We start from the raw sequence: 72,089 nt of genomic DNA, 5'->3' as shown, positions 1-72,089 counted from the left end.
CATAGGACTGTGCAGCTGCTGATCCAGATAGATCAGAGTAACAATCAGCACATTCATGATGACTCCGAGCAAGTAGATCACTGTGAACAGGCCGATCACCAAGGCTGGACTCTTATAGGAAAATGGTAGAATGTGGAATACTGTAGGAACCGAGGTGTAGTTCTCCATAATAGTTCTACTTTTCCTGGAACAAGATGAAACATCTTAAGGCCCTATTCCACCAACAGATTTGACGACAGATTATCTGCCAAAGATTTGAAGCCAAACCCAGGAGTGGATTTGAAAAGAGGAAAAATCTCAGTCTTTCCTTTATGACCTGTTCTCTGATTATAGTCTGTTCCTGGGGTTGGCTTCAAATCTTTGGCAGATAATCTGTCGTCAGATCTGTTGGTGGAATAGGGGCTTAAAACTGTGTCATATGCAGTAGATACTAAATATTATCATATTCTGAAAAAATCCTATTATTAATATCCTAATATATAATATGAGACACCTCTGAATCGTTAACTGGGTTAAAACATGTTCAGAAAGGCCAAAAAAAATAATCACGTTGGGTCCCAATCCCCAGTCCTCTTGTCTTCTTCCTGCTTTCTGTGACATGCTGACTATGTATTCACTGCCTGCTCAGCCAATTCCTTCCTGCAGCAGTAACCCCTCACAGCCAGTGATTGGCCGAGCAGGCAGCCTCTGCATAGTCAGCATGTATCAGGAAGCAGGAAGAAACCAAGAAGGCCAGGGGTAGGGAGTCAGCAGTACTGCAGCGACTGGGGATCGGGGCAGGTGAGTATGTTTTCTTTTTTTATTTTGTTTTAGCACCCAAGGCCTTTTCTGAGAATATTTTTGTTCCCAGACAATCCCTTTAAGGTTTTTTTTTGTTGTTTTTATTCATGATGATAAAAAAAAAAGTCACAAGCTGGATTGCCCATGAGATCTTAGTGTTATAAAATGGAATCCCGTAAGCAAAACCGTATTCAAACCTGTATTATTCTTTCCATTAAATATTACAGAACTGATAACAAGGTTTCAAGCCAAAAAAGAAAAGAAAAACCTAAAGCTTCATGTGCAAAACTGTATGGAACATCCCCACCAGTGAAGCCGGGCTTCTTATAGTACCATATGTTTGTATGTTCATCCATATGACTTTCCATTCTTCCCAATCTATTAGGATTCTAATTATTTTTTTAATTTTATTTAAAAAACATTCTTCCTTGTCAGTATCTATAATCTGTATACACAATGACATTTAAAGCGGCTCTGTACTGGCATGTAGCTACCCCCAAACCACCAGTATCGCATTGTAGAGGTCCTCACAACGCGTCTGGTTTTGAGGAGTCAATCTGGTGTGGCTTAGAGCATCCGTGCCCTAGGCCTGTGGCACCTCTATCCTCTCCACCCTTCACTTTCAGCACTCTCCTGGGCTGAATGGTGGTGTGGGAGAGAGGTGCCGCGGGCCTAGAGTATGGAAGCTCTGGACTACACCAGATTGACTCCCTGCCACACCACAGCAATAAAACCACTTGTTCTTCAAAACTCCAGCAACGAGAGAAAGGCAGACCCCCGAATCGGACGTGGTGTGAGAACCTCTACAACATGGTATTGGGTTTGGGAGTTGCTTTAAGTGCCCATTGTTTTCTGCAAGAAAAAATTATATCCATACAGTATTCAGTGGAACAAGCAGGATGGATACCACAGCTCAAAGAGGTGAAATAAACTCAGATACAGTTATAGAAACGTCCATCACAATATTCCACAGTCTTCTTCTATATAACAGATTGTGCAGGTTTGTAGAACTCTACAATTATAGCCGACTCCTGAAACGCATGGACCATGGCTGGTTTGTCTGGTGTAAGTTGTCATTGGTTGTAGAATTACACACAGACATTTACACCATGGAAACTTGTTTTGGTTTTGATTGACATTTGGTTTCTCCATTCATCCTTGCTGTTTTCTGTTTCCATGTTGGTGTCTGTGGTCCAATCACCTCCTGGACTAGGATCCCTAGCATGCTGCTCTTCCCTCTGTTGTAAATCTTTTGGTGTTATCTGTGACTATTCTTCCCTGTGTGTTACAAGATGGCTTTGAAAATAAATTTATATTAATTGCATTGTACTCACACGATCGGGCAATAGTGGGCTGGAGAAGTCAGCAGATACTGGTGGAGCTGGAGGAATATATACAGGAGAAGGACGTCATGGCACGCACCGGCTGTTTGTCAAGGAAGGTAAAGAGAGCGGATTATATAACGTGATCCATCTGTCTATTCTATGGGAAGAGGTAATAGAGCAGAGCCCATAGGGAAATCATAGCATCATCATATCCACTTATGTCCCTAAATATTCTTATTAGGATTCATTTATTTTCTCTATCTAATCCCTGGTTTATAAATTGTTATTCTCTCTGGAACTTTAACTGTTAAACATCTTTCTATTCTAAAACAAAAAATCTTCTGTGTCTGTTTGACATCAAAAGAGTAACAAAGTAACACCTTAAAGTGTCTGTAACCTTCCACTTGGCCCAGTTGGATGCCTGCCTTGGCAAGCCCTTGTCATGTCGCAATACTCGCACCTTGAGTTAGACTTTGACATAAAAGGGGCCACCCTGTTGTTTCCCTATTTATGTTCAAATACTTGCAACCGAGTAGGACTTAGGGGGCTACCTATCAGGGTGGTGTGGTGCTCTCCCCATCATGGAGGCACCCCCTTGGCAACAGGCTAGTGATATCTGTCTATTTCCGTGTTTTGAGACTCGCAACCGAGGCTTCACTGACTCTTGTTTTTTTCACACTTGGCCCAGTTGGCAAGATCATAAGAACCAGATGCCCGCAACCTAATGTGGTTGACATTGTGGTCCGTAGGAGTGGAGCAGAGGGAGTCCAACAGCTCTTACTATCATGATCCTTCCAGTAGCAGAAGCCGCGGCATGTCACAATCTGATCCATTGTACTCTTGTCTGATTGGAGGTAACATGTCATGTCCCAGGACTTGGTTTCATTCAGTGACATGTATCTATGTTATACTGTATTGCTTGTTGTTAGTTTGACCCTCCTGTTTTCCTGTACCCTAGCTGTCATGTTGTAGCTCCTCCCCTCTCCCGCCTGTTCCCTAGCTGTGATGTTGTAGCTCCTCCCCTCTCCTGCCTGTTCCCTAGCTGTGATGTTGTAGCTCCTCCCCTCTCCTGCCTGTTCCCTAGCTGTGATGTTGTAGCTCCTCCCCTCTCCCGCCTGTACTCTAGCTGTAATGTTGTAGCTCCTCCCCTCTCCCGCTTGTACCCTAGCTGTGATGTTGTAGCTCCTCCCCATTTCCCGCCTGTACCCTAGCTGTCATGTTGTAGCTCCTCCCCTCTCCCGCCTGTTCCCTAGCTGTGATGTTGTAGCTCCTCCCCTCTCCTACCTGTTCCCTAGCTGTGATGTTGTAGCTCCTCCCCTCTCCCGCCTGTACCCTAGCTGTAATGTTGTAGCTCCTCCCCTCTCCTGCTTGTACCCTAGCTGTGATGTTGTAGCTCCTCCCCATTTCCCGCCTGTTCCCTAGCTGTGATGTTGTAGCTCCTCCCCTCTCCCTCATGTTGGCAGCCATTTAAATAAACATAAAATCTGTAGGTAGGTGGACAAAGGCCTTCTCCACCTGCTCATCCCATCTTACTGTTGTCTTACTCTACTACAGCACAGCTATCTTGGTCTATATATTGCCGTCTTCTAGATACTCTGATATTCTGGATCAGGTCTTCACCTTCATCACACCAATGTTAAACCCATTGATATATAGTCTTAGAAATAAAGAAGTAAAGCAATTAAATTATTGGCCTTTAAAGTAGGTAGTGTCAGGAACCGGGAGCCGCGCACTTGGCTCACCGCACTGCCAGAGCATGTGGCCGGCTCTCGGGCAGCCCGGCTGGCTGCTGGGGGGCGCGTCGACAGCTTCCTTAGCAGCTGTCCGGGTTTCTGGGGGCACATCTGCACCTCTCTAAGATGTTACCATGGCCGGGGCCTCACCAACCCCAGCCGATCGGCATTAGGTGGGAGTTGTTTGTAATTAGGCTGACTGACGGATGCTGGATTTGATCTGGGCTGGGACTTCCGGTCTCATATGTATCCTGCACTTATGTTCATGCCTTGCCTGCGATAGTGCCTAGTTTACTAGTGTATCTTGACCTAGCTTTATATCCTGGAAAGAATGATAAAATTTGAGCAATCCTCAAGGTGTACTACAACAAAATGGAGAATTTAATAAAATAAACAAACAATAATATATCATAAAAACAATAAAATTGGATTAGATTAATCTATTTATAAAATAACCACTGGGCCCAGGGTGATCCTATCTGGTGGTTTAAGTCACCCTTAAAAAACAATGATAGTGACAATAACAATAAATCAATGTTGTATAACACAGTGGTACATCAGAGAAACATTGGATATAAAGATCGTGATGGTCTCTTTTGTTATTTAGAGCAATGTATTTTCAAAAGACAAATGTCATCATCATAGAGAGTTGCTTTTTACTGGATAAATGTGTATATATATATACATATATATATGTATGGAAAAGGAGATCATTGGTGTCAGACACCGCTCACCGAATCCCAGGTCTGGATGATATCAGGTCAATGTGTTGCGCAGTTGGTAATACACTGCTCAAAAAAACAAAGTGAACACCCAAATAACACCACCTAGATCTGAATGAATGAAATCTTCTCAGTGATACTTTGTCATGTACAAAGTTGAATGTGCTGACAACAAAGTCACACGCATCATCAATGGAAATCCCATGTATTACCCAATGGCGGCCGGGATTTGGCGTCACACACAAAATTACAATGAAAAAATTCTCCAGGCTGATCCAACATTGATGTAATGTCCTTAAAACAAGTCAAAATTAGGCTGAGCATTGTGTGCGGCCTCCACGTGCCTGTATGACCTCCCTGGGCATGCTTCTGATGAGGTGGCCGATGGTCTCCTGAGGGATCTCCTCCCAGACTTGGACTAAAGAATCCGACAACTCCTGGACAGTCTGTGCTGCAACGTCACGTTGGTGGGTGGAGCGAGACACGATGTCCCAGATGTGCTCAATGGGATTAAGGTCTAAGAAATGGGCGGCCAGTCCATAGCTTCACTGCCTCCATCTTGCAGGAACTGCTGACACTCCAGCCACGTGAGGTCTAGCATTGTCCTGCATTAGGAGAAACCCAACCGCACCAGCACATTGTCTCACAGGGAGTCTGATCTCATCTCGATACCTAATGGCAGTCAGGCTACCTCTGCCATGCACATGGAGGGCTGTGCCGCCCCCCCCCCCCACAAAAAAAAAGCCTCTCCACACCATTACTGACCCACTACCAGTGGTCATGCTGAAGGATGTTGTAGGCAGCAGATCGCTCTCCACGGCGTCTTCAGACTCTGTTATGTCTGTCAAATTTGCTCAGTGTGAACCTGCTTTCATCTGGGAAGAGCACAGGGTGCCAATCCTGATGTTCTCTGGCAAATGCCAAGTGTCCTGCATGGTGTTGGGCTGTGAACACAACCCCCATTTGTGGAAGTCGGGCCCTCATACCATCCCCATGGAGTTGGTTTCTAACCGTTTTTGCAGGCTGTGCAGTGCTCCTCCTGTTCCGTGGGTTGTTGCCTCCTACGGCCTCCTCCACATCTCCTGATGTACTGGCTGGTCTCATGGTAGCACCTTCAGCCTTTGAACATTACGCTGACACACCTTGCAAACCTTCTTGCCACATTTCGTATTGATGTGCCATCCTGGATGAGCTGCACTACCCGAGCCACTTGTGTAGGTTGTAGGGTCTGTCTCATGCTAGCACGAGTGTGAAAGCACCACCAACATTCAAAAGTGACAAAAAGATCAGTCAGAAAGCATAGCTACTGAGAAGTGGTCTGTGGTCCCCACCTGCAGAGCCCTCCTGTATTGAGTGTGTCTTGCTAATTGCACGTGAAAATGATTGTCAATCAGTGCTGCTTCCTTACAGGACAGTTTGATTTCACAGAACTTTGATTTACTTGGAGTTATATTGGGGTGTTTACGTGTTCCCTTTTTTTTTTTTTTTTTCTTTGGAGCAGTGTATAATCTTTTGTTCAAAGAAATAATATTCCAACAGGGAGGCACAAGTGTAGACAGTTCTCACACACTTTTGTGGATATATATATATATATATATATATATATATATATATATATATATATCATAAAAATCAAAGTCTGTCTGTCTGTCTGTCTGCCCTTCTGTCTGTCTGTCCTCTATAGACTTCCAAACGTCTGAACCGTTTGACCCCAAATTTGGCCCACAGATACATTGGGTGCCCGGGAAGGTTATTGCGAAGGTCCCGTCCCCGCCAGATGTACAGGAGGGGAGGGGGAGGGGAAAGAGAGGCGCCCCATAGAGATGAATGGGAAAATCTCACTGAAAACACAGGTGATATAATTAGCTGCAGCAGACACGGCAGTTGGAGCCTTAGCAACCAATAGGATTACTGCTTTCATTTTCACAGGGAGCAATGGTTGCTAGGGAAGCTGCCTCACAACATCCACAGTAATAACTGGTAGACCCCCTACTCCATCTATACAGTACAGGTATACAGGACCCCCTACTCCATCTATACAGTACAGGTATACAGGACCCCCTACTCCATCTATACAGTACATGTATATACAGGACCCCCTACTCCATCTATACAGTACATGTATATACAGGGCCCCCTACTTCATCTATACTGTACATGTATATACAGGAGCCCCTACTCCATCTATACAGTACATGTATATACAGGACCCCTACTCCATCTATACAGTACATATATACAGGACCCCCTACTCCATCTATACAGTACATGTATATACAGGACCCCCTACTCCATCTATACAGTACATGTATATACAGGGCCCCCTACTCCATCTATACAGTACATGTATATACAGGGCCCCCTACTCCATCTATACAGTACATGTATACAGGACCCCCTACTCCATCTATACAGTACATGTATATACAGGACCCCCTACTCTATCTATACAGTACATGTATATACAGGACCCCCTACTCCAACTATACAGTACATGTATATACAGGACCCCCTACTCCATCTATACAGTACATGTATATACAGGGCCCCCTACTCCATCTATACAGTACATGTATATACAGGGCCCCCTACTCCATCTGTACAGTACATGTATATACAGGGCCCCCTACTCCATCTATACAGTACATGTATATACAGGCCCCCCTACTCCATCTATACAGTACATGTATATACAGGACCCCCTACTCCATCTATACAGTACATGTATATACAGGACCCCCTACTCCATCCATACAGTACATGTATATACAGGACCCTCTACTCCATCTATACAGTACATGTATATACAGGGCCCCCTACTCCATCTATACAGTACATGTATATACAGGGCCCCCTACTCCATTTATACAGTACATGTATATACAGGACCCCCTACTCCATCTATACAGTACATATACTGTATATACAGGGCCCCCTACTCCATCTATACAGTACATGTATACAGGACCCCCTACTCCATCTATACAGTACATGTATATACAGGACCCCCTACTCCAACTATACAGTACATGTATATACAGGACCCCCTACTCCATCTATACAGTACATGTATACAGGGCCCCCTACTCCATCTATAAAGTACATGTATACAGGACCCCCTACTCCATCTATACAGTACATGTATACAGGACCCCCTACTCCATTTATACAGTACATGTATACAGGACCCCCTACTCCAACTATACAGTACATGTATATACAGGACCCCCTACTCCATCTATACAGTACATGTATACAGGACCCCCTACTCCATCTATACAGTACATGTATACAGGACCCCCTACTTCATCTATACAGTACATGTATACAGGACCCTCTACTCCAACTATACAGTACATGTATATACAGGACCCCCTACTCCATCTATACAGTACATGTATACAGGACCCCCTACTCCATCTATACAGTACATGTATACAGGGCCCCCTACTCCATCTATACAGTACATGTATATACAGGGCCCCCTACTCCATTTATACAGTACATGTATATACAGGACCCCCTACTCCATCTATACAGTACATATACTGTATATACAGGGCCCCCTACTCCATCTATACAGTACATGTATACAGGACCCCCTACTCCATCTATACAGTACATGTATATACAGGACCCCCTACTCCAACTATACAGTACATGTATATACAGGACCCCCTACTCCATCTATACAGTACATGTATACAGGGCCCCCTACTCCATCTATAAAGTACATGTATACAGGACCCCCTACTCCATCTATACAGTACATGTATACAGGACCCCCTACTCCATCTATACAGTACATGTATACAGGACCCCCTACTCCAACTATACAGTACATGTATATACAGGACCCCCTACTCCATCTATACAGTACAAGTATACAGGACCCCCTACTCCATCTATACAGTACATGTATACAGGACCCCCTACTTCATCTATACAGTACATGTATACAGGACCCTCTACTCCAACTATACAGTACATGTATATACAGGACCCCCTACTCCATCTATACAGTACATGTATACAGGACCCCCTACTCCATCTATACAGTACATGTATACAGGACCCCCTACTCCATCTATACAGTACATGTATATACAGGGCACTACAGGTATCGCAAACTGTGACTGGGTAACACTGCCACACCAGACCTGACCAATACCGCCATACTGTCCTGGATAACACTGTGGTACCAGACCTGACCAATACCGCCATACTGTGACTGGATGACACTGCCACACCAGACCTGACCAATACCACCATACTGTGACTGGATAACACTGCCACACCAGACCTGACCAATACCGCCATACTGTGACTGGATAACACTGCCACACCAGACCTGACCAATACTACCATACTGTGACTGGGTAACACTGTCATACCATACATGACCAATACCGACACACTGTGACTGGAGAACACCGCCACACCAGACCTGACCAATACCGCCATACTGTGACTGGAGAACACCACTATACCAGACTTGACCAATACCGCCACACTGTGACTGGAGAACACCGCCACACCAGACCTGACCAATACCGTCATACTGTGACTGGATAACACCGCCATACCAGACATGACCAATACCGACACACTGTGACTAAATAACACTGCCATACCAGACCTGACCAATACCGCCATACTGTGACTGGATAGCACCGCTATACCAGACCTGACCAATACCGCCATACCCCCCTCGAAAAGACACCAGATTTTCTGGCAAGTCTGAACAGGAGGGTACTGCCCCTCTGCAAGGTGCTACCCTACGCACCAGACCATGGGTGCCTAATGGTAAATACGACCCTGCAGGTATACAGGACACTACAGGTATACAGGACCCTAAAACTATACACTACAGGTATACAGGACCTCCACCAACTATATACTTCAGGTATACAGGACCTCCACCAACTATGTACTACAGGTATACAGGACCCCAAACTATACACTACAGGTATACAGGACCCCAAAACTATACCCTACAGGTCTATAGGAACTCCACCAACTATATACTACAGGTATACAGCACCTTCACCAACTCTATACTACAGGTATACAGGACCCCAAAGCTATATACTACAGGTATACAGGACTTCCACCAACTATATACTACAGGTATATAGGACCCCATACTATACACTTCAGGTATACAGGACCTCTACCAACTTTATACTACAGTTATACAGGACCTTCAAACTATGCACTACAGGTATCCAGGACCCCCGACCTATAAACTACAGGTATACAAGACTTCCACCAACTATACATTACAGGTATACAGCACCAACTATATACTACAGGTATACAGGACCCCCGAACTATACAGTACAGGTATACAGGACCTTCACCAACTGTACACTGCAGGTATACAGGACCTCCCTCAACTATACACTACAGGTATACAGGACCCCCCCAACTATACACTATAGGTATACAGCCCCCCTAACTATGCACTACAGATATGACAGACCCCTAAAAACTATACATTGTGGGTATACAGAACCCTTCCGACTATGCACTACAGGTATATACTAATTTCACTGATTAACTCAGATGAAACAATACCTTTAGCTTGGCCTCCTGGGCACCTTAGAAGAAGTCTAATTAACACACTGACACTTTATACCCGGGCAGCGCCGGCTACATTTTCTAGTATAGTATAGTCCTGATAAGACTTGGCAATCTTTGAGAATACAATAAAGCTTTGTAATACTTGATAAGACAGCTGTGGTTTGTAATAGACTTGAGATAATACTGCAGTTGGATATGCTGAGAATATAGCAGACGAGAATACTGGTAGATAATATACTGACAGCAGTAGTTGGAGTAGACTTTTGAAGTTAGTTGAAAGTAGACTGTAGTTGTAGAACATTAGTAAGTTATGGTACTGTGGATTATTGGAAGCGGGGGCCTATTGGCACAGTGGCTTAGCTGGGGCTGTTGGAGAAAGAACATCCAGGACGTAGTGACACGCTAATAGGGAGTACAGGACAGGGCACAGCACCTGAGTGGCACTGGTGAGTGCCCGTTATCTTTTGTCTACATTATTGCATAATTACTATAATACTGCCCCTATGTACAAGTAATCTACCTCTACTACCACTGCTGCTGCTGCTGTCTCTCTCAGTGGATGGGTGGCTGAGGAGGGGTTAATATGCTTTGCTTTGGACAATGTGGTTCATTTATTGTAATTTGCTATAAACAAAAATGAATCTGTTACCATATAAGAAGGTGTGGTAATAGTTATACCAACCTGTATAAACAAGCTAATATTCTCATCCCCCACAGGATAGGCAGACAGAGTACAGAGATGTTTTTCCTTTTATTAATCATTTCCCAATAGAGTTTTTACCATTTGGATATCCCATGAGGATCTATAAATGTTCTCCTCTTTCTCTTCCACCTGGACTGTATATATATAAATGGTGCATGATACAAGCTGTAAGATTTCCTATGAGAAACCTTCTCCCGTCCATTGCTTATAACATTATACAAGCCGTCACTTGCTGCTTCTGTGATTTATAGTTTTTCATTCATCTGCTAATTTAATCCTTTTACACAATTTTTGAACAATTCTATATGAAAGTATAATATATTGGTATATATTCTTCCTATATGTATAGGAACCAGATGTCCTCATGAGACCACAGGGGCACCATACATTGATGATAAAGCATTAAATATAACGTTTGTGGAAGCTTTCATTCCATCAGTCATTCCGATGAGTTGGGCCTCTGGTAAGCACCGGTCTCTTGGTGGTCCTCCACTACATTAGAGATGTCAAAGGGAACATAAGTGATGTACACCTAAAATTTTTCTTTGCTGTTGATCTCCAACTGGAGCAATTTCAAGTAAACATCCTAATAGTCTGTGCTTAGATCCGGTAGTATACATACCTATTGTGGTGGTTGAGGTAGGAGTTATGACCAGGACCTAAATCCTAGGGAACCTCTAATGTTTTGATGGTACATAGGAGAACAACAATGGGACCTCTCATGTTACCTGTACAGAGATGTATTCTTCTTGTAGGCCCATCTCACTACACAATGATCAATCTAGTTCTATAATCTAGTTGCTATGGTTGTTGCAGGATTGGTGGTAGACAAAAGTGAATCAAAGGAAATACAAAGTTCCATATATGAAACTTTGGTCCAACACACTGTACAATGACCTTTTTCAGATGTTGATTGCCAACCAGTACGTTGGAGCTCATTCTGGATGGTAGCACCTACCATACTGTGGTCAACGACTACTACACACAGTACTAGACTGTCCTATGGCTTCTACATAGCAGTTGGTGTTCTATGTCTGAAAAACAACAGTACTCGAAACATTGGAGCCACCAGGGAAACCATAAAAACGCAAGTTCACCCAACCATGGACCCAAAAAGTTTCCATATGGCGTAAGGTAAAGAAAAATTACAATGTTTTGACTAGTTTGAGTCTTTGTCAAGCTTAATAACCCTTGTTGAGTCAAAACTATTTTTTACCTTGAAGAAATAAAGAATTTTTTTTACCCCATGTGGTCACTGTCATCCACTTTTTTTTTTGCACTGTATCTAAATAAGGACCTTGTATGCAGGACCTTGTTCAAAGTCCTATATGGAATGTTGGATGACTTTTCTAATAATTTTCCATAATTGCAGAGAACTTTTGATGCTTCTGGGATCTGGAATCCCAGATTCTTGCATCTACGAAGGTGCAGAGTACCTTGAACTCCTTTGTACTGGGAACTTATGAACCATGTAAGTTTTCTCCCATTTCACCACTAGATTCTGCTCTTTTCTCATAGCACAACCTAAAAATGTAATGGCGAACCTCAGCCTCCCGGGATATTTCCACATTGTGCCATTTTCGAGTACATCGGAGGATAAGCTGCTCATTTTCACAGTGTTTCTCTCTTTATATCTATGTGGAGGAGTGGTGAATGCTGTTACTATAGCAGTGATATATAAAGATGGCCACCTGCACACCCCTATGTATTTACTCCTATGTAACCTATCGATAGTAGATATCTGCTACACAACTGTTATTATCCCAAAGCTGCTGGACATGGTGGTATCTGGATATAGTACGATATCCTCCAGTCAATGTTTCACCCAGATGTACTTCTTTTTCTGGACTGGAAGTACGGAAGATCTTCTACTGTTTGCCATGGCCTTCGATCGCTATGTTGCTATCTGCGACCCCTTACACTATCAACTGATCCTGAGTCGGAATACTTGCGTTTTGCTGATCACCTCCATCTGGGCGTGTGGATGTCTAAATGGATTGTTCCTTTTATTCCCATTCACAGCCTTGTCCTTTTGCCACTCCGTTACCATTCGCCACTTCTTCTGTGACGCTAAAGCCCTCACCAAAATTTCCTGTAGTGGGACTTACTTATTTTCTATCGTCATGTACATAGAATTTGTTTTGCTTGGATTTTGTCCATTTGCATGTACTGTGGCCTCGTATGTGAATATTATCAATGTCATCCTATGTATTAAATCTATGGATGGAAGGAAGAAAGCCTTCTCCACCTGCTCGTCCCACCTCACTGTCCTCTTAATCTACTATATCACAGTGGCCATGGTGATAGTGATGCCACCATCACAGTACTCGGACATCTTGGAGCAGGTCTTCACAGTGATGTATTCCATAGTTGCCCCCATGATAAATCCACTGATTTACAGTCTTCGGAATAAAGAGGTTAAGAGCGCTCTGCTGAGATTAGTAGGGTTAAAGAGAAATGTAAACTTACTACTAAAATGAGCCCCCAGCCATTAAGACCTCCATCCACATACTCACCCTGTCCCCTACCTCACTGCTTCTCTGCTGTCTTGGCATTGGCAGGCTTCCTGTGAACTTGCTCTGCTGCTGGGTCCTAGTGCAGCAGGCCATTGGGACACAGCCACTCAAGTAGGGATAGAACGCAGGGTTGGTTGGGTCTAGTAGCACCTACATTAAGGCATAGGTGTACTCACGTTCCATCTAGGCTAGCCAGATCGCACATCTCTAATAATGTGACTGCAGCCTGTGAGACAGACCCCACACCTCTAATAATGTGACAGCAGCCTGAGACAGACCCCCCTCCCACCTCTAATAGTGTGACTTTAGCCTGTGAGACAGACCCTGCACCTCTAATAATGTGACAGCAGCCTGTGAGACAAACCCTACACCTCTAACAATGTGAATGCATCCTGTCAGACAGACTCCACACCTCTAATAATGTGACAGCAGCCTGTGGGATAAACCACGCATCTCTAATAATGTGACTACAGCCTCTAAGACAGACCCCACACCTCTAGTAATGTGACTGCATCCTGTGAGACAGACCCCACACCTCTAATAATGTGACTGCAGCCAGTGAGACAGACCCTACACCTCTAATAATGTGACAGCAGCCTGTGAGACAGACCCCACACCTCTAATAATGTGACTGCAGCCAGTGAGACAGACCCTACACCTCTAATAATGTGACAGCAGCCTGTGAGACAGACCCCCCTCCCACCTCTAATAGTGTGACTTCAGCCTGTGAGACAGACCCCACACCTCTAATAATGTGACAGCAGCCTGTGAGATAAACCGCACACCTCTAATAATGTGACTATAGCCTGTGAGACAGACCACACACCTCTTTTTTTTCCAGCACTTTATTTTTTAAAACAAATCATCATACAGAGTAAAAATTACACAAATAAATCTCTTAATTTCAGCCCCACCCCTCAACCCAACCCCCCACTAATTTCTAGCTTGTGGCGGTGTGGGACACAAAGTAGCCAAAAAAAAACAAAAAAAAAAAGAGTTTGGTTAATTCTAGAGTGTTACGCCAACCCCGAGGCCCATATATTCTGAAAAGTCTTTAGGCCACTCTATCTATTTCGGTAGAACCCCTCCTTGTATGTCTGTACCTTTGCTACCATATTCAGCCATTGACTCCTATTCGGGGGATCGTGGTTTATCCAATCCTGAAGGATCATTAGTCTAGCCAAAAAGAGTAGTTTCGCTATTAATTTGGTGTTGGTCTCGATCTAAAAAGTGCAGCGCGCTCTGCCATAGATAATGTGCCACCCAGCCCGACCCCCGTACCGCCCACTATGCATATTCATATATGCATAGTGGACTCGTGACAGCGCAAGTGCCGGGAAGATGTCCCATCGGAGATGGGCATCTTCCTGCGCATGCGTGAATTGGCCGGCTGTAAGACGCTGTAAGAAGAATCCTCCTCCTCTGTGGCCACTGACATCGCCGAGGTCACTGACATCAGTAAGTATACGTTTATGTTCGTCTTGTCAGTGTGTCCCTGTTGAGAGATTGTTTATGCAGTTACAGCTCAGTCTTCTCCCTCTTTCCTCTCTGTCAGGCTGATTTCCACACTGTGAGTTTGAGGACCTTTAGGTCATGTGATCAGGTCCTTATCCATTTTCTGTCTCTGTGCAGGTCCTGCTCCGTCTTCTGATGTTCAGTTCTCACCCTGCACTACAGTGAGGGGGCTGAACATCAGAAAACTGGGCCCCTCTGCCTCTCTAGGCCCCTCTGCCTGTGGGCCCTGGCACTTGCCCAGGTAAGCCTTGTGCTGACGCCGGCCCTGCCTGACACAGTGCCAAATTCCAAGCAGGCACTCAGCACATGGGGGAGAACCTGTTCAGGATGCCGAACAAATAACAGAAGGTCGTCCGCGTACATTGTAATCTTATCTGGTAATCCACCCATACCAAGCCCTTGTATCAGAGGATTGCACTTAATCATGTATGCCAGAGGCTCCACGTAGAAGCTCAATAATAATGGGGAAAGGGGGCCTGGTTCCCCGTGTCAAGTGAAATTAGTCAGATAGAACTCCGTCAAGTGAAAAGCGTGCTGTTGGATCGGCGTACAGCATCTTAATCCATTTTAAAATATTGGGACCAAAATAAACCTCTGCAGGGTCTCCCAGAGAAACCCACACTCCACCCTGTCGAGGGCCTTGATGGCATCAATCAAGAGGATGGAGCTGGGGGGTCTCTGTTTCCAGTAGTAAATTGGCCATTACCCTGTCCAAGTTCTCAAAAATAGACACAAAGCCATTCTGATCTGGACTAATAAGCAGGGGGCTAACCTTTTTAACTCTCTGTGCTAGCAACTTGGGAAAGATTTTAGCATCTGCATTAAGCAGTGAAATAGGGCGATATGAGCCCATGTCTAAGGGGTCCTTATTTTTCTTTGAGAGAATGATATTGTCGCCTCACTCATAGAGGGGGGAAGAGCTCCACAAGAACAGGATTCATTTATCATTTCGACCAACGCTGGTAGTAGGGCTACCTGATATCTTTTATAAAACTCAAAGGGGATCCCATCCGGCCCAGAAGCTGACCCGTTGGGAAGAGATCGTAGAACACGTGTTATTTCATCTAATGAAACTGGCAATTCTAGCTCCTCCTTCCCTTCTTCTGATAATTTTTTAAATGGAAGAGTATTAACCCCTTCAAGACAGAGCCCTTTGCATTAAATTGACCCAGACTTTTGTGCATCAATGTTCCTCCCCGCCTTCTAAGAGCCATAGCGCTTTTATTTTTCTACCTACAGGGCTGGTTGGGGAGTCATTATTAGAGATGAGCGAACCTGGAGCATGCTCGAGTCGATCCGAACCCAAACGTTCGGCATTTGATTAGCGGTGGCTGCTGAAGTTGGATAAAGCCCTAAGGTTATGTGGAAATCATGGATATAGTCATTGGCTGTACCCACGTTTTCCAGACAACCTTAGAGCTTTATCCAAGTTCAGCAGCCACCGCTAATCAAATACCGAACGTTCGGGTTCGGATTGACTCGAGCATGCTCCCGGTTCGCTCATCTCTAGTCATTATCATATTGTTGTAGCAAAAAAATTTTGATTGCTCTTTATGAATTCCTTTGTGATATATCATTTAATAAAATCAGCAATCCTGGTGCGTTTTTTTTTTTTTTTGTTTCCGCTTACGCTGTTCATCGTGCGGGAATAATAATGTTATATTTTAATAGATCGGACAATTCCACATGCTACTAATATGTTTATTTATTTATTTATATTTACATTTTTATAATGGGCAAGAGGGTATTTTAAACTTTTATTGAGAGGGGGTTTATAAGGGTTTTTTTAATACTTTTAAAAACTTTTTTATTACACTTTTTTTAAACACTTTTAACAGTGTAATATATGCAATTATTAGATTGCATATACTGATCTATGCTATACCATAGCATAGCATAGATCAGTGTTATCGGCGATCTATGTATAGAGCCTGCCTGAGAGCAGACTCTATACATAGATTGTGGATCCTACAGGATGAAGGTAAGGAGCTTACCCCAGCCTTTCAGAACATGCAATTGGGACCCCCGCAGCATGGCCGTGGGGGTCCCGATCACTCAGTGACAGATGCTTGATCTGTCACTGAGTACCTTAAACGCCGTGATCGCTGTAGATCGTGGCATTTAAGGGGTTAATGAGAGTCAGCTGACTCTCATTACCTCCAGGCCCCGGACATTGATGTGAGCGGGATGGCTATCCCTGCAGTGTTCCCGTTCTCATCAATAACCCCGTCAGTAACAGGAACGTATATATACATGTTACTGACGCGAAAGGGTTAAGGAGGGTGCTAACCTGTTTCTTCATGGACCCGTTAGTTGACTGCATCCATTAGTGTGACTGCATCCTGTGAGACAGACGCCACACCTCTCATATTGTGACTGCAGCCAGGGAGACAGGCGCCACACCTCTAATGTTGTGACTGCAGTCAGTGAGACAGACGCCACACCTCTAATATTGTGACTGCATCCTGTGAGACAGACCGCACACCTCTAACAATGTGACTGCACCCTGTAAGGCAGACCGCGAACCAATAATGTGACAGTATCCTGTAAGACAGACCGCAAACCAATAATAATGTGACTGCAGCCTGTGAGATAGATCATGCTATTCTAATAACAAGACTTCAGCCTCTGAGACAGACTCTGCACCTCTTGTAAGGTGACGGTAACTTTGGATACAGACTGCACTTCTCTGACTATGTGACTGTGACCAGTGGAACATAGACTTTCAGGTTGTTCATGTTTATGTAGATCTCATGATTTGAAGGGACATAGGTCATTTGGATATTTAAAAAAATGTCTTTCTATAAGGCTGCATTGTGTGAAGAGAATATTTCCTCCACTCCACAACACATCAGACACCTCAGTTTAGCGCGGAGATGTAGTGATAGAGCGCACACAAGTGTGTCTGCCTCCTCAATACTGTGATCGGTGGGTGTTTCAGCAACCAGACCCCCACCAGGTCAGAAATTTCTGAAATTTGTTGGAATGATAGTAACACCTAAAATCTCTACTTTGAATAGTTTTTCACCAAATATATTTTGAATTGTTTATTTTTATAAGTACAGTGGTGCCTTGGATTACGAGCATAATTCGTTCAGGAACCGCGCTTGTAATCCAAATCCATTCTTACACCAAAGCAAATTTTCCCATAAGAAATCACTGATATGCAGACAATTGGTTCCACACCCCAAAAATAATAATTATTTTGAATAATATGCAAAACAGATGAAATAAACATTCAGAAACGGCTGAGTATGTGATATGTGTTATAAGTTACTGTACAGTATAGCAATCAACATGTGGTGTATAATTTATAGTAACTGCATAACCCTGATAACACTGCAGCAGCTGGATATGTGATATATAAGTTACTGTACAGTATAGCAATCAGCATGTGGAGTATAATGTATAGTAACTGTATAACCCTGATAACACAGCAGCTGGATATGTGATATATAAGTTACTGTACAGTATAGCAATCAGCATGTGGTGTATAATTTATAGTAACTGCATAACCCTGATAACACTGCAGCAGCTGGATATGTGATATATAAGTTACTGTACAGTATAGCAATCAGCATGTGGAGTATAATGTATAGTAACTGTATAACCCTGATAACACAGCAGCTGGATATGTGATATATAAGTTACTGTACAGTATAGCAATCAGCATGTGGTATATAATGTATAGTAACTAGGCTAGAATAGAGAAGCAGGGCTACTATCAGAGGTCTGTGTGGTCACATGATAGCAGTGGGGAGGGGTGTGGTACGCATGGACCAATCAGGAAGTGAGAATCACAGAGCTGTGCAGTAGGACAGTGACAGAAACTTTTCTATACAGCAGTGTCTATAGCTGAGTAAAAGTGCAGGCACAATATAGCAGCAGTGTGTATAGCTGAGTGTGAGTGCAGGCACAATTTAGCAGCAGTGTGTATAGCTGAGTGTGAGTGCAGGCACAGTATAGCAGGAATAGAAAGGATGGGAAACACAAGGGCTGACAGAGACTGCAGGGAGCATAGCAGCACTCTCTGTCAGGGGAGAGAGGGGTTACAGCTATGGAGAGATTACCTCCACAGTCCTGTCCCCTGATGTAAGCCCCAGCCTGAAGTGGATCTGCTATGATTTGGAAGGTGAGGGAGACTTCCTGGGTCAGAGTACAGTGCTGTAGACCCCGCTGTGCAGACCATGCCCCTCCCCCACTTTGCCTCCCACCCAGTACAGGCGGCTCTTACACCAAAGCAATGCTCTTACACCAAGTCACAATTTTGAAAAACTGTGAGCTCTTCTTGCAAAACGCTCTTAATCCAAGTTACTCTTAAACCAAGGAACCACTGGTATATATAAGAATTTTATATTTTATAAGTGCTGTGGATTAAATTTATTTCAATGTCTTGGATAGTTTTCCTAATTTTTATACTGTTAATAAAAGGAAAATAAACAGCCAAAAATATATTAATGGTGACTGTATAAGTAAAACGTAAAAAGTATATATATATAACAATTAAATAGAAAATCAGAATATAAATTATAACCAGGAGAGCAGAGGCGGCTCCTAGGGGGACGTCATTACGTTATACTGTAGTTACCCTCAGAGGGAAAGTCACCTTATAAATTACCCATTCCCTCCATTGTATGATAACTGCTGCGGCACACCACCCTGCACCCTGGCCTTCAGGTAAGGGCGACCTTTAGAGTTTATCACATTTCATGGATCTCATTTTCTGTGCTGACGTTTGGGATATTTTTTTTCCAGCTCACATTATTACCTTTTATTTTTTTATAATGTTTTTATTTTTTATTTAAAACTAAAATTTCCAATTCAGTTTTTACAGAAATGTTATAGTTGTGAGACAGTGTTGTAGTACTGGGAGCTATATGTCAGGTATTGTGTACTGTCAGCCAGGGCCGTTTCTGCCATGAGGCGGAATGAGTATTCCGCCTCAGGCGGCAGATTCTGCGCCCCTGCAGGGGGCGGCAGACAGCAGCCCTGCGCCTGCAGCCGCTCACCTGTCCTGCCGCAGCCGTCCGGTCCCGCCGCCAACGCTTACCGCTGTCCCGCGCCGTCAGTCAGCAGCTGTTATCGCCCTCCAGCGAGTCGTGAGTGCCCGTGGTCAGCGGGGGCCGCGATGCCCCCGCTGACCCCAGGCACTCACGACTCTCTGGAGGGCGTTGACAGCTGCTGACTGACGGCACTGGAGCGCGGAAAGGAACAGCGGTGGGACGGGACGGCTGCGGCAGGACAGGTGAGCGGCTGCAGGGTCGGGAGACAGCGGTGAGCGGGACGGGACGGCTGCTGCAGGACAGGTGAGTGCGGGGCGTCCAGGCGCGGGTGATTCGGTTACGGCGGGGGGGGGGTGCGAGGGGTGCAGGCGCGGGTGATTCGGTTACGGCGGGGGGGGGGGCGGTGCGGGGGGTGCCGGTGCAGGTGATCCGGTTACGGCGGCGGGGGGGGGGAGGGGGGGGGGTTGTCAGGGGGCGGCCGCCTGAGGTTTGCCTCAGGCGGCAGAAACCCCAGAATCGGCCCTGCTGTCAGCTCACCGCACTTGGCATAGACCTACAGCTTTATTTCCAGATGACAGCTGATAATACCGTCCCTATTAGATTAGTGTTCTTAAGGGTGCCTTCACACCTACCGGATCCACAGCGGATCTCACTTCTGCAGATTCGAAGCGAGAACCGCTGCGGATCCGGTACCATTCACCCCTATTATAGCACATATTCGCACCGCTGTAAATATGTGCTTTAACCCACCCCCCCCCACCCCCGCCGCATCCAGCAGCCCGCACCCCGCAGCCCGCCGCCGAGAGCATAAAGTACCTGCTCGGCGGCGCAGCTACAGTGAGGCTCCCAGCTCCGGTCCCGCTCATTAGCGGAACCGGAGCCGGCAGCCTCACGGCAGCCGCGCATGTGCTGTATGCTCTCGGCGGCGGGCTGCAGGATACGGCCGGAGATGGGGGGATGCGGGCTGCAGGATGTGGCCGGGGATGGGGGAATGCGGCGGGGGGCTGCGGACAGCGAGGGGTTAAAGCACATATTCACAGCGGGATGTCAATCCCGCTGTGAATATGTGCTATAATAGGGGTGAATGGTACTGGATCCGCAGCGGTTCTCGCTTTGAATCCGCAGAAGTGAGATCCGCTGTGGATCCGGTAGGTGTGAAGGCACCCAATAGTGTATCCAACGTTATAAAAAAACTTTTCAAAATGTCATAGAGACATGTCAAAAGTTTTGATCGGCCCGGATCTGAGTGTGAGAACGAGCTAGGAGAAGACTGCAGCACGTCAACTGAGTTGAAAAAAGATGGAGCCTGACTTTTTTTTAATTTTTTTTTTTTAACAGAGAGCAGGGAGAGGACGTGCTGCAGCTGAGGACTTCTCCCCGTCTCTATCTCCCGATTGGTACGGTTCTCAACCACAGAGACATATAAAGTTGTGATCGGTCAGGTTCTCACTGCTGAGACCCCTCAGATAGCTAGATGTAACCAGGAGAAGTGCACACCTATGCGTTCCACTCCTCAGATCGCTGCTCAGTCTGCTTTACTCTACTGTAAGTCTATGGAACTTGTCTCCTGCTACAAGTTAGATTAAGTGGCGAGCCAGAGAGTGAAGCCCACAGCCACATGCTTCTCCCAACTATATCTCAGCAGACATTATAGTGCTGATCAAAACTTTTAGCCCACCTGTGGGACACGTCCAAAGTTTCTTTAAGCAACAGCAAGACTTTAATGTAAACCACAGGATCCCTAGATAAACGCAGGCAGCTTGAGTGGTCGCTGTCTCTGTTTGACATATTAGAGGGATGGTGTGAGACCCCTTGTATTCCACCCCGCCATATACTAAGACTGCTCACTTACATCCAGAGCCAAGGTTTCTTATACCAAAAGCGCCTCCTATTTATTAGTATAAATGATCCCAAAATGATATTCTGCCTCTCTTGTTGGTAAGATTTAATCTTAAACTTGTAAACTTGTAATTTTCTGCCACTCACTTCCCCTGCCGAATGGTCAGAAGATGAGTTCCGGCTAGACTGATGTGATGTCAGGTTGGAAGTATATGGCTCCCAAGGTCTGAGAAAAGTGATCCAGGCTTCCCCATTCCTCTGCTGTGGGAGGAAGATTAAGGGCCCAAGCCTGAAGATCACCATGCAAAAGGGACACAACAATATCCAACATCTCCCCCTGGGTAGCAAAATGTTTTATCCTGAAATAAAGATGACAGGACTCCGTAAATGTCTCAAACTTGTCCATGTAGCCTGAGAACCTGTCCGGGAGGAGCATGGTGGGTTTAGAAGAAACAACTAGTAGGGGCAGGGCCGTTTTAATACATTGGTGGGCCCAGTGCACAGCCCTCAAGAGTGGGCCCCCCCTTCCCTTTCGGCACATTGTATAATGTACTGAATTTGCCCCCACACTGTATCAGGAGCCCCGATACATACAGTAGTTACCTTATAACACTCCTACCACCATACAGTGATTACATATTACATAAAAACTGCACTAAACAAAACAGAAAGATATCACCAATGATACCATTACATAATACCGCCACATCATGACCCCTAACACTACAACCCTATAACAGAGTGCAGTTACATCCAGTGACTCACCGGGGGCGTCTTCTCCGATCAGAGTCTGTCACCTTTTCTTTTTCTCTCCATCCAGCCTGGGCCACCTTGAAGTCTTCTCCTGGCTGTGAATCTTCTCTCCAGAATCTGCCAGATAAATATTTTAGGCTCCAACACATACAGTAGTTAGGTCCCTTGTACCCCTATACAGTAGTTACACCCCTCTGTACCCCTACATAGTTACACCCCTCTGTGCCTCCATAGTTTTAAGGTGTCCCTGTAGTATATAGACCCTCATGTGCTCCTCCAGTTATATACAGCCCTCCTGTGCGCTCCCCCATTAGTATATAGCCCCCCTGTGCACTCTCCCCAGTAGTATAAAGCCCCCCTGTGCTCTCCCACAATAGTATATAGCCCCCTGTGCTCTCCCCCAATAGTATATAGCCCCCCTATGCTCTCCCACAATAGTATATAGCCCCCCTGTGCTTTCCCTCAATAGTATATAGCCCCCCTGTGCTCTACAATAGTATATAGATCCCTATACTCTCCCACAATAGTATATAGCCCCCCTGTGCTCTCCCCCAATAGTATATAGCCCCCCTGTGCTCCCCCGCCCAATAGTATATAGCCCCCCTGTGCTCTCCCCAATAGTATATAGCCCCCCTGTGCTCCCCAATAGTATATAGACCCCTGTGCTCTCCCCCATAGTATATAGCTCCCCTGTGCTTCCCTATAGTATATAGCTCCCCTGTGCTCCCCTATAGTATATAGACCCCTATACTCTCCCACAATAGTATAAAGCCCCCCTGTGCACTCTCCCCAGTAGTATATAGCCCCCCTGTGCTCCCCCGCCCAATAGTATATAGCCCCCCTGTGCTCTCCCCAATAGTATATAGCCCCCCTGTGCTCTCCATAATATATAGCCCCCCTGTGCTCTCCCCCATAGTATATAGACCCCTGTACTCCCCAATAGTATATAGACCCCTGTGCTCCCCAATAGTATATAGACCCCTGTGCTCCCCAATAGTATATAGCTCCCCTGTGCTCCCCAATAGTATATAGCTCCCCTGTGCTCCCCATAGTATATAACCCCCTGTGCTCCCCCATAGTATATAGCCCCCTGTACTCCCCCATAGTATATAGCCCCCTGTGCTCCCCATAGTATATAGCTCCCCTGTGCTCCCCCATAGTATATAGCTCCCCTGTGCTCCCCCATAGTATATAGCTCCCCTGTGCTCCCCCATAGTATATAGCCCCCTGTGCTCCCCCATAGTATATAGCCCCCTGTGCTCCCCCATAGTATATAGCTCCCCTGTGCTCCCCCATAGTATATAGCCCCCTGTGCTCCCCCATAGTATATAGGTCCCCTGTGCTCCCCCATAGTATATAGCTCCCCTGTGCTCCCCCATAGTATATAGCTCCCCTGTGCTCCCCCATAGTATATAGCCCCCTGTGCTCCCCATAGTATATGGCCCCCTGTGCTCCCCAGTAGTATATAGTCCCCTGTGCTCCCCAGTAGTATATAGTCCCCTGTGCTCCCCCTATGCTCCCCCATGGTATATAGCCGCCCCTCTCATAGTATATAGCTCCCCCTCCCATATAACATTGAAAAAAAACAAACACTGTTACTCACCTAGGTCCACGCGTTCCTCTTCTCTTCCCTACTGTGGCCGCACTTCCTGCAGTCACAAGAGGCTGCACTCCCCTCACCCTCGCGCCGACGCTCCAGTGACGTCGGGCACTAGAGGGAGAGTGCAGCCTCTTGTGACCGCAAGAAGTGCGGCCACAAGAGTGACTGACAGGGAGGGAGCCAATGGCGCTCTCTCTGTCAGTGTCGCTGCTGCTGCAGCGCTGAAGCGCCGCAGCAGCAGCGGGCGGGGGCAGCGGCGGACGGGGGGGACCCTGCAGGGGGCGCCATGGAGGGGTAAGTAGATTACCCATCCATGGCGCTCCCCCCTGACAGGCTGGTGGCCGGAGCCCTGTGCGACCGCATTGGTCGCACATAGCAACGGCCGGCCTGCTCGGGGGGGCCCCTTTAACCAGTGGGCCCGGTGCACGTGCACCATGTGCCCTCTGGTTAAAGCGGCCCTGAGTAGGGGTGCAGCCATACTTGGGAATGTTCTTCTGCCTTAGCTTGATTCTCCTTAAGGATGTGAACCTGATCTGCCAGCTCTTCTACCAGCCTTTCAATAAGGTAACTAGGTCCATGTGAATTAACCTGGTTGGCCAGCTTGACCACCAGTCCTGATACCCCATAGCCCTGGATAGAATCGATGCTAATAATGGTGGAGGGAAAAAATATAGGATGGCTATTCTGTCAGGACTGGAATAAAGATACAAGAAGGAGGATGCAAACAGTGGACTCTAGGTTGAACCCCTGCCCACTGTCCCTGCCTACTTGCCTTCAGGGCATCAGTCCCTGAATTAGGCTGGTGCAACGCACCGAGGACCGTGCAAAGGTCCCAACAGGTGCAGTCATAACAGTTAAACTCTGTGAAAACCATTTGTCAAACTATTATTAGACTCGTCAAGCATTTTGCAGTCATTCCTAGGATTTGTTAATCATGGATAAAGAATTACTCAATCATTGGTAAACCCACTCTCGGACTAGAAAAGGGGCCGAACCTACTTCATTAGAAAGTGGAATCTATATCTGCTTTTGAATCTCTAAAACAATGGTTTACTGAAGCCCATGTTTTGATTCAACCAGAGCAGTCAAAATGTCAATGTCAGGTTAATGTGAATCTCGTTGCCTTTGAGGCGGGTGTGAGAGCTGTGCTTTCACAAGGTACCTCCTCTCGCACACACCTCCAGTCCTTTGTATCCTTCTTAGAAAATCATCAGCTACTCGTCATTACAAAAAAACTTTTGACATGTCACAGAGACATGTCCTGTGGGTGTTATTCACAAAGTTTAGTTGATCCTATATGCCCAGTTTTGTAAACTTATAGTCCAAGAGAGGCTGTTAGCTAAGTATAGGGTCAAACTCGTTTTTGGGGTCACCTTAACGTGGTGAGTTGGTACATTCCATTTGATCAAATGGTTTGCTGAGCACTTCTTTCTTTTTTTTAAATTCTAGAACAGGTTTTTATCGTATGTACGCTGGAGGGAGTATATGCAGTAAGTCCTGGCACTTGCAGTTTGCTGCAGCAATTTTCTATTTTTGTATGTCCCAGAGAGAACAAGTCGGGAGAGCTAGTAGGGAGAAGACGCACTGCAGCTAGAGTTAGATAGAGAGTTGGACTTATAATGGAGCTTTATGGAGCTTGACTTTTTTTTAACTCTATGGGTACTATTACATGGAACGATAATGGGCCGAATCAGCTCTATCCGCCCGATTATCATTCCGTGTAATAAACACAACGATCAGCCGATGATAGTTGTCATCGGCCGATCGTTGATATAGGTTCTGACCTACTGTATAATTGTCAGCCACCGACCGCGCACCGCTATGTGCAATAGCGGTGCGTGGCCGGCGGCTGACGATTTGCAAAATAAATACCTTACCTGTCCATGGTCCAGAGCTTCTCTCGCTCCTCTTCTCCCCAGGTCCCACGCGCTGCAGCTTCAGAGCGGCCTGTCTTAACTGACAGGCCGCTCAGCCAATCACAGGCCGGGACCACCACAGCCAGTGATTGGCTGAGCAGCCTGTCAGTTAAGACAGGCTGTTCTGAAGCTGGAGCGTACGGGACCAGGGGAGAAGAGGAGCAAGAGGAGCCCTGGACCCGGGATAGGTCATGTATGTCAGTTTAGCAAGGGTTGCAAGGACATCGGTAACGATGTCCATGCAGCCCTTGTTAAACGATTCTCGGCCGTGTAATAGGCCCAGTAAACGAGCATCGATCTAGCAGATCGGCGTTCGTTTACGGTAATAGGACCCTAACTTATTTTTCTGCCTACTCATTCTCCCAATCGGTACGGGTCTGGACACTCAGACCCTAACCAATCAAAACTTTTTACACTTGTTTCTATGGCGTGTCAAAAGTTTTTGTAACGACAGGTACACTTTAAATCCCAGACAGGCCCTATTCTTTACTTTTCTGTAGTTACTGTACATATATATATATATATATATATATATATATATATATATATATATATACCTGGTTCTAAAATTGGTAAACCATGGCTTATTGCAAATCCTGTATTCTTCATTCACCATGTACTATGTGGATAACTACCTTATTCTTATTTTCTGAAAGGGTCCATGGACAATGCCACGTCTTCTATAATAGTCCATTTTCTGCCATTTTCAGGACACAATGCTAATAGAGTGTTACTATTCAATATCTTTTACTTTATTTACCTGATCGGACTGATTGTGAATATAACCATTATTATGGTGATATGGAAAAATGCTCATTTACACAGCCCCATGTATCTATTCCTTACTAACTTATCCCTATATGATGTCACCTACACAACAGTCGTTGTCCCGAAATTTCTCTATATGTTACTATCAGGGAATTACACAGTATCCTTCGCACAGTGCCTCACCCAGATGTATTTCTATCTCGTAGCGGCCACAGCAGAGAGTATGGCGTTATTGGTGATGGCGTATGACCGGTATGTAGCAATCTGCCAGCCATTATATTACCACCAGAGACTGAATAAGAAGATCTGTTCCCTCCTCATTGCAGCCATTTGGTTCTGTGCTTGTACCAATGGAATGATCGTTGCCCACCAAGTCTTACAATTGTCCTTCCGCCATTCTGTGACTATTCATCACTTCTTCTGTGATTTTAAAGTTCTTTTCCATGCCGGCTATGGCAGCTCCAATAAACATTTTATCATTTTTCTACTTATTGAGGTGATCGTTGTTGGAATTTTTCCTTTTTCTTACATTCTCAAGTCCTATGTAAAGATCATTAGTGGGATCTTACTGATTAAGAATACGGAAGGAAGAAAGAAAGCCTTCTCCACCAGCTCCTCCCACCTCACCGTCATGATTATGTACTATACTTTTGCTACAGCCGTCTATATGATCCCACCATCGGAGCACACAAGGATTCTAGAACAGGTCTTGTCCACCTTCTACGCATCTGTGATCCCCATATTAAACCCGATCATCTACAGTCTACGGAACAATGAAATCAAGAAAGCTCTACAAAGATTGGTCAGCAAAACAATAAAAAAGTGAACATTGGTGACTATTTTGTTAACTATAGTGGTAGAAATTTATTGAGCCTTTCCGGGCACATTTTTAGTATACTTTTATCTCTGATGTCTGTACATATTTATTAGGTTTTGGCCCCAGAAAAACTGATGAAGCACTGGATGTCTCGGAGACTGACAGGGTGTGGCCAGTTTAGGACTGCGGATTGCTGGTCTGGATTCATCTGGAGACCCTGGGCAGCGATGATGTAACAGAAGAATGGCAGACTTGAGCGTTCAAAGAGGCATTTTTAAAACTTGTCATTAAGGCAGTTCTTGGACAAGCAAATAGCTGATGGACATGGTTATGGTGAGAACTGAGATCGGAGGAGTAAACCAAGATGTTGTCTATATAGACGAGTACACACACTTGTAAAACATGTCCCGAAATGTTGATGAACTCCTGGAAGACTGCCAGGGCTTTACAAAGCCCGAAGGACATCACCAGATATTTAAAATGTCTGTCCAGGGTGTTGTAGGTGGTCTTCATTTTATTGCCCTCACACCTTCCTTTTTCTCCACGAAAAAGAAACTGGGTCCAACAGGAGATAATGACTTGTGGATCAAACTCCTCTAAAGGTTTTCCTTGATATACAGTAGGCTGACATTGCCTCCATTTCAGGCCATGATAATGGGTAGACCCTGCCACGAGGAGGGGTAGTACATAGCATCAAGTTGATGGGGCAGTCACATGGCCAGTGTGGTGAAAGAGTCTCTGCCTGTTTCTTGCAGAAGGCATCCCTAAAGTCACCATAGGGTAAAGGCAGAGCCGGAGGTATAGGTCCAGTTGGCTGGAGAGTGTAGGATCCAACTGTTCAAGATGCTTACAGAAGCCAGAAGACAAGAACCATGGCAAGACCACCACCTGCATGCCAAGAGGCTGTGTGCAGTACCAGATGACAATGGAGACTGCTATCAGCAGACATGTATCAGCGGGAAGAGTCAGTGTGGTATCGACCACTGGATGTTTTTTCTATGCACCCCAGTAAGTCGTTCACTCAGGTTAACAAGTGGGCGATGAAGTACCTTAGTTTTCCCACTAGATGTCTTCCCTGTTCAATGTCTTATATGTACGGCTGTAGAGTAATGGGTTAACTGTGGTATATCATGCTGATCAGTTACAGGTACTCTACTTTCTAGCCTATCCTATCCTTTTTCTCTCTCACCCACCACTCACAGGAGGGTTTAGATATAACCGCTGTAGTAGGCGTTAGTTACGGGAGGAAGTGAAGAGTTAGTGTTTGGCGACCCAAGCTGACAAACATAAGACACTACAGTTATACAGTGCTAAATCAACCTTAGGGGAGAGAAGCCACATAGGATCACCCTAGCCCACACCAGGAACGTGTCTAAAAAGTGCAGGGCGATCTCCTGGAAAAAGAGGAATCGATCCCAGTAGGACAAAGCTAGCAGAATAGGTCTACATATCCTACTGTGCAGCACAGGATGACCGGGTAATCTTGGACGGGTTCTATGCAACTAGGGGGCAAAAGGCGGTCAGACTATAGTCTAAACGTGAACACGGGTATAACTTCTCCTTATCTCCACTTCAGTTCCAGCAGAGTACATATTCTACATTGGGCAGGGCTCCTCTGGCAACTCCTCTCTTCTTCTCTACAAAAGCATTTACTTCTAACAAGCACCTACTTCTACAGAGCACTGGTATCTTCTACTGTCAGCAACTACCTTTGTCAAAATTCATCCCGAACGTTATTTAGTACAGTGTTCTATTTTTGTACTAAATGCATGGGACTCTGTCTTCTCTTCCTGCACCTGCACCCACACACACCACTGTCTACCTTGGGTTATTTTTCCCCTTCTCTCTGGGTGGCGGTACCGACATCCTGGGTGGATCTACTACCACTACAGGATACGCCAGGAGGTTACCGACCATTTTGGGACAACAAACCGGCCACAACAGGAATCAACATCACACCAGTGCACTGCTACAGTACTGGTGTTACAACAAACATCACATAACTGCATTGCTGTCCATACACTACAGTGCCACGGCAATTCAAAGAGTTTTTCTGCTACCGCATTATATTGATACATCATGCCGGGCGGAGAAACAGTCCATTGCATGCATTCACAGTCTGTAGGTCTGCAAAATCTACAGATGCAGCCTTACTCTCTCAGGCTCACACAAAAGGGGATGAAGGAGATTGTATTACGTGTTTTTTTCCACAAGGTGTCGCTGTTGTATTTATTCTATGTATTATGTGTATACTGTACAGAGCACAGCTGAAGGAAGGAAAGGGATAAACTGTTGTTGTCACATGTTATGTTTCCCTTACTTTTCTGCCTCTTCTCTTTATTCTCTCTTACCTACACTCAGCCCCACCAATCACACACTAGCTAAAGTAACCCCTATATAAAGGAGCTAGTTCCTGGTGGGAGAGCTTTTGGTGTCAGTAGAGGTGGAGAGAGATAGAGCACATAGCACAGTTCTTGCTGCTTACTACAGCTAGCATGCAGTGCTAAGAACCTTAGAATGGAGGACGTCCTCTGAGGAGAAACTTGTCCACATCAGCGATACCTTCGGCAACACACAGGGCAGTCACCTTGAGTTAGGTACTGGCCCCAGTAGGACAAAAAGTGTGTATTCCACCATATCCTACTGTAATGCTCGGCTGATCTGAGAAGTCTGTTCAACCCAGCGCAGGGACCTGGGACTTGTACTACCCTAGGATAACAGGTAACTCGACAATATAAGGACAAAAGGCGGTCAGATTAGTTAATCCCGGCAGAGTACATTGCTACATTGGACAGGGCCCTCAAGATGTTCCTCTATTTTACCTTGATGTTACAACCTTCTTCTTAATACCTCCGTCCTGCACATGCAGTTGCCAACGTGTACCTAACTTGTATTGCACTGAAATTTATATCAATAAACCAAGCTCTTCTGGTTAAGCCATTGGACTCTGGTCGATTATCTTTTGCACTTGCACCTATACACCAGTTTACACTTGGGTTATCAGAACCGCAAGTGCAGTACCCATTTGTCCGGGGGTGGGTTCCAACACCACTCCTGGCCACCCTGACAAATGCCCAAGTGCCCCGACACCCACACAGCAGCCACAACACCACACAGCTACCCCGGGATACGGCAGCAGCACATGCAACGCCACCACCTTATTGCCCGGAAGCCCAATCCACTTATTTCCCATAAAAAACAACAGGTGCGGTTTCCATCGAACAGACCCATCTCTGCAAGTCAGGTTAATACAATTTGTCACGAGACGCCAATCTCAAATTTGCTAGGATAAGTTATAGGGAAAGGGTTACTGAACTAAATACGCTCTATATACACTACTATAATGTCCCTTTGGTGTTGTGCTGTGTTATGCTGAGGGGTTGTGTTGCTAGGTGGTGTAGTGCAACCTTAGGGCTCACCTTCTGAAACCTTCCTGTCACGGTGGGGTCCGAGGGTGCTGGGGCCCTTGTCTTCTTCAGCATACACACAGGGACATATATTTTTTAATAAAAGTCTTCACACAATAGCGGTGAAAGTATATTAAGACTTTACTCGAAGGATAACTTGGTACACTTAAAGGTAAGGACTTCCCGTAGTAGACATTTGGTAGCTTGATCAGTATACCTAGTGAGGGTGATCCCATGGATGACACAGACAGACCTGTTCCAGTGACTTTATAGCTTTCAGCCTTTATAAGGATACATGTGACTTGAGTTACTAGGAGAAAATGATGCTGCCAACACTCACTGACTTGCAGGAGGAAGACGCATAGAAGTAGAAGACTTGATGCTGTCGACGCTCGCTATCATGTAGGAGGAAGACGCATGAACACACTGACATGGAAGCCAGGAAGATGTGGACGGGGAGTGGGAGACCCTCAAACATCTCACCAATCTGACAGCAGGCATTAATAAATACAGAGTATATCCTGCTTAGACTAAGGAGGCACGTATTAGTCCTTTTGGCTGACTGGAAACAGGTTAGGGGGTAGAAGATGGAGTCTGACAGGATCACTGAGGTGACGTGGGGAGGTTAGGCCCTCCTCTGGCGGAGTCGGAGCTCCAACTGTCACTGAGGAGACCTCACAGCCCCTCTGGGTAGGAGGTGGGCGGAGCTAACTTTCCCCTGGCCAATCACAAGAGTGTGATAGGTTGCAGGGGAGGAGAACTGATCAAGCTTAACATTTGTCTCATTAAAAATTAATACATATCAACATATTAAATAACTACATGGCAGAAAATCATACTACTATAAGAAAGTTATGGAAGAGCAGTAAATACATAGGCCCTTAATACAGGCAGTCCAGGGTTGCCAATAGCAACAACACATCTCCAGACGCCTGACAATAAATACCGTTCTGGGCCATTACACTACTATATACAACACACTACAATATACTAATATTAACCAATATAACTAACTGAATGTGAACTTCCCGGATCATTTGCATTGTGCGTAATGACTACAGTGTGAATGACTTCATTCCCATGCTTCACGTCAAATTACCTATATGATTTGAAGTCATTGTAATTTTCCAGTCATCAACTCTTCGAGTATAATTGAAAGGTTTTTGAACAAACTGCCTATGATAACAGTTTACTTTAAAAAAAAACCCACTCAAAATACATGTTCTAAATTATTATGCACAGCAGAGTTTACAATGTTTTCATTTTTATTAAGAACCAAAAAATGGTCATTTGTGACATTATAAGCATTGGCAGATTATTAAAAACTGAAATCAAACATTTTTAAGTCAAAAATGTATTGTAGGTGATGTTACATTTGTACATTGGACCCCTTGTTCGAAAGGAGCTTCTGAATTCGTCTATTGAATTTGTCAGTTTTTGGATGGTTTCTGCTTCAATTGTTTTGCATAAGGACAGAATACCCTCCCAGAGCTGTAGCTTAGATCTGAACTGCCTCCCTCCACCATAGACTGCCTCCCTCCATCATAGACTGCCTCCCTCCATCATAGACGTGTTTGCATGGGGTGTTCATCAACCCGCCATCCTCCACTCCATCCATCTGGACCATCGAGCATGGCACTCATCGGTGAACAAAACAGTTTTGAAGTCAGTCTTCATGTATTGTTTGGCCCACTGGAGCCGTTTCTGCTTGTGTAGGTGGATAGAAGAGGTCTACAGGATGGGTTACGCACAGATGCAGACCTCTAAAGGACCCTTCATCTTGTTGTTCGGGGGACATTGAGGGCACCAGCAGCTTCAAAAACTTGTCTGCTGCTATGACGAGGCATTTTTGCAGCTGCTCTTTTAACCTGACGTAATTGCCTGTTGGAAAGAACTCTTAACAGCACGCTGGAGCCGCTTGCTTCATAGTGTGCACTGACATGGTTTCCTACGGCCACTATTCACTGGATAGGAGCCGCAGAAAACTGACATGTCAGTTCTTTGCGGCGGCACGCGGGATCCCGGCCAGAGCGGATACCATGTGTATACGCTCCGGCCGGGATCCCAAAGAAGGCTGGGCAACCTATCTATTCATAAAAAGTATGTCCGTTGTTGCCGATTGCAACAACGGCCGTACCTTTACGAAAAGATACGTGTGAACATAGCCTAACATGGTACATGATAATAATGATGTTCTGTCCTCACAAGATGGCACTAGTGGATCCATTGGACAAGTAGTAGCCAACGAACAGCACACCAGTAGTCGAGGTGCCCAGGGAAACGTTAGACAATCTTGTACAAGAAATCTCGGCACTCACGTTTTGCAATGAAGAAAGTTGCACGCGTTTCGACCGTGAGGTCTTTACCAACAGAATCCATGTGGCTCATGCCGTTTCTTCTCTTGTAGTGGGATAGAAAAGATGGAGACTAGCTCATACCTCAGTGAGTTATACGTATTGACATTCACCTTTAGACCCAAGATAAATCCTTCATCTCCACACTGCAAAACCAATTGTGTCCTATCTTGTCATATACTAACAAGCCCCATACTGCTCAGCCGGTGAGTGTCCGTACTATTTGTATTGTTCCTCTTCCCTCTTTTCTCTCCACATATTCAGAATACGATGAAGCTTTAGTCCAGCAATCTGTGCTACGTATAGAAGTTTCCTATTTGAAGGATCCTTGTGTTTTGGTTGTTTGTTTTTTTGCCATTAGCACCTCAAAAGTCTCCACCAACCCCACAGTGCAAAGAAGCCAATACTGTATCTGCCCCTGCCCCTACTGTACAGCTATTACCCCCTATTACTCTAATTTAGAATTTGCACTTATAGGGGAACATTTATCAAGGGCTCTGTTCCTATTTTTATGCAAAAAATTGGATTTGAATTTGAAGTTCTATTTATGAACCAGTATTTGATGGGTGAATATTTTTTAGATGCAACTTTTTTAGACTGCTTGTTTTGAATATTCTCCCAAAAATTAGCATAATCCGGGATAAGCTCCCAATTTATTATTTGCGACTTTTCAAACTGGTGTAGGCCAACGTCTGGTCAGTACTAGGTGGATCTGTTTGGGATTTCTTTTTTTTTTTTTTGCAATTTTTTACTTTGACTGATTTATGAAGCCAATGTGACCTCATAATAAATAACACATAACATATTAGCACTGATTAAACCCCAATCCCCATTAGAATAGTCGCACAAATTAGACTCCTTAGTAAATGTCCCCCATAGAGTTATGTAGCATAGATGGTGCAGGTCACTGTAATCCTATGTAATTCTATGTAAGAAACGATGTTACTGAAGGACAATTTATAGATAGATAGATAGATAGATAGATAGATAGATAGATAGATAGGAAATAGATAGATGATAGATAGATGATAGATAGATAGATAGATAGATAGATAGATAGATAGATAGATAGATAGGAGATAGATAGATAGATAGATAGATAGATAGATGACAGATAGATAGATAGATAGATAGATAGATAGATAATAGATAGATAGATAGATAGATAGATAGATAGATAGATAGATATCAGCTGAGTACACCTGATATCTGATCACTGCTGTATTCTCTTCTATATTCTGCAGGGTGTAATACTCTGCAGCCTCTGTGTACACCTGGTATCTGATATCACTGCTCTATACTCTTCTATAGTCTGCAGGGTGTAATACTCTGCAGCATCTGTGTACACCTGGTATCTGATATCACTGCTGTATTTTCTTCTATAGTCTGCAGGGTGTAGTACTCTGCAGTATCTGTGTACACCTGGTATCTGATCACTGCTTTATAGTCTGTGTGATGTAATACTCTGCAGCATTTGTGTACACTTTGTATATGGTGTATGCCACCTGTTACACAGGACAATGAGCAGTGAGGTTCTATGCAGGTGTACTACAAATCACAGCAATACAATGTACAACAGCAGCAGCACCAGCCACAAAACCATAAAAGAGTACTGAGCACTTCTTAGGGGTCTGTATGCAACACCTAATGTCCCCTTTCTGCCAGCAGCCGATCTCCACAGTGTGCTGCTGAAATTGTGGTAGCTGCACTGCAAGTCCCAGCCAGCAGTCTGTAGTAATACAAAAAAAAAATAAAGATTTTAAGCCCTTACAAGAGCTGTTCGGTTCTTTCTATAGTATCCCTGCCTACTGGAACACTAATTCCCTCCCTAACGCTCTCCCTGACAGACAGCAGCTCTCTCCCTAATCTCTTCCAGCCTGTATCTGACGCAAGCACCGCCAGCCCTAGATACTTATATGGCAGGGTAATCTGATCTGGCCAACCAATTACTGCTATCGACATATATGGGTCCCACGTGATGCTGCAATCTCCCAAAGACTCTCCTGCATGATGATTGGCTGAGAAAAAGCCACCAAACATGCAGGAAGAGGACAATGTCATTGTCTCGAGTATTGCAAGATGCTCGTCCGAGTAACGAGTACCATCGTTTCTGGGAGTGGCGTTACACTGTAACGAACCTGAAGGTATCTAACTTGCTGTATCCCTAGGAAAAGTGGGGTTGGTGACACCATATGGCAGCTTGGTGATAGGAAAGATGTCTTGATGGAATTGTATGTAATACTTGAATGCACTAGCACTTTACATGATCTGCCTGTATAATAATATATATAGTTGGTCAGGTATTTCAGCATATGTGACAAAATATTGTAACTATAACCTCCTCTGGGACAGCCACTGTTCTTTAATGTTTGGTTTTTCTCTCTTTCTTAAGTAATTGTCTTTAATATATGTATTTAGTAAAGATTGACTTTTTTTGCTACATAAGTTCAGCTATTTTTTTCTTGGGTATCTCATTTAGACACTGTCTAACCGCCTTCTGCCCTCTGGTAACGTAGAACCCATCCCAGTAGGGTAGTACAAGCCCCAGCCGTGGTTATCTGGGTGTAGCTAGGTGTCCAAGTCCTCCTAGTTACCTGCGCTTCGCAGTAGGATATGTAGACCTTTATATACTGGTTGCTTTGTCCTACTGAGGCTAGTTCCTATCTTGTTCAGGATACTGCCCTACTCTGTTGAGACGTTTTCCTGGAGTAGGTCAGGGTGTTCCTTGGTGACTACTCTCCCTGTTGTGTGCTTAGCACTGCATAGTGGATATAGTGGTTTGACTGAAAGAACGGTTGGTCTCTAGCTGCATCTGTTCACACTGGTGGCTAGACTCAACTGAGCTGCGTATTTACTCCCACACAGACCTAACTAACTCTTCCTACAGGGGGTGAGTGTGTGTAGAGAACCAGGATAGGTTGAGAAAGAAAGAGCACCTCCTAATGGTCAGCATAAAACACATGGAACAACAGACATTATCCCATGACTTACTTCAGCTGTGCAATACATATACTGTAGATGCAAAACACTTGCACCTAGTGGGGAAACTCTCATCCACCCCTGAGAGAAAGCTTTTTGACAGGTGCATACAACACTAACAGTGGGACAAAACATAGCGTCTTCCATGTTGTCTCCAGACATTATTAATGTCTTCCTTTCTGCCCCAGAGAGAAATGACGCCCTCATTTGTACCTCATACCTCATTTGTGTCCCCAGAGTAATAATATCGCATCATAGCTACAGATGAAGATGACGCCAGGGTGGAGCGGGAGGCCGGACACCAGTAAATATGCAGCAGAATTAGGGAGGAGGAAGTAGAGGTCAGGCGCGCCAAATTGCAGCACAAACGCAAAGCCACTACTCCTCTGTGACACTTGGTTACACTGTGTTTGGAAACATTGTCCAGGAGCTGACCGATCCCCTTTAAGTTCCACAAGTCACATTTTATCGCATGCAGGCCCGTATCTGCCATGAGGCGATGATCGCATGCCATGTAAACATGTTCAAATGGAACTAGCTAGTATTTTTTCTCATTCGTCAGCCCATGATCATACAATATCCAATGACATTCTTTCTGAAGAATCAGTTTGTCCCAATTACCTCCTCGTTTTGTGGATACGCTTTTTCTAATCCCACAAAGATTAGGCTAGGTCCACACTACGTTTTTACAATCCGTTTTTTTTTCATCCTTGTTTGCAAAAAAAGTATGGAAAAAAACTGATGCAGTTGTGTGCATCTGTTTCGATCCATTTTTCCATTGAGTTCCCTAATAAAAAATAAAAAAAAGCATAAAACGCATCCTTTTTTTACGTACACAAAAGTAAGGTCAGCTACATTTTTGTGTACGTTAAAAAAAAACGGATGCATTTTAATCTGTTTTTTTTTTTAATGGAAGCCAATGGAAAAACACATTCAGGCTATGTTCACACTGCGTATAAACTCCGGCCGGGGATTTACGCTACTTGAGGCCGGCTACGTACGGAGCGCGAACTTACGCCCGCTGTCTACTTACGCTTCCCGAGCGCCCTACGTAGCGTTCTGACAGCGGTCTTTTACTTGGAAATCTTCGCCTAGCCCCGGACACCCCACAGAACCTTTTGGATCGGGACAAAAAGCTGCAAAAAAGAAGAAATCACCACTACGTACGGGACCGCATGTTACGCTACGGGCCTAAGTTACGGCATTTTCGTCCTCAAACAACGGTCTGGTTCATTTTTTACGGAGGCGCGTACAATCCTGGCGTAAGTTCGTACGTAGTGTGAACTGTGCAGCCGTACTTCCTATACTTCCCATTGTACGCAAACTACGTAAGTCTCCGGACGCTTATTCACGGAACGCGCTACGTCCGGAGACTTACGTAGTGTGAACATAGCCTCAAACGGATGCACACAACTGCATCCGTTAAAAACAGATTGCAAAAACGTAGTGTGGACCCAGCCTTGGATGGCTAAGGTTTCCCCAAAAGACATAACTTAACCCCTTAACGACAAAGGGCGTATAGGTACGCCCTATTGCCGGTAAGGGCGTTCAGAGCGGGGCCGCGCGGCGACCCCGCTCTGAACCGCGGTGGTCCCGGGTGCCGCTAGAGAAGTTTATAAGACGACAAACAGTAAAAAGCTGGGGGTAAAAAATGTGAAAATTCAATATAAAACCAGAATAGAAATTATAATTAGGAGACCAGAGTCGGCTCCTAGGGGGACGTCATTACATTATACTAGGGGGACGTCATTACATTGTACTAGGGGGACGTCATTACATTATACTGTAGCTACCCTCAGAGGAAGATGCTGGCTTATATATTGTCCTATTCCATCCATTGTATGATAACTGCTGCGGCACACCACGCTGCATCCTGTGCTTCAGGTAAGGGCGACTTTTCACATTTCATGGAGCTGACACTTGGGATATTTTTTCCAGCACATATTATTCTCTTTGATTTTTTTGTTTCTTTTTATTTGAAGCTAAAATTATTCATTAATTTTTTACAGAAACGTTAGTGTTGGCTAGGCCAATAGGTTCCTGCTTTCAGCAGTTTATTTCATGGTAGCTGAAGTTCCCCATAATGAAGGCTTAATTTTGATTTGCTGCCTCATCTTTTCTAGGTTATGCACACTGTCAGCACCTCGGTTCAGATTTGGGTGATGACATTTTCCTTTCAAGCCAAATCAAAACCTTTAGTAGTCAAGGATAATGTCTTCTAGGTGGGTGTGAGAGCCTCTCGTACAAGCTTCCAGAATTATATATGCCATGGCCTGGGGTGCTGAGGTGCTGTGGGGCTTTGGTGTTTTCGCTGGTTCACAGTGGCCAAGAGTGGTGTTACACAGGGTGTAGCTAACTCCTCAAGGGTAGTCGAGCAAAGATCAGTAGGATACTTCAGATTATGCTTTTTATCCTACTAGGGATCAGTCTCTTGACTCTTTGTAGACTGTTCTGCCTAGAAAGGATCCCAGGCATAGACAAGGTTGACTCGGGGGACAGTTACCCAACCTTTGGGTATAGCACTGCATCTGTATCTGCAAGTCTCTCAGAGAAGAAATCTGTATCTACAGTATATCTTTAGTCCCTGACAGCAGTGCAGGCCCTGGGCCAGGCCCGATTATCCACTGCAGCTTGTTCTTTCTACCATACACCAGACAAAGAAGACTTCCCACAAGGAACTAACTAGCCTTAAATAGAGAAAAAACACCGCCTCTCCGTGGATGGGGAGTTGACGGGCGCAGGTCCAAGGGTGAGGCAAGACAAATGTAGAATGAAAAAGATTTATTAAAATACTTCAAAGGTGACACAACGCGTTTCTAAACCGAACTGGTTTCTTTGTCAAGTGTCATATGCCAAACAGGAAAGGGAGCTGACTTATATCACACCCCTAACAATGACATCACAGGTGACTCACAGATAAGAAAGGAAAAAACAAGAAGATCAACTGATAACAAAAATACATGACCTAAAACAATTGTAAATATGTTAAAAATTAATCAACATACAAGATGTAAGTGTTTATATGCGTGAATAAATATCAATAATGTATAATTGGTTAATATTGCAAGGGGAAATATATAAATATGTCCAACCAAGTATATGTGGTTTTTTTCCTTACTTATCTGTAAGTCACCTGTGATGTCATTGTTAGGGGTGTGATATAAGTCAGCCCCGTTTCCTGTTTGGCATATGACACTTGACAAAGAAACCAGTTCGGTTTAGAAACGCGTTGTGTCACCTTTGAAGTATTTTAATAAATCTTTTTCATCCTACATTTGCCTTGCCTCACCCTTGGACCTGCGCCCGTCAACTCCCCATCCATGGAGAGGAGGTGTTTTTTCTGCATTGCCATAGATCCTTATTGGACCTATCGGGGGAGAAGCTGCGGTTCAGTTACACGCTAATCCGAGTGTTGTGCCTCCCTCTGCACAACCTCCACAGGTGAGAGTTTTCTTGTTATACTCACACCGATTGTACCGTCTGACCTGTGCTATGGAGCGCTGCTTTTCCTTTTTTGTACTAGCGTTAAATAGGGATGACCAGGTCTAACCTCCCATTGGTGGGGCAGTGTTTGAGAGGGAAGAAGTATAATAGTTAGTTAGTGTGTGAGGCTCCTGCTCCAGTGATTGGTCAAACAGTGAACATACAAAAGAACATAGTGAACCCTTTATCCTTCAGCTGTGCTCTAACAAATAGGTTGCAGTGTTGCACTGTCAACACAAAGGGGGGCATTTATTAAGTCCAGCGTTTTTTACGCCGGACTTAAAAATGCCCCCGCAGCTCCAGCGCTACGGAGATTTATGTAGAGGCGGACTGCCTCTACATAAATCCCGTGCGCGCCGGTGCGCACCGCCGAAAACCTACGCCAGCTGAGGACTGGAGTAGGTTTTCGGCGTATATTTGGGCGGAACGGATGGTAAATCGCGCGGACTCTGAGTCCGCGCCCTCTGTTCCGCCCACTACACGCCCCCTTTCCACCCCCCTGGCGTACTCGGCGGAAAGTGCCGATTTGTGAATATTTTATTTGCAAATCGGCCATTTGCGTATAAAAAAAATACGCAAATCGGCACTTTCTGCCAAAAATCATCCGTTCACAGGATGATACATGTGGCCCCAAGTGTTGACAGTGCAAAAGGCACCCATCATCCCAGAGTGTGGCAACTGACAGAGTTACCTTTAACCAGGGGGGAATAAGACTTAGTGCACACCTGTACCCGGACACTACATATAGTCTCGAAAAATTGTGAGCTCCTTGTCACTTCTTGGAAGGAGCTCAACATCAAAACCAAAGACCATTGTTGTCATTTATTAACTCTAGCATCTGAAATCAAAATCAATGATCTGCATCAATGCTGTTATCAATTCTGTTACCGTCTCAAACTACCAGATTCCTTCAGAACTCATAATGTTTCTCATACATCCCTGGAGACCTTCTGCTCCAGTAGTAGTTCAGGAAGAGCTGGTATAAAGTCTCCAAAATTAGTTGATTGCAGAAATGTTGAAGGGCTCTGCGGTATCTAGTACATTGGAGAAGATATGGTACACAGGAAAGGACCTGGATTTCCGCCAAGACCATGTGGATAGATTAATCAAAAGATTTCACAATTCTGATCCTAACATATTGGATCCAGTTGTTAAAGGGCAAGTCCGCCAGGGGAAGCCATGTCCCACTCCTGGACCCTGCCGGCTGTCTTCTGAGCTCCCCTCCGGCTTTGTCATGACCTTGTTGATGGATGCCCCGTTCAGCCAGTCAGTGACTGGGGGCAGGACACTGCTGCAGTCACTGATTGGCTGGGTGGGCTAAATCCCACCCATCTGTGACATTGAGTCTGGGTTGTGATGTATCTTTGAGAAGATGACAGCGGACGGGGTGCGGTAGTACTAAGCATATTGACTTTTTTATTTTCCCCCACCCTTTGCCCGTAATGAATTTTTGTCCCCCTGTTGGACTTCTCCTTTACAGGGGTATTCCAGGAAAATTTACTGATGTGCTATCCATGGGACAACGCACCTGAACTATGTACTATATAACTATCATATTCTTATTTTCTGACAGGCTCAATGGACAATGCCACGTCTTCTATAATAATCCATTTTCTGCCATTTTCAGGACACAATGCTAATAAAGTGTTGCTAGTCACTATCTTTTACTTTATTTTCCTGATCGGACTGATTGTGAATATAACTATTATTATGGTCATATGGAAAGATACTCATTTACACCGCCCCATGTATCTATTCCTTACTAACTTATCCCTATATGATATCACTTATACAACAGTCGTTGTCCCGAAACTTCTCTATATGTTACTATCAGGGAATTACACAGTATCCTTCGCACAGTGCCTCACCCAGATGTATTTCTATGTTGTAGCGGCCACAGCAGACAGCATGGTGTTATTGGTGATGGCGTATGACCGGTATGTAGCAATCTGCCAGCCACTATATTACCACGAGAGGCTGAGTAAGAAGATCTGTTCCCTCCTCATCGCAGCCATTTGGTCTTGTGCTTGTATCAATGGAATGATTGTTACTCACCAAGTCTTACAATTGTCCTTCCGACATTCTGTGACTGTTCATCACTTCCTCTGTGATTTTAAAGTTCTGTTCCATGCCAGCCATGGCGACTCCAATAACCATTTTGTCATCTTTATCCTTATTGAGGTAATTGTTGTTGGAATTTTTCCACTTTCTTACATTTTAAAATCCTATGTAAATATCATTAGTACGATCTTACTGATTAAGAATACGGAAGGAAGGAAGAAAGCCTTCTCCACCAGCTCCTCCCACCTCATCGTCATCATTATGTACTATTTTTTTGCTTTGGCTGTCTATACGGTCCCACCATCACAGCACACAAGGATTCTAGAACAAGTCTTGTCCACGTTCTACACATCTGTAGTTCCCATATTAAATCCGATCATCTACAGTCTACGGAACCATGAAGTCATAAAAGCTGTACAAAGATTGGTTGGCAAAACAATAAAAGAGTGAATATTGGTGACTATTTTGTTAACTATGGGGGTGGGAATGTATCTGACCTTTTTATGGCATATTGTGAGACTGTTGTTCTCTCTTTAACTTATATTATGTTTTTGCACCATTTTACCCAAGGTCTGAATTAGTACATAGAATGGAAATCCGCTCATCTAGGGGTGTTGTACTGGGGCACAACACCTGACTTTGCTCAATGCTTGTTGCAGAACAAAGTATGGAGGAGCTGCCCATGATCCTGGCTGGTGAAGTTTGCTTTGTTCTGCAACAAGCATTGAGCCAAGTCAGGTGTTGTGCCTCCAGTACTATGTACTATAGTATTCTATGCTATATCTGGTACTTTCTTTATTTAAAGCTTTGTCTAGTATTCCATATTATTCCCCTTAGTTGACAAACAGCCACATACAAGTCTATGTTTCCCAATTGACTGCCAATTTTCCCATTTCAAGATGGCCGATGTTGGCATGGTTCACAGGGCGATGCTATTGTTGAGCCGAAACATTGCGCACCAGTGAATAAACTCTACTTTGTTTTTTTAAGTGCCGTCTCCAGTATTCCTTAGTTATTTCCTCTTGACTGCCTCCAGTAGTTTTCCCATCTAGATGGTCTCCAGTAGGCAGATGACTCCTGTGCCCTATCGTCAAGATTAAAAAAACATAAGATGATAAAAACATACGTTCCTAGGCTCTCCCTGCAGTCACCAGAGCTCTCTCTCTTCTCTGGGAGAAACTATTCTTCCAGGATGAATACACAGAGAGAGAGAGAGATGTCATCCGAAGTGTGGGCATTGCAGACGTATGAAGGAGCCTGAAGCCAAAAAGATGACGGCAACTTTTAACTGTAAGCATATTAATATGAGCCTACAGTTAAAATTGCCACTCCCCCACATAGCATTCAACTATCGGGATGTCCTAAAGATGCCCTACTTTGTGCCATCAGGGAGTATTAGAGCCATTATTTTGCTCCCAGACAGTAAAGGTGCATTGCTGTGACCCCATATAGTAGTATTGCACTCTTTGTGGTCTCTGGCAGTATTAATGGCATTTGTTGTGCTTAAGATGGTAAAAGTTATCCCCTTTATACCTTCAGACAAGAATTCTTCTCTCATTGTGCCCAAAACTAAAAAAATTATTCCTTTCTTTGTACCCCAAGCAGTAGTAGTGCCTTTCTTTGTGCCCTGAGACAGTAATATATTCTTGAGAGTAAACATGTTCCCATTTGGACCATCAGTTTATATTATTACCATCCTTTGCTCTGCCAGAGAGTGATAATGCCCCCAGACAGTAATAGTGCCTTTCTTTTAGCACCAGGATAATAACAGTACACTCCTCTGGGTGCATTGGCAATAATAGTGCACCCCATTGTGCCCCAGAGACTAAAAATGGTGCCCCCAGTTGTGCCCCAAGACAATAACATTGCCCTCCTGTAAGCTCAAACACAGTAAAAGTGCCTTCCTTTGGGCTATCAAACAGTGGAAACACCCTCATTTGTTTCCCCTGGCAATAATAATGCCTGTCTTTGTGCTCATAGAGCAGACCTGGGCATTGTACGGCCCGCGGGCCACTAACTAGATCAGAGTGTCTGAGCTGCTGAATCAATGATAAGCTCACAGTGTCAGCATCTCTCTGAACATTACCTTTATGCTGTACAGGATTCATGGAGCCCCTAAACGTAATGTTCAGAGTCCTGCGGACACAGTGTACACTGGTGTATGGGCCCCTGAAACAGCCCCCCTATGGACACCACCACAGCTTCACCCTGCCTTGCTTAGCCCCCCGGCATTTGTTTTTCCAGCTCACTGGCACATGAGGACAGGTAAACATGAGGACCTTACCGGGGTGGGGGGGCTATTGGAGTCAACAACAACTGCCCTGAGATGCTGTGAGGACCCGAGGGGGAGGCAGGGGATATGTGCACAGGCCCCTTTGAGACCATTCCATTTCTCATGGGGCTCCATGGGAAAATTAATTGCCCACCCCTGCCCTACAGTGTAATAATGTTCTCATTGAGTCCCGAGACAGTAGTACAGTCCTTCTTTGTTTTATCAGACAGAAATAGTCCCCATCTCTTGCTCCCAGACAGTAGAGGGGTCTTCCTTTGAGCCCATAAATAGTAGTAATGAACTCTGTGTGGTGCCGAACAGTAATAATTCCATTTCTTGGGCTCAAGATGGTAAATGTCACCTCCTTTATGTGTCCAGACAAAAAAGTCTTCACTCACTGTCTCCACAAATAATAATAGTGGCCTCTTTGGTGCCTGCAGACAGAAAAAGTGCCCAATATGGGGCCACAAGACAATAATAGTGCCCTTTTTTGTGCCCTCCAAGCAGTGGTAGTACCTTCCTTTGTCCCCTGAGACAATTATACTGCATTCTGTTACCCAGAAAGTAAAAATGTTCCCAAAACGCCCTCCATCAAATCCCCAGGCAGTAAAAGTACACTACTTTGTGCCCCAAACAGTACTTGTGCCCTCAGACAGTAAAAGTATCCTTCTTTGTCCCCAAATAATACTAGTGCCCTCAGACAGTAAAAGTGCCTTCCTTTGGGCTACCAAACAGTAGAAGTGCCCTAATGTCTTGCTCCAGGCTATAATAATGCCCTTCTTTGTGCCCCTAGGGTAATAGTGACCTTTTTTGTGCCAATTCCCTCCTAGGTACCCAGATAGTAACTGTGCCCTCATTTGACCCCCAGGCAGTAATAGTGCCCCTCCTTCATGCCCTAAATATTAGTAATGCCCTCCTTTATCTCCCCCTAACTAAAAATACCCTTCATTGAGCTCCCAAACTGGGACAGTGCCATTCCTTGTGCCCCCTCATTTGGGTCTCCTGTTATAATAATAACATTTTGTGATCTTAGACAATAACAGTGCCCACAAAGTAATAGTGTCCTTTCTTTGTTTCCCAAAAAATAATGGTGCCCTCTGTTGTCCCCCCAGACTATAATAGCACCGTACTGTGTACTCCAAAAGTGACAATTTATGGCCAAGAGAACTGACAATGGGGCTGTGACTGGTCCAGGAGCATATGACACCACCACTGCTGGTGGTAAAGGTTTCAGACTAGTTAATACTGCTGTGTATTTCCACACCCAGTGATTACATGTCAAAGAAGTAAAGATTTTGGTCACATGACCCTCCCACAGACAGCTTCAATGTACGATGTGCTCTGAGGAAGGAGTCTCCAAAGTTCAACCCTTTTCTGGGTTAGAACCAAGCACTCCAAAAAGGCCACCCTCAACATGAAAGTTTCTTCGTGCATGCGCCCATCTTCTTGCCGTATAGCAACATAACCATGGTCTTCTTCAGTACACCACACTGTCTTTTGACAAACGTTGGAAAATCCTCTACAGCCGAGTCTGAGCTAATCGGACTGCACAGTAACATCTCTACTTGGAACACTAAGCTGCGTATACTACGTCAATGGTGTAGAATAGCCATTTAATAGGTTTTGATAATTCTATCCAAATTTAGCCATAGAAGGCTTTATCTAGTTGGCTTCTGTGTTCCTTCAGTGCAGTTAGTCATTATAGTCATGACAAAGGTTAAACAAGACCAAGCCTCCATGACTGCCACCAAGATCATGGTTCCATCTACTACTGAAAATTAGTCATTGACCTTACTGGAGGCTTATCTGTAAACAAGTTGGTCTTGCCAGCCTACTGCCCAAAACACAACTTAGAGGGACCTGTCCGTGCTTGCAGACATTGGATGTCAGATGGTGTCGGATCTACCTGCCCTCAATCGGTGGTTTCCAGAGGATGAATTATCTTTTTGTAGTCACATAAGACCCAAAGAAGGGATAAAACCCCTTGAAGCCCACTATAGCTATGCGACCAAGGGCCAAAATATACCAATGATATGGAGGTTGATCTCATTCGACCAGATCTACAGCTACTTGGACAGATCCCAGGAACGATCTACTGTACACCAAACACTTCTATTCGTCACTACAGATTGGACGTTTTAAAAGGGAAAGATTCATATGTTGAGTACGTAAAGTTACTCTTGGGTATATTACACCATTAGGAAATTATACTACATCCTCCTATCTATATGCTGCTGTGCACAACATCCAGGAAGGATATAATTTATAGATATAATTCATCTTTCCCATAGTCCAAACACGGGAACATAAATAACTTTATAATATTCTTTCTTTTTTATTTTATCTCATTGTGGTCTTTAAAAATACAAAAGCTAAGGTCTGTAAGGGTTATAGAGTTAGCCCAGATTATATTAACCCTTCATGTCACCTGTCCAAAGCATGTGGTAGGAGTATAAATATATTTATGTGCTGCTGTATTAACTAAGGAGACAAAAATAACATAAGTAAAAAGTAGCTAATAAAGAAGAGTAGAAATTATAATCAGGAGACCAGAGACGGCTCCTAGGGGGACGTCATTAGATTATACTGTGGTTGCTCTCTGAGGAACAATCACCTTATAAATTCTCCTATTCCGTCTATTATACAGTAAATGCTGAGACGTAACACTCTGCCTGCCGTTCCTCAGGTAAGGGTTACATTTAGATTTGTATATTTTATAGCATGGATCGCATTTTATGGATCTTATTTTTAAAGGTAACACTTGGGATATATTTTTTACAGGCAGACATTACTAGGCAATGTTCACACATAGTTTTTGGTCAGTATTTGTTTTAGCAGAGGTAAGTCAAAAACATAGAAATGTTATGTTCCTATCATGTTTAAATGTTTGACGTCTTTCCGGACAGCCATCTTTTTTGTGCCAAATGATGGCAGTCTATCGGTAATGACGGCCGCAAATAATGTGTCATACCCATGCCTTTGATATGTGCCCGAGTCTGTGGCTGAAGTTATCTTTGTGTTTTATTTATATGTTTTTGCATTTGTCTGAGCTCCGACTTAACACTGTCCTACTCCTTCTGCTGATTGATTCGTCTGCCACACCCATCTCTTCCTGCTGATTTTCTTCTGCCCACTTCACAGTGACCCTCTGTTTTGTCTAGGTGATTGATATCTTCTCTTTCCACTCACTCTTGCTGGATTCTGGACCACTGTTCCAATCACATTCTAGACCAAACCCCTGACCTCCTTTTTATACTTTCTCAGTCTGTTAACCCTTTGCCAGCTTTTAGTCTTCTTAGTGTATCCCGTGTTCTCTCTCTGTCTGCAATTTCTGGTTTCCTGACTTCGGCTTATCCTGATTTGTTACCTCACCACTTTCTTGGTGCTTGTTTGGTTGACCCCGATCTGTTGACTATCCCTTCTTGTCTTCTCCGTGTTTTGTGTATCACTTTATTGCAAGCAGGGACCGTCTGTGTGTTGGTCCGCAGTTGCCTAGGACTGTAAAGGCAAGTAGGCAGGGTCAGCTGGTAGGGCCAGATCAGGGCTTACAGGGCTCTTTCTCAGGCTACCCTACCTACAGTCATGACACAATGTTCATACATTTTTATGTAGTGGGAACATAGCCAGATGGTGCACAACTTTCCATTATAACTTTTCTCTGGGTTTCCACTCATGATTTTAACTAAAAAGAAAATACTGACTAAAATAATATTTGTGAACATAGCCATTCTTTATAAAAAAATATATATATTTTTTTTTTGTTCAAGCACACATCTTCCTGATGATAATTCTTTTTTCTTTTCTTTTCTTTTTTTTTTTTTTACAAAAAAAACCTCAGTGTTGTAGTTTAGAGATATGTTGTCAGGTCACCACATTCAGCATAAAAATCCAAAGGTGTAATGGTCCAATGGTGATCCCCACCCCTTACAAACAGGTTAACTGTTTCAATAACAATAAAACAGAACATAGATCCCCTTCCTGACATGTCCGAATACCGATAGATGACTTACATGACCTGTTTTTCTGATGTTTAAATGTTTTACTGGACACAGAGGGGCTGAGAGGTACTTAATGCTATACTGACACCACAACTGTAATGTCTGCTTTTACAGTATCTCCTAGGCGTGCTATAGGACAGTAGATTATAGATGACAATTGTATCTTATATTGGGAAGCAGAATACATGGGGATTATAACCTTTCTTCTTTTGCAGTGAAATAAAAAAGATGGAGAACATATCGCATCCAAGCTAAGCAATAAAAGACCCCTGTATTCCATCCACATCCTACAATGAAGACCCCACCATAACAAGCCAGGTACTGTTCAGCCACTTGTACCATTCCATCATATAACTTTTTTCAAAAATCATGACTTCTTATTTCAGCTTGGGCGGGATTTGTTGCATTTGTTGCCGGACGTCCTTTTAGTGTCTTCCTCCTCTTCTCTATTGTGTATAACTATTTTGCAGGGAGCTGGACCTTCTCATAAAAAATTTGGAATTAGATGAGGCTTTAGTCCAGCAATTTGTGCTTTTTTATATTAGAAGCATCATTTGTTAGTTCACCTTGTGATCAACAGACTTCTCGCAAGTCTTCACCAACACCATAGTACGAAGGTGCCAATACTCCTATGGCCCTCCTCCTTATGGCACAGATTTTACCCCATGGACAATCCTGACTTTGAATTTATAACAGATTATTGGACATCATCCTGTTTTATCCTTGTTCTATCACACACCACTGAGTTTCTACCTAATGATCATAATGTGGATATAGACTTGTCACATTGGGGGGGAATCGCAAAGTTCCCAGTATAGTTCGACTACTCAACATTTCTTCAAACACAGCAGCACAACAATCTTGATGTTTACAGTTCTCAGATGGGGAACAACAGTTTTATTGTTACATTTATATGATGTGGTGTCTCTTGCACATTACCTGAATATTACACTTTTCAGTTGCGTAACTTGGTCTCAGGTCCCTGTTCTCTTCATATAAGCTTCTCTAAGAACAGTGTTCCGCTGCACAGGTCATCACCCTGGATGATGGCGTCTCTTCACTGACAGAGATGAAGTGATGGCAGAGTGGGGAACTGTCAGATCTCTGCTCTACCGATGTCTCACAGGCTGCAGGTACTTTAGGCCTTCAGCCTGTGAGATGCTGGAATGCAATTCCCACACTAGCAATCCCAGGGTACCATCTCTGCGACTCACAGTCAGGAAGCCTAAAGAGAGAACTGCCACTCCTTGAATCGGGGAGCCCAGATTTGGTAATTATTAGTGTCATTTATATATTTTTTTGTTGGTTAAAATGGGCAAATATTGTACACGAGACATTATTATTATAGGGGAGAGGTGTGCGGGGGGGTATTATTACTATAGGGGTGCTGACAATTGGTCAATGTGAAAAGTCGTTTCAGGCCTACTACATTTTCAGTATCTCCTCCTACTGCACATTGACTCTCTTCTGCACATTCACTCTGCTTTTCACCTTGACCCTAAGGACCCTATTACATGGAGTGATAATCGGCCAAAACAAGACAACGATCAGCCGATGAAATGATCATCGGCTGATCATTTCTTTAGGCGCAGGCCTAAAATCCTCAGCCACCGACCATGACCGACCGTTTGCTACATGTAATAGCTGTGTATATTAGCAATGTTCCCCTGCCCTCTGTATGCATCCCGACATGCTGCAGCTTCAGAGTGTCTGGGCTGGCAAGATGCTCAGCCACTCACTGACTGGGACCACCACGGCCAGTGATTGGCTTAGCGGCCTGTCAGCTCAGACAGGCTGCTCTGAAGCTGGAGCACGCTGCCAGGAGGCATACAGTGGGCAGGGGAACACCCGGAGTGTGGACAGGTAAAGTATTAACTGTTTGGGCAAGGGCTGCATGGACCTTACGTTTAGCGCTTGCTAAACAATTATTGGGCCATGTAATAGGATCGCCGATGGTCGCACATTGCAATATTGATTGTGCCTGCATCGCTTGTATAATAGGACCCTAACACTGCCACCTCTCCATATCTATTCTTGCCAAGGTGCAAATTTATTTACAGTGTGTAACAATATAGTAGGGATAACAACTTAGTTTGTACCAGTAGATAGCAGTCCATAGGGGTGTATACTTGGGGGTTATAGGGTACACCCTGTACCCTGATTCTGCTTCACTTATTGCAATAGTCTTATCTTGAGACTTATATAAGAAGCATAGGAAGAGGTTACTATGTGTTGGGTGTCCTTTTCATAGTTCCCATCCCTTGGCTGCTCTGATTCCTTTGGCTCTTGCTTTACACGTTTCCTGTGCATTCATTCACAATCGTCAGGAGCCGGTGAGCATTGTAGGTTAGATACATCTGTACGGCTCTGATGACGGCCGATAAATACATTTGCACCGTGGCAAGAGTTTTCTGCTCCCCTATTACTGTGATTTCTGAACTACTACAGAAAACTAACATCTTTATTGATATATCACATCTATTCTTATTGACCTCTCCATATCTGCTCCGCTCAGTCCAATTTTTAGGACTGGCCAAACAGACCACACTAAAACTATCTTAATGGTCCACCAGGACAGGAAACTTTCCTAATCCCCAACAGGACCAAACATTTTTGAGCACACCACCATTCTCCTCCTGGTTCGCAGTCAACCCATGTATAATAATATGCTCAGTCTATACAACTTCAATAATGGCCCACAAAGAACCCTGTAAGCCACAGAGACTCTCCTAGGCCCAGAATTCTAGCAGTCACCTTGTTAGCTGTCTGCTCCGACACAAAAAACATGTCCTTCAGAGAATCTCTCTCCAACAAGTAATTCTATTTCAGTATTTCCTGGGTCCTAGCCATGTCTCCCAGTCATCCACCACCACTTTAGCGGCCCTTAGTTCTTCTTGCCTTTCCCGTAGAGGGACAAGCTTGTTTTTAAAGGTGAGGAAGCCCACCTCTGTGTTTAAGTCACATGCCGACATCACTCCAGCTGACACTTCTGGCGCATCATCTGCACATTTTCTGTTTGGCACCAAGTCTCTCTTTATCAAGCATGGTAGATGAAGTGTCGGATCCTCTGGGTAGGCGGGGCCCACAGGAGCCAGAATGACGGCACTTCACGGCTTCAAGTTTAATGAAGTAAAACGATGAATTTTAATGGTCTCATAAACAACGCATTTCGAGGCATAAATTGCCCCTTTGTCAAGTAGGAGAGGCATGATGATGACCTGATCTCCTGGCTTGGGATCTCGGCATCTACCCTTGGAGCCTGGCTGCTACGGCTACTACCTCTCTCTTCACTGGTGCATACAGGTGTTGTGTTCTTAGCACAACACCATCAGGTAAGCAGTTCTATTATCAACTTGTTCGACCTACAATCTGTTGTTTACGTTATCACCCTATGGCGCCCTTTCTACTTTTTTAGCCCTACTCTTTACCAAGCATGGCCCTCACTTTACACGAGACCTTTCCTTGTCCAAAATAACCTCCAGTGTAACCAACAGCCAGAAGACCACCATTGCTGTGTCCAACTAAAGTAATCCATATACAGTGGCACTGCAGGACACTATTCAGTCCATAGGCTTTGATGGAGAGAATACTGCCCATCCTTACAGTTCATGCTATCATGTTCTCCATTGGTTATTCTCCATTCCCCATGTACCATATTAATAACTATTTCATTCATATTTTCTGACAGAGTCCATGGATAATGTCACGTCTTCTGTAATGTTCGATTTTCTGCCATTTTCTGGGCACAATGTTAACAAACTCCTAACATTCACCATCTTTTTCTTTATATATCTGGCCGGAATCATCGCGAATATAACAATTATAACAGTTATATGGGCAGATACTCATCTACACCGCCCCATGTATCTCTTTTTAATTAATTTATCCCTAAGTGATATCACTTACACAACAGTCGTTGTCCCTACATTTCTCTATATGTTACTATCAGGGAATTACACAGTATCCTTCGCACAGTGCATTGCCCAGGTATATTTCAATTTTGTAGCTGCAACAGCGGAGGACATGGTGTTATTGGTGATGGCGTATGACCGGTATGTAGCAATCTGCCAGCCACTATATTACACCCAGAGACTGAATAAGAACATCTGTTCCCTCCTCACCGCAGCCATTTGGACCTGTGCTTGTATAAATGCAATGTGTTTTATACAGCAAGTCTTACAATTGTCCTATCATTCCGTGACTGTTCATCATTACTACTGTGATTTTAAAGTTGTCTTCCACGCCGGCTATGGCAGCTCCAATAACCATTTTATCATCTTTATCCTTATTGAGATAGTCATTTTTGGGATTATTCCATTCTCTTATATATTTTGGTCCTATATAAAGATCATCAGTGGGATCTTATGGATTGCAAGTACAGAAGGAAGGAAGAAAGCCTTCTCCACCAGCTCCTCCCACCTCACCGTCATGATTATTTATTATAGTTCGGCTTTAGTGCTTTATGTAATTTCAACATCTGAGCATACATGGATCCTTGAAGAAGTCTTGTCCACGTTCTACACATCTGTGATTCCCATATTAAACCCGATCATCTACAGTCTACGGAACAATGAAGTCAAGAAAGCTCTTCGAAGATTGATTGGCAAATAATAAAATACTGAATATTGGTTGGCATGATTTCAAAGAGGTATACCCATCTGGGACACTTATGGCATCTCTACAGGATATGCCATAAGTGTCCAGCCAATTTGCGTAGATCCCATTGGCTCGGTTGTTCGCAAACAGTCTACCACCATGAACTATGCTATTTGCGTAACGGCCAGAGTTGAATAAAAAGCAGAGCTTGTGGGCTACACCATTTAATACCTAAGTCAATGGAAGTCCCGCGTGTATGGCATGACCTGTTTATATTTCATAAGTGACCCAGATGTGTGAAACAGAAACCAAAAAATTAGAGATGAGCAAACCGGGTTCGGGTTTGAGTCGATCCGAACCCAAACGTTCGGCATTTGATTAGCTGAACTTGGATAAAGCTCTAAGGTTGTCTGGAAAACATGGATACAGCCAATGACTATATCCATGATTTCCACATAGCCTTAGGGCTTTATCCATATTTCAGCAGCCACCGCTAATCAAATGCCGAAAGTTCGGGTTCGGATCGACTCGAGCATGCTCCAGGTTCGCTCATCTCTACAAAAAGTTAATTCTCAGTCTAAAGGCCCTATTAAACTAAGCGATTATTGGCCAATAATCGCTTGGTATATTAGCTAGAGTTAAAAGGCAAAGATCAGCCGACATGCACGATGTCAACTGATCTATCAACTTGTTGAAAAAGATTACAATGATAATGACGGTCTGCTGGCCATCGCTCCGTGTAATAGAAGCGGTGGCAGGAGACTGCCACTATCTCATAAGGGCTCCCTGAACAATCTACAATCTTCTGCATCTCCCCATGTCCCGTGTCCCCCCACAATCCCCCCACACCCCGCTCTTACCCGCTCGCTGTCTGGGCATACAATAGCGTCAGCAGCATGCATGGAACACAGAACGGTGGTGCTGATCTGACAGGATGAAGATTTTTTTTTTAAACGCTAGGCGTTTAGACAAGAAGTTAAATTGCTACGAAAAGTTGTTGTAATTGCGTTTGTACATATTCTGTGAATATTCGTAATTGCGTTGATATCTATATATTATGAATGATGAGTGTTTACACTGAAAGACTTAAGAATGATTAACAATAATTAGTTATAATTAACAACATACAAACCATTTTTGGTTCCTAGTTTGATCGTTGCCGCATTTACACCAGAAGATTATTGTTTACATTTGGACGATTTAACAATTTTTTGCATGATAAACGGCCCTTAACTCCTTAGTGGGTGACTTTTCTAATTTCTTAGACAGAAGATCTTTTGGAACTCGGATGTCTTTTCACACAACAGATTATGTATGTTATTAGGCTAATGTCAAGCTTCTCCAGTCACTAGAAAGAGATGAGAAAACAGCAGAATGTATCAAACAAGAATTTAGAAGGAAAAAGAAGAGCCCGTGGAGCCTCAATGAAGAGTCTCAAAACACAGGACTAGCCAGATATCCCTCCGGGAAGGACCCAGCCAGGGGGCAGCTCCTGTTAGGAAACCACCAAAACCACCATATTAAGTGGCCCTATAAGTCAATGTAATGACAAGGGATAAACCAAGGCCAGGTATCCATCCACATACAGCTGTTTCGGGGTGTTGCCCCTCATCAGTGTAGAGCAGGATTCTGGGTAAGGATTCTAGAAGGAAGAGAGGAACAAGGCGTCTGGCCCTTTGAAAGGAGTGGAGAGGGTTCTGACCTGTAAAAAAAAGGCATACATGGAAGAGATGACACACAGTATTTTTGCTCAGTATTTTGGTCAGTATTTTGCAACCACACTGTTGAAATTAAGTGGCAGTCATTTAATGGCAAAGAATTACTGTTATTTTAAAACAATGTCCGATATTTGCCATTCAGTGACAGCTAAGTAAGCAGGAGCATTGATTATTCACGAAGAAGGGGGAGGAGGAAGGATTGGTGAGGTGGCCAGAGTGTGGCACAAACAACTCCTCTTTGACTCTTCATTATAGTAGGCGACATAAGATTGTACATAATCCACTGCACAAAAAATTACCAAAAGTCACCATGCTCACTAGGGGACTGCCAGCTACAGCACACTGTCCGCACCTCAGGTAGGGCCCAGGAGCTGACAGATTCCCTTTAAAGAGGACTGTGAGCAAATCAGCCCAGTCATTTCCAGATAAGTGGTATCTATTTACCTGTAGGTATTTGGCTAACCTCAATGCTAAACCTACCTCAGAGGACAGTGGCTAGCAGAGACTGGATGTGTTATGTTGTCTAGAGATCTAACTGCCTACAACTGAGGGGTTCCAGATCATGACTCTTCATTTTATAATCTTATAAGTGGGGATGGTCCGAACCTGCCGAGGTTCGGGTTCGTACGAACCTGAACTCTCGGTAATGATTCCCGCTGCCTTCACCTCCGTGGAGAGGGTGGATACAGCTGGAGGACCGCCTGGAAAACTGGGATACAGTGAAGGCAGTGGGAATGATTGCCGAGAGTTCAGGTTCGTATGAAGCCGAACCTCGGCACGTTCGGACCATCCCTACTTATGGGGTCTAAAGAAAGAAAGAATACCTTTAAACCCACCACAGCTCGGGGCTAGAGAAAAATATTAGAAAATACTGTTAAAAAGTAGGAAAAACTTTCCTGGAATCTGAGCTTATATAACCATAGAGAAAACTCAACTGGGCATGTGCCCGGACAGCCTCATGAAGAACACAAGAACATACAATAATCCCATTCATCAGTACAGACGGGACTTTTTAAGAGGGGAGTATTCCTCTTCTGGGTCTTTAACCATCATACTGCATCCCTATATGTATGTGCTGATGTACACAAAGTCCAAAAAATTTAGAACTAACAGAATTCATCTTCTGTATTGGCAAAACAAATAAATACCTTCCCAATAAATTTTGCTTATAAATTTTATTTATATGTGTGGTCTTTAAAGGTATAAGATGGCTGCGTAAGCTAAGATCCTCTTATAGGTTAAAAGCATAAAATAAGTTTTAAGGATATGATCTTAAACAAGATTATAAATTATAGCCAGGAGACCAGAGGTGGCTCCTAGGGGGATGTCATTACATTACATTGCAGTTACCCTCAGAGAGGCAACCACCTTATAAATTGGCCCATATTATCCATTCTATGGCAAATGCTGCCAAATAACACCCTGCGTGCCGTTCTTCAGGTGAGTGTAATGTTTAGATTTTACATAGATTCTTTATTTTATATCATCATGATCATATTTGATGGAGCTGATTCTTAGGGTTAGCACATGGGGTATTTTTCCAGCATAAAATATTAAATTTTTATAAAAAAAAAAAAATATATATATATATATATATATATATATATATATATATATACACTCACCGGCCACTTTATTAGGTATACCTGTCCAACTGCACGTTACCACTTAATTTTTAATCAGCCAATCACATGGCGGCAACTCAGTGCATTTAGGCATGTAGACATGGTCAAGACAATCTCCTGCAGTTCAAACCGAGCATCAGTATGGGGAAGAAAGGTGATTTGAGGGCCTTTGAACGTGGCATGGTTGTTGGTGCCAGAAGGGCTGGTCTGAGTATTTCAGAAACTGCTGATCTACTGGGATTTTCACGCACAACCATCTCTAGGGTTTACAGAGAATGGTCCGAAAAAGAAAAAACATCCAGTGAGCGGCAGTTTTGTGGGCGGAAATGCCTTGTTGATGCCAGAGGCTCTTCTCACGACACTCTTTTTGATGTGTGGATCAGGAAATCAACCTCCACCGAACTCCACAGAGATGGTTAGAAAAGAGTTTAAATAGAAAATGTTCTTTTTCTTTTTATTATCCTGGGGGGAAGGGGGGGGGCTGCCCAGGTGATTACTAGATCGTCCGAACAGCCCATAGAAGTCTGCTAGGGGCAACTAAGACAAATCTACTTTACACCAGTTTGATAAATCTCACCCATAGTGCTTGTTTTGTTTTTTGGGAGGGGGGGAATATAAGGCACCGTCTTATTTTCAAGGAAACACAGTAATATAATAGATAGATTTGCTGTTAGCAGACCTCTACCTTGTTCCCTCATGTCCATTGTCTTTTACAGTGATCCGGATCTTCTCAATAGATTCAGAATAAGATGAAGCTTTAGTCCGTTTTGTCCATTTGTGCAGCTAGAAGAAGTTTCCAATTAGAAAGACCCATTTATTCATTTTCATCCTCAAACTACACAAAGGTCTTTACCAAAACCACAGCGCAAAAGTGCCAATACTTTACCTGACCCTCCAATCTTCCTTACTGCATAGCGCCATGATAGTGAACCTATAACAGGTTCGCTGACACGTGCACGAGAAGGATGCCGGCATGACCCGGTGGTGCCACAATAACAGTATAAGGAAGGCCTCTGGCCGCGCTCCCAGGCCTGTCCTGTCCCACGTACCCTGCCATGCTTACTGCCAACTGGGGGTGTATGCTGGTGACGGGATGAGGGGGCAGGGGGACTGGGGATGTATGCTGGTGACGGGATAAGGCAGGGAGACTGGGGGTGTATGCTGGTGAAGGGATGAGGGAGCAGGGGGACTGGGAGTGTATGCTGGTGAAGGGATGGGGCAGGGGGACTGGGGGTGTATGCTGGTGAAGGGATGAGGGAGCAGGGGGACTGGGGTGTATGCTGGTGAAGGAACGAGGGGGCAGGGGGACTGGGAGTGTATGCTGGTGAAGGGATGGGGCAGGGAGACTGGGGGTGTATGCTGGTGAAGGAGTGAGGAGGCAGGGGGACTTGGGGTGTATGCTGGTGACGGGATGAGGGGGCAGGGGGACTGGGGGTGTATGCTGGTGAAGGTATGAGGGGTAGGGAGACTGGGGGTGTATGCTGGTGAAGGAGTGAGGAGGCAGGGGGACTTGGGGTGTATGCTGGTGAAGGGATGGGGCAGGGGGACTGGGGGTGTATGCTGGTGACGGGATAAGGCAGGGAGACTGGGGGCGTATGCTGGTGAAGGAACGAGGGGGCAGAGGGACTGGGGGTGTATGCTGGTGACGGGATAAGGCAGGGAGACTGGGGGCGTATGCTGGTGAAGGAACGAGGGGGCAGGGGGACTGGGGGTGTATGCTGGTGAAGGAATGAGGGGGCAGGGGGACTGGGGGTGTATGCTGGTGAAGGGGTGAGGGGGAAGGGGGACTGGGGGTGTATGCTGGTGAAGGGATGAGGGAGCAGGGGGACTGGGGTGTATGCTGGTGAAGGGATGAGGCAGGGAGACTGGAGGTGTATGCTGGTGAAGGGATGAGGCAGGGAGACTGGAGGTGTATGCTGGTGAAGGTATGAGGGGGCAGGGAGACTGGGGGTGTATGCTGGTGAAGGGGTGAGGGGGCAGGGGGACTGGGGGTGTATGCTGGTGAAGGTATGAGGGGGCAGGGAGACTGGAGGTGTATGCTGGTGAAGGGATGAGGGGCCAGGGGGACTGGGAGTGTATGCTGGTGAAGGTATGAGGGGGCAGGGAGACTGGGGGTGTATGCTGGTGAAGGGGTGAGGGGGCAGGGGGACTGGGGTGTATGCTGGTGAAGGGATGAGGGGCCAGGGGGACTGGGGGTGTATGCTGGTGAAGGGATGAGGGGGCAGGGGGACTGGGGGTGTATGCTGGTGAAGGGATGAGGGGGCAGGGAGACTGGGGGTGTATGCTGGTGAAGGGATGAGGGGCCAGGGGGACTGGGGGTGTATGCTGGTGAAGGGATGAGGGGGCAGGGGGACTGGGAGTGTATGCTGGTGAAGGTATGAGGGGGCAGGGAGACTGGGGGTGTATGCTGGTGAAGGGGTGAGGGGGCAGGGGGACTGGGGTGTATGCTGGTGAAGGGATGAGGGGCCAGGGGGACTGGGGGTGTATGCTGGTGAAGGGATGAGGGAGCAGGGGGACTGGGGGTGTATGCTGGTGAAGGGATGAGGGGGCAGGGGGACTGGGAGTGTATGCTGGTGAAGGGATGAGGGGGCAGGGGGACTGGGAGTGTATGCTGGTGAAGGGATGAGGGGCCAGGGGGACTGGGGGTGTATGCTGGTGAAGGAGTGAGGCAGGGAGACTGGGGTGTATGCTGGTGAAGGGATGAGGGGCAGGGGGACTGGGGGTGTATGCTGGTGAAGGGATGAGGGGCCAGGGGGACTGGAGGTGTATGCTGGTGAAGGGATGAGGGGCAGGGGGACTGGGGGTGTATGCTGGTGAAGGGATGAGGGGCCATGGGGACTGGGGGTGTATGCTGGTGAAGGGATGAGGGGCAGGGGGACTGGGGGTGTATGCTGGTGAAGGGATGAGGGGCCATGGGGACTGGGGGTGTATGCTGGTGAAGGGATGAGGGGCCAGGGGGACTGGGGGTGTATGCTGGTGAAGGGATGAGGGGCCAGGGGGACTGGGGGTGTATGCTGGTGAAGGGATGAGGGGCCAGGGGGACTGGGGGTGTATGCTGGTGAAGGGATGGGAGCAGGGGGACTGGGAGTGTATGCTGGTGAAGGGATGAGGGGCCATGGGGACTGGGGGTGTATGCTGGTGAAGGGATGAGGGGGCAGGGGGACTGGGGGTGTATGCTGGTGAAGGGATGAGGGGGCAGGGGGACTGGGGGTGTATGCTGGTGAAGGGATGAGGGGGCAGGGGGACTGGGGGTGTATGCTGGTGAAGGGATGAGGGGCCAGGGGGACTGGGGGTGTATGCTGGTGAAGGGGTGAGGGGGCAGGGGGACTGGGGGTGTATGCTGGTGAAGGGATGAGGGGGCAGGGGGACTGGGGGTGTATGCTGGTGAAGGGATGAGGGGGCAGGGGGACTGGGGGTGTATGCTGGTGAAGGGATGAGGGGCCAGGGGGACTGGGGGTGTATGCTGGTGAAGGGATGAGGGGGCAGGGGGACTGGGAGTGTATGCTGGTGACGGTATGAGGGGCAGGGAGACTGGGGGTGTATGCTGGTGAAGGTATGAGGGGTAGGGAGACTGGGGGTGTATGCTGGTGAAGGTATGAGGGGTAGGGAGACTGGGGGTGTATGCTGGTGAAGGTATGAGGGACAGGGAGACTGGGGGTGTATGCTGGTGAAGGAGTGAGGCAGGGAGACTGGGGTGTATGCTGGTGAAGGGATGAGGGGCCAGGAGGACTGGGGGTATATGCTGGTGAAGGAATGAGGGGCAGGGAGACTGGGGGTGTATGCTGGTGAAGGGATGAGGGCAGGGCTCCAGATGGCGACCAAAATGGTCGCCAATGCGACTGACTTTTTGCAAATGGCGCCCAGATTTATTAATCTGGGCGCCATTTGCGACTGGCCCCGGCGGCGGCGCGCTGTCTCTTTAAGATATGCGGCAGCGCGTCGCATCAGTGAGCTGGCTGGGGCCCTGACTTCCGGCACAGGAAGAGCGCGTCAGAGACGCTTCCTGTGTCAGAAGTCACAGGCTCGGCGTACAGGGAGCTCACTGACGCGCCGCGCTGCCGGGGATAGGACGGGACACCCCCGGCAGCCGCGCATCAGCCGGGGACAGCGTCCGAAGAAGAGGATCGCCGGGGGAGCGGGTTGTGAGGTGAGTTTGTGTGTTTGTTTTTTTTTAAATATTGCTTAGCATAGAGGAAAGGGGGGGGGGGCTTTATAATGGGGGGAAGAGAAGGGGGGCATCTATAATGGGGGGAGAAGGGCCATCTTCAAGGGGGGGAGAGGGGGCCATCTATAAGGGGAGGGGGTATCTATAAGGGGGGGAGAAGAGGGGGCATCTATAATGGGGGGGGGGGAGAGGGGGCATCTATAATGGGGGGGGGAGAGGGGCATCTATAAGGGGAGGGGGTATCTATAATGGGGGGGAGGAGGGGGCATCTATAATGGGGGGGGAGAGGGGGCATCTATAATGGGGGGGGGGAGAGGGGGCATCTATAAGGGGAGGGGGTATCTATAATGGGGGGGAGGAGGGGGCATCTATAATGGGGGGAGGAGGGGGCATCTATAATGGGGGTAGAGAGGGTCATCTATAAGGGGAGGGGGCCATCTATAAGTGTAGGGCAAACTGGCTGCAGACACTGGGAGATAGATATATGCACTATTATTATTATCAGGGCCCCTCAGGTGTCTATTGTAGGGGGTCACTTGCATTAGTCACTAGGTGAGAGATATATCTGTCTATATACACATCTTGTGGGGGGTCACTATGGCTGCAGTCATAAGTCTAGCTCAGTATGTATAGACTGTTGCAAGCTTTTAAAGGGAACCTGTCACCCCCGGTGACGGGGTGACAGGCTCCCAACCCCCCGTTAGAACCCCCTATACTCACCTGATCGCGCCGGGTCCCGCTTCTGAAGATGGTCGGGTCACGGAGATCTCAGCCGCTGCAGCCCGGCGCGCACACTGAGAGATGAGTCCAACGCTCATAGAGAATGACGGAGCACTGGACTCTCCCGTCATTCTCTATGAGCGTTGGACTCATCTCTCAGCACGCGCCTGGCTGCAGCGGCTGAGATCTCCGTGACCCGACCATCTTCAGAAGCGGGACCCGGCGCGATGAGGTGAGTATAGGGGGCTCTAACGGGGGGTTGGGAGCCTGTCACCCCGGCACGGGGGTCGACAGGTTCCCTTTAAGTTCAAGTTCAGAAGAGTAAGCCTCATTAAAAGGCTAGCCAAGTGAAGCTGAAGTACTGAGTCAGACTGTATATGGTTGTCAGGTTGCAAGTTTCCATGTTGAACGTTTTCAAACTAAGAAAAGAAAGAATCTAAAGGAGGAGGATGCTGCCGCGGCCTCTGCACACAGTAAGTCCCATTTAACATAACATTAATTTTACATGTTTTAAAATGTTGGCGACCAAATATTCTATTTGGCGCCTAAATTTTTCAGGTTAGGAGCCAATGGCTCCCAGGTAAATTTTTTAGTCTGGAGCCCTGGATGAGGGGCCATGGGGACTGGGGGTGTATGCTGGTGAAGGGATGAGGGGCCAGGGGGACTGGAGGTGTATGCTGGTGAAGGGATGGGGCAGGGGCACTGGAGATGTATGCTGGTGAAGGGATGAGGGGCCAGGGGGACTGGAGGTGTATGCTGGTGAAGGGATGGGAGCAGGGGGACTGGGGGTGTTTGCTGGTGAAGGGATGAGGGGCCAGGGGGACTGGGAGTGTATGCTGGTGAAGGGATGAGGGGCCAGGGGGACTGGGAGTGTATGCTGGTGAAGGGATGAGGGGCAGGGAGACTGGGGGTGTATGCTGGTGAAGGGGTGAGGGGGCAGGGGGACTGGGGGTGTATGCTGGTGAAGGGATGAGGGGGCAGGGGGACTGGGAGTGTATGCTGGTGAAGGGATGGGGCAGGGGGACTGGGGTGTATGCTGGTGAAGGGGTGAGGGGGCAGGGGGACTGGGGGTGTATGCTGGTGAAGGGATGAGGGGCAGGGAGACTGGGGGTGTATGCTGGTGAAGGGATGAGGGGCCAGGGGGACTGGGGGTGTATGCTGGTGAAGGGATGAGGGGCCAGGGGGACTGGAGGTGTATGCTGGTGAAGGGATGGGGCAGGGGGACTGGGGGTGTATGCTGGTGAAGGGATGAGGGGCCAGGGAGACTGGGGGTGTATGCTGGTGAAGGGATGAGGGGGCAGGGGGACTGGGGGTGTATGCTGGTGAAGGGATGAGGGGGCAGGGGGACTGGGGGTGTATGCTGGTGAAGGGATGGGGCAGGGGCACTGGAGATGTATGCTGGTGAAGGGATGGGAGCAGGGGGACTGGGAGTGTATGCTGGTGACGGTATGAGGGACAGGGAGACTGGGAGTGTATGCTGGTGAAGGTATGAGGGGGCAGGGAGACTGGGGGTGTATGCTGGTGAAGGGATGAGGGGCCAGGGGGACTGGGGGTGTATGCTGGTGAAGGGATGAGGGGCCAGGGGGACTGGGGGTGTATGCTGGTGAAGGGATGAGGGGCCAGGGGGACTGGGGGTGTATGCTGGTGAAGGGATGAGGGGGCAGGGGGACTGGGAGTGTATGCTGGTGATGGTATGAGGGGCAGGGAGACTGGGGGTGTATGCTGGTGAAGAATGGTGACTGGGGGTATACATATTTTTGTTGTTTAAACTATAAATATCGCAAAATTATGTTGTAATTTTTTTTGTCGAAGTGACACACCACCCGGGTTATGTTCGTTTTTTGCCGAATTTTGACACTCCAAGCTGAAAAGGTTGCCCATCACTGGTATAGCGTTTACCTTCTGGACAAGTCTGAATTGGCAGCTACAGGAGCAGAGGCATGTTGATAACTATCTTATTTCTTTTTTCTGACAGAGTTCATGGACAACACCACATCTTCTGTAACGTTTAATTTAGTGCCATTTTCCAGACACTCTTGTAGTAACACTCTGACATTCATTATCTTTTTCATTATATACTTGATTGGAATCCTTGTGAATATAACTATTATTACGGTGATATGGAGCAATGCTCATTTACACCGCCCCATGTATCTCTTTCTTGCAAACTTATCCCTATGTGATATCGGTTATACCACAGTTGTTGTCCCGAAATTTCTCAATATGATACTATCAGGGGATTACACAGTATCCTTCCCACGATGCATCACCCAGCTTTATTTCTATTTTGTAGCTGGCATAGCCGAGGACATGGTGTTATTGGTGATGGCGTATGACCGCTATGTAGCAATCTGCCAGCCACTATATTACCACCAGAGGCTGAATAAGAAAATGTGTGTCCTCCTCACCGCAGCCATTTGGTTCTTTGCTTGTACAAACTCGGCGTTATTTATTCATCAAGTCTTACAATTGTCCTTCCACCATTTTGTGACTATTTATCACTTTTTCTGTGACTTTAAAGTTCTCTTCCACGCCGGCTATGACAGCTCCAATAAACATTATATCATCTTTATCCTTATTGAAGTGATCGTTTTTGGAATTTTACCACTTTCTTACAATTTCAAGTCCTATGTAAAGATCATTAGTGGGATCTTACTGATTAAGAATAAAGAAGGAAGAAAGAAAGCCTTCTCCACCAGCTCCTCCCACCTCACCGTCATGATTATTTACTATGGTTCAGCCTTGTGTGATTATATGATCCCACCATCAGAGCAAACACGGTTTCTTGAACAAGCCTTGTCCACCTTCTACACGGCAGTCATCCCGATATTAAACCCAATCATCTACAGTCTACGTAACAATGAAGTCAAGAAAGCTCTACAAAGATCGGTCAGCAGAAAATAAAATACTGCTGGTTATTATTACTATTATGTCCGATTGTTCGCCATTTGGTTACCGGTAGTTGAATGCAGCTCTAGGAACCCCTGGAAAACATGGACACAACCATAGCCAATAAGCTGTATTCTTGTTTTCTTGGACTCCCTATGGCTTCATACAACTTCTTCAGCCACTGGTAGTCAATTGCTAAACGATGGGACTCGAGTATGAGAGTTGCGCTCATCTCTAATAATTATCAATAAATAATTTTAAATAAAAAAGTTATAGAAGCTTTTATCACTTGATGAGCTTCCTCTTCCTCTTATTTTTTTAACGCCATTTTAATCCTCATCCTTCCCTTTTCTCCTTAAAAGAAATGCGACCTATTGTTTAAATCAAGTTGTTATGTTTAACATATCTTTTAAAAATTTTTGGTGATGTTGTTTCTAATATACTATCTATAATATAAAATCATCCTGAAATCTTTCATTGTTCACTAAAATGTTTTTAAAAGTTCAAAAAACTAACCTATTAAAAATTTCAATTTCCCCCTCTTTTCCCATTTATCAAATAAAACACATTTTAAAAAAAAAACATGTTGCATGCGGAATTGTCTGAATTATTAAAATGAATCCTTCTTGATCCTGCATGGTGATCGTCGTAACTAAAAAAAAAAAACACTGAACGTCAAATTAACAGATTTTTGGCTATATCATCTATTGATTGGATAAAATGGAATAAAAAGCTGGAACTGAATACTAATCTGGTACCAATAAACTACAGATCACAGTAAAAAAAGGTGCAAAAAGGATGATGCCAAGTTTTGATGCCAAGTGAACAATGCAGATGCCCCTTTAACCCTCTGCTGCCCGCAGCCTCCAGCCACCGGCCCGGAGCATACATTACCTGCTTGCCGCCGTGGCTGTGTTTGAGGCTCCCGTCTCCCGTCGGTCCCCATCAGCCAATCAGTGATGGGGAGCGAGGGGAGCCGGGAACCTCACACACAGCCGCTGCGCCAAGCAGGCAATGTATGCTCCGGGCCGAGGGCTGCGGGCAGCAGAGGGTTAAAGGGGCCGGGTTACATATCCGCAGTGGAATGAAAATTCTGCTGCGGATATGTAACCCCATAGACCTTCACACTACCAGGATCCGCAGCAGATTTCGCTGCAAACTCTCAGCGTGACATGCGCTGCGGATCTGGTACGTGTGAAGCTACCCTAAGGGTGCTTCTTCCTCAATTGCCTCTTCACTGCGGAAACCACACACCCTTGCCATCTAAGCACAAGTCTATAATACACTGTAGTTACCACAGCGTGAATCACAATGCTGCTGTCACAAATGTGCCCCTGTCTATGCCCCTGCACTGTAGTTCCCCCCTCCCCATTTTTAATTGCAGGTCATCCAACGCTCTATTAATGTTAGGTAGCCCAGGGATGCGAGGTGTTGCGGTACCACTGTGGCACTTCTCCCAGTTTAGCAGGATTGGATCCAGCTTTTCCCTGGCACCCAAGGTGGAGCACTAGGGAGTGGAGCAGCACTGAAAGGCCGGCGGCTTAATAAGTGGAATGTAGATCAAATCAAGCCATTTGCTTCCTTCAGATGAGCAATTTTCTCATCTCTACAGCTCATACACAGATTTTTTTGTCTTCAGCAGAAAGCAGCAGCTGAGAACTGGGGCAAGGAGACTGAACAGATAATAACAAGTATGGAAGGAATTGTAAGTCTCACCATGGGCAGCAACTAGACATGAGCGAACCTGGAGCATGCTCGAGTCGATCTGAACCCGAACTTTCGGCATTTGATTAGCGGTGGCTGCTGAAGTTGGATAAAGCCCTAAGGCTATGTGGAAATCATGGATATAGTCATTGGCTGTATCCATGTTTTCCAGACAACCTTAGAGCTTTATCCGAGTTCAGCAGCCCCAGCTAATCAAATACGAACGTTCGGGTTCGGATCGACTCGAACCCGAACCCGGTTCGCTCATCTCTAGCAGCAACATATCAAATGTTATGTTTGAGTGGAATACCCCTTTAAGAATAGGCTTGTAATTGAGAGAGCTACTGGGCAGAGGAGGCTGTACAATTAAGACAGTACTATAAATTGTGGGGATTGGCTAATGTTGTATGAGTTTAGATATAGGAGAATATCCTGTACTCCCAGCTATGAAGATCCACCTAATGCTGGAATAGATCACAGATGGCCAATTCCAGTTGTTCATGCCTCGGGGTTATACAACCGGGTGGAGCTAATCCCTCGAGATTACCCAAGTGGACCAAGCGGTAATCAGGCGGGCACATCGGCGAATCGCTCTTCTCCAACCCACTGTAGATAGTTCTTGGTAAGCAGAAAGGACTTTTGAGAAACACTTAAAAGAGAGACAATCCCAAGAAACATGAAAAGGCGTTCACCTTCCTTAGTGGTAGTCACCCCCTTTGTAGGATCAACAGGCCATTAGCCAATCTTATAGGAACTTGAAAAGAAAGGTAATCAGCATACAGTCTTTCAGTACCCAGGCACCTGGCACAGGACCACCGCCTGGAAAGGACTCCCTCAGGAACTCTGCTGTAATCTATGGCACTGGTCAGGAACTCAACTGGTCAAGAGCTAAATAACTCTGCTCATCAAACTTATAAGTTAATAACAGGGGTAATTTCTCATTGGTGGAGCAGGATGTGTGGTGATTCAACACCTAATAGGTAAGAACATTCTAGAAAGGGTCTGTGATAGGCTGGGAAGTTGGGAGTTAGCTGGCAATCATCCTCTCAAGCACTAACAGTGTTACACGTCAGTTAACCCATACACAGACTCCAGTGTGCTCGCTGGAAAGAAATAGTGCCATCTTGTGGCCAAAAAGCATTAAGACACCTTTCTCTTAGAAACCCAGCAATAAACAACATTCAGTGCCGACCAACATACTTGCACATAAAAAGCAGTGGCAGATGGGTTGTGGGACACTGCAAATAGATCTGTGTGACCCAGCAATATAGTTACTGGTAGCTGAAGCAAATAGATAATTAGCATGTAGTGCAATGGTATGGGGAAGCACTGTGGGTCCTTAAAGGGGGGTGTCAGCTGGGGGGGTCTTGGTTATGGGGATCTCCCTGATACTACTCCCCCATCATCTGCTCATAGTATGAGCAGATGATGGGAGGAGTAGTAGTGTGTATCTGTTCCACTGCACCGAGCAGGGAGGGAGGGGGGAAGCAAATGCATCGGCACCTCTTTCCCTCCCTGCTCGATGCCCTCATTTTGGGGAGCAAGTGTCCTTGCTCCCCAAATTATTCCATAAACATACTGCATCAATAAAGCATAGTGTACATTACACCAGATTACATTACATAGACTTCCACAGACACAATACAGTGCCATAGACTTCTACATATAGTGCGCCCTCTATTGGACACTCCATAGGAATTACACCTAATTCGTGACGTCACGGTTTTTGATAGAATTTGAAGCCTCCCTGATCTACTAAATTAAGGGAAATAGCATTATATGTGCATTTCCCATAATTAATGTACTTTAGGAATTTGTCTAACTTTCCATAAGTAATAACACATTAAAAATCCTTTTGGTCAGACTTCTCCTTTAAGGCTTAGGGGCCAATTAGAAATGCTGTGACCTCTATGCCTATGTCACTGTGCACGTTATCCAAGGGAGGGATTTCTTTTTATATAAATATATATCTTTGAAAACTTTTTTACTTGGCATCAAAGCGATCTCCAATGTTGGTCATTACCGACTGGTGCCGTCTGCAGATAGAAGCTGAAATTTTCCAGGTGTAAAGTAGGCCCAGCTTCTGAATCTTCATAATACTATGTTACCCAACCCATGATGTAAGTGTATGTCCTGGTTGGAAAGGGGTTAAACTACAGGAAAGAGAATTTTTTAGACGTGAACAAAACTTTTAAGGTTATGATGTAAAACCAGAGTAAACCAGAGGTGCCTCCTAGAGGGATGTCATTACATCATAAATTACTTTATACTAGAGGGAGGTCATTACAATATACTGGAGTTACCCTCAGAGGGATATATGACTTATAAATGGTCTCTGTATTCTGCCTGTTGCATAATAAATGCTGCAGTATAACACGCTGCAGCATCAGGTAGGTGTTACACTCACATTGGTGGATCACATGTCATGGATCCGATTCTCAGTGGTAATACTTAGAATATTTTTTTCCAGAACACAATATTATATTGTCATTTCAGGCCAAAATATTCCTTCGATAATTCTTTGATCAGTTCGTACAATTGTGTTTTTTACATAAACATTAGTGTTGTAGCTTATTTCCTGTTCCGCGCTCGGCAGTATGAGACAACGAAAGGGAGGAAATCCAGCACAGAACACAGACCAACATAAAAAAAACCCTCTCCATCAGATTAGCAATTTGATCCTTCATTCCTAATCCTGGCGGTGGTGAGACATGGAACACTCTCCTAGACACGGAACACTCCCCTAGACACGGAACACTCTCCTAGACACAGAACACTCCCCTAGACACGGAACACTCTCCTAGACACGGAACACTCTCCTAGACACTGAACACTCTCCTAGGCACGGAACACTCTCCTAGACATGGAACACTCCCCTAGACACGGAACACTCCCCTAGACACTGAACACTCTCCTAGGCACGGAACACTCTCCTAGGGACGGAACACTCCCCTAGACACAGAACACTCTCCTAGGGACGGAACACTCCCCTAGACACAGAACACTCTCCTAGACACAGAACACTCTCCTAGACACAGAACACTCTCCTAGACACGGAACACTCTCCTAGACACGGAACACTCTCCTAGACACAGAACAATCTCCTAGGCACGGAACACTCCCCTAGACACAGAACACTCTCCTAGACACAGAACACTCTCCTAGGCACAGAACACTCTCCTAGACACAGAACACTCCCCTAGACACGGAACACTCTCCTAGACACAGAACACTCTCCTAGACACAGAACACTCCCCTAGACACAGAACACTCTCCTAGACACAGAACACTCTCCTAGACACAGAACACTCCCCTAGACACAGAACACTCTCCTAGACACAGAACACTCTCCTAGACACAGAACACTTTCCTGGACACAGAACACTCTCCTAGACATTGAACACTCTCCTAGACACAGAACACTCTCCCAGACACGGAACACTCTCCTAGACACGGAACACTCTCCTAGACACGGAACACTCTCCTAGACACAGAACACTCCCCTAGACACGGAACACTCCCCTAGACACGGAACACTCTCCTAGACACAGAACACTCCCCTAGACACGGAACACTCCCCTAGACACGGAACACTCTCCTAGACACGGAACACTCTCCTAGACACAGAACACTCCCCTAGACACGGAACACTCCCCTAGACACGGAACACTCTCCTAGACACAGAACACTCTCCTAGACACAGGACACTGTCCTAGACACAGAACACTCTCCTAAGCACAGAACACTCTCCTAGGCACAGAACACTCTCCTAGACACAGAAAAAAACTTTTTTTTTTTTTTTGCTCTACGAGGCTATTTAAGGGGTAATTTTTACACAGTAATCAGTAGTTTTTATCGGTACCTCACTTGTGTATATGGGACTTTTTGCTCACTTTTTATGAAAAAATGTTCTGGATGTGATGTAAGAAAGAATCATTAATTTTGCTTTCTCGAATGTTTTTGCACTTATGTTGTTTACCGTGTGAGATCGGGAATCGGCTGTCAGATATGACAGTGGCATTTAAGTAACTCACACGAAACAGTCTCTTGGCTAACTTCATAGTACATTCAACTAACAAGCTTTTAATAGAAAAAAAATGGCCACCACCACTACCAATCGCGTTCACACATTGGAATTTTTTAGCCATCGGCAATGACAAAAAGACGGACGATATTTGCTACGTTCGGCCATCTATAATGATCATTCATGAAAATCCAGTATTGTGAATTTCCTAAATCCCATATTCTTCATTCACCATGTGCTATGTTGATAACCATCTTCCTCTTGTTTTCTGACAGGGTCCATGGACAATGCCACGTCTACTGTTATGATCCATTTTCTGCCATTTTCCATACACAATGATAATAAAATACTAATATTCACCATCTTCTTCTTTATATACCTGATCGGAATCTCTGTTAATATCGCTATTATTATGGTGATATGGGTAGATACTCATTTACACCGCCCCATGTATCTATTCCTTACTAATTTATCCCTAATTGATATCACTTACACAACAGTCGTTGTCCCTATATTTCTCTATATGTTACTATCAGGGAATTACACAGTATCCTTCGCACAGTGCCTCACCCAGATGTACTTCTATCTCGTAGCGGCCACAGCGGAGGACATGGTGTTATTGGTGATGGCGTATGACCGCTATGTAGCAATCTGCCAGCCACTATATTACCACCAGAGACTGAATAAGAAGATCTGTTCCCTCCTCACCACAGCCATTTGGTTCTTTGCTTGTATAAATTCTATCTTTTATGTCCATCAAGTCTTACAATTGTCCTTCCACCATTCCATGACTGTTCATCACTTCTTCTGTGACTTTAAAGTTGTTTTCCATGCCGGTTATGGTGGCTCCAATAAACATTTTATCATCTTTATCCTTATTGACCTGCTCATTTTTGGGATTATCCCACTTTCTTATATACTTAAGTCCTATATAAAGATCATTAGTGGGATCTTACTGATTAAGAATACAGAAGGAAGGAAGAAAGCCTTCTCCACCAGCTCCTCCCACCTCACCGTCATGATTATGTACTACTCTTCTGCTTTAGTGGTCTATATGATCCCACCATCGGAGCACACCAGGATTCTAGAACAAGTCTTATCCACGTTCTACACATCTGTGATCCCCGTATTAAACCCGATCATCTACAGTCTACGGAGCAATGAAGTGAAGAACGCTCTTCAAAGATTGGTCACCAGAAAAAAAAGGACTGACTATTGAAATATTTTCTATATATTTAGTTAAAATAAGAATCTAATATTGAGGATAAGGGGAATTACGTATTATTATCAGGGAATAATGCTGTACCATGTACCTAAAGGTGCCCCCTTGGTTGAGCCTGCAGGTACCATTCTGTACTTTACACTTTTTTTCCTAATACCAGGATGGATTTTTTTTGCAACTGCAGAGTTGCAACCAACGTCATAAACCTGCTTGAGTGATGGAGTCACACGATCAGGCAGCACAGGTTCCTGGTTGTGCAACTGGGCATTGCCGGGTAGCCCCATCCCTATATAGATGATAGGAGTAGTAACAGCGGTAAAGGTAACAGGTTCAGTTGTCAATGTGGCAGAATTGGCTCCACTGGTTCTTTCATGCTTATCCAGGTAGTGCACGTATAGCAGCTGTCTTTTCCCTCAAGCACGCCCTAAGTACGTCTGGGACCAGGAAAATGGAGTACCCTTGGGGTGTTGGAAGTACAGTGCTACACCAGACACAGGAAAGTGGTAAAACATAAGGAGGAGCTGCTTGCCGTTTCTCCCAAGGAGGTTTCAAGTTACACTTCCACTCAGGGGCGTAGCTAAAGGCTGATGGGCCCTGGTGCGAAATTTTATCTTGGGGCCCCCCCATCTCACCCGATCAGGCAAAGTCCTATCTAACGTTATATCCAATTACTCTAATGTGCCACCATGTTCTAATGCCCTGTCACTGCCTCCACCTCATGTACTGCACTACTGCCCCCTATAATTAATGGACTGTACTGTGTCATTGTCTAATCATTGTAGTCCAATCTTTGACTCTCCAGCTGAAAAACTACAACTCTCATCATAAACTGCCAGTTGGAAACGATGGGGGTTGTAGTGCTGCAACCTGAAGAGCCACATGCTGCAAAACTACAACTCCCATAATAAACTGTCAGCAGGGCACGATGAAGTTTGAACTTCTGCAACCTGGAGAAGTCACCTGATATCACCTGCAGTCCTATGTAACACCACAGATAACAGTGATATCCCTCTGAGAACAGATAATGTAGTAGTCACCTGCAGTCCTATGTAACACCACAGATAACAGTGATATCTCTCTGAGTACAGATAATGTAGAAGTCACCTGCAGTCCTATGTAACACCACATAACACAGTGGTATCTCTGAGTACAGATAATGTAGTAGATGTCCCCTGCAGTCCTATGAAACACCACAGATAACACAGTGATATCCCTGAGTACAGATAATGTAGTAGTCACCTGCAGTCCTATGTAACAGCACAGATAACACAGTGATATTTCTGAGTACAGATAATG

General features: G+C 45.3%; 4 protein-coding genes across 4 annotated transcripts; all 4 read left to right on the top strand.

Moving 5' to 3' along the window:
• The first annotated feature begins 26,982 nt into the window (after positions 1-26,982).
• Positions 26,983-27,585, top strand: LOC138801843 (olfactory receptor 2M4-like). The gene has a single exon (XM_069984944.1). It carries the CDS (start codon positions 26,983-26,985, stop codon positions 27,583-27,585), a length of 603 nt encoding a protein of 200 aa, XP_069841045.1.
• A 14,086-nt stretch (positions 27,586-41,671) lies between these two features.
• On the top strand, positions 41,672-42,310 carry LOC138801842 (olfactory receptor 2M4-like). The gene has a single exon (XM_069984943.1). It carries the CDS (start codon positions 41,672-41,674, stop codon positions 42,308-42,310), a length of 639 nt encoding a protein of 212 aa, XP_069841044.1.
• A 20,867-nt stretch (positions 42,311-63,177) lies between these two features.
• Positions 63,178-63,858, top strand: LOC138801841 (olfactory receptor 10J4-like). The gene has a single exon (XM_069984942.1). It carries the CDS (start codon positions 63,178-63,180, stop codon positions 63,856-63,858), a length of 681 nt encoding a protein of 226 aa, XP_069841043.1.
• Positions 63,859-70,145: 6,287 nt separating this feature from the next.
• On the top strand, positions 70,146-70,790 carry LOC138801840 (olfactory receptor 2T4-like). Its single transcript, XM_069984941.1, has one exon. The coding sequence runs from the start codon at positions 70,146-70,148 to the stop codon at positions 70,788-70,790; it is 645 nt and encodes a 214-aa protein (XP_069841042.1).
• The last annotated feature ends 1,299 nt before the right edge of the window (positions 70,791-72,089 follow it).

The sequence above is a fragment of the Dendropsophus ebraccatus genome, chromosome 9, assembly GCF_027789765.1.
Source record: "Dendropsophus ebraccatus isolate aDenEbr1 chromosome 9, aDenEbr1.pat, whole genome shotgun sequence".
Taxonomy (NCBI): domain Eukaryota; kingdom Metazoa; phylum Chordata; class Amphibia; order Anura; family Hylidae; genus Dendropsophus; species Dendropsophus ebraccatus.
The sequence above is the reverse complement of the archived record's forward strand: the minus strand, read 5'-3'. Positions and strand labels throughout refer to the sequence as shown.

Coding starts and splice junctions, on each gene's coding strand:
- LOC138801843 (XM_069984944.1), top strand. CDS start 26,983: ATGGCGTTATTGGTGATGGCGTATGACCGGTATGTAGCAATCTGCCAG.
- LOC138801842 (XM_069984943.1), top strand. CDS start 41,672: ATGTATTTCTATGTTGTAGCGGCCACAGCAGACAGCATGGTGTTATTG.
- LOC138801841 (XM_069984942.1), top strand. CDS start 63,178: ATGATACTATCAGGGGATTACACAGTATCCTTCCCACGATGCATCACC.
- LOC138801840 (XM_069984941.1), top strand. CDS start 70,146: ATGTACTTCTATCTCGTAGCGGCCACAGCGGAGGACATGGTGTTATTG.